The 72,089-nt window shown below is 46.5% G+C and overlaps 1 protein-coding gene across 2 annotated transcripts; it reads right to left on the reverse strand.

The window, feature by feature from the left end:
• Window positions 1–23,004: 23,004 nt before the first annotated feature.
• Window positions 23,005–56,143, reverse strand: LOC119430983 (E3 ubiquitin-protein ligase MIB1-like). Of its 2 annotated transcripts, XM_037698450.2 has the most exons (11): window positions 56,012–56,143; window positions 54,606–54,692; window positions 51,329–51,517; window positions 47,895–48,076; window positions 45,766–45,958; window positions 39,348–39,426; window positions 36,320–36,406; window positions 34,041–34,112; window positions 30,943–31,056; window positions 28,893–29,011; window positions 23,005–26,628 (listed from the first exon to the last, which is right to left on the reverse strand). In XM_037698450.2, the coding sequence occupies exons 1-11, from the start codon at window positions 56,138–56,140 to the stop codon at window positions 26,488–26,490; spliced, it is 1,392 nt and encodes a 463-aa protein (XP_037554378.1). In that variant the 5' UTR covers window positions 56,141–56,143; the 3' UTR covers window positions 23,005–26,487. The 2 variants fall into 2 exon arrangements, with proteins under 2 accessions (XP_037554378.1, XP_037554379.1); XM_037698451.2 differs by lacking the exon at window positions 34,041–34,112.
• Between the last annotated feature and the right edge of the window lie 15,946 nt (window positions 56,144–72,089).

Consider the following 72,089-nt stretch of genomic DNA (forward strand, 5'->3'; position numbering starts at 1 on the left):
CTACGCCTGTGCTTCACTAATAATTAGACCACAATCGCAGGTATAATGCGTATACTTCAATCATACCGGCGCCGACTACCTCATTGAGATTAACGCCGCGCGTCGACGATTATGATGTCGATTTAAATACCGCGGCACATATCCACAACGGGGGATCTATCAAGAAGCGGGCGGCACATTTAAAATAAATAAGAAGTAATGAATAAATACAATTAAATATAATGAGTTGCCACATTGCGTAACACGGCTGCGCAAGTACCTTTGCGCGCGCCAGTTTAGATTACGCCAAATATTCAGCAATTAAATGATCCAATTTGTAGCATTTCATTAACAGCTTCAGGAAAGCTTCCCTTCAATCAAGATTCCAAAATGTGCGTTCTATCTGCGCAATTATTAAAGTAACTAAACAGGCGCTCAAGAGCAGGAAATGAAAGTTGGCAACGGCTGCGAATAAGGCTGCACAAAGAGGCAAACTTTCCTGATGTAAGAGAGGTTCAGTTTTTCTAAGGACATAAGTAAAAGGCCAATCTATTTGAAGGCCTTTATCCCGATTTGAATGTCGTAGGACTGACGGCAACGATCAGACATATTCTTCAGACTTGACGCGTAAAATTGACCAAACGGCGCCGCTACAGCCTGGTCCAATAGCTGGCGCCCTTTCCCTGAAGGCTCTGTGCAGAAGCGAATTCACGTTGAAACATAAGGTTACCCTGAGTTCGAGTACGTTTCAAGAAGCTAACTTCCATAATTGCATCCTAACTGGAAAATGACACGCTTGTCTAGATCCTATAGGAGGCATTACCGAATAGGGGGTAAATGGAAAGGAGAGAAACTGCAAGGCGAAAATTGTGCAACAAATATTCTAGGTTGCTGATAGAGTCTCCCTACAAACATGTTCATTATAATACTCTACTATTTCACAGAAACACGAGAAGAAAAAAACGTCAACAATACAATATCATGAGAAGCGAACAAACTTCTTATGATATGATAATAAAAATCGGGCCCCTCGGTTCCCTTTCTTCTCGTCAACAATACAAGTTAAACATAGAATATGAATTACGTGCTTGATTCTGACGTCGAGCATCGGTCCCATACTACAGTAGCCAAGTGCTCTGGCCATTAAATCACAATAGCTTTTTTTTTACGCGATTGCGTAAATGACCCCGTGTCGCAGAAATTACGGCGTCAGTGTCGGCGTGGGCTCGCCGGTGTCGCTGGCGGAAATAACCATCCCCAACCACATAATCCCGAATCACCCCGACCGGGCAGGCCCTTCGCATGGCGCAATGTGTTAGGGAACAAAATTCAATTTCTCAAAGTAGAACCCGTCAGAGGAATCGTAAAGTACGACTTAACCACAACCTGCAGACGCGATAGCGTCGGGTTGTAATTTGAATATACGAGAAAAAAGCTTGATAAGCAGCCAGGGATCTTTGAATGCTATCGCGTTCCACTCTTAAAGGCGAAGTTTAAGCGTCCTTCAATTCTGATGGTGCGCGGCTCAAACAAGCAACGCTCATGCAACAATTTTTTTTTGCTTTATTGCCGGTCATTCATTCATCCAAGTTCCACGTGATCATCAGGCGTCAAACACAAATAATGATAAATGAAGGACATTATGTACAGTACGTGCGTCCGCCATCATTGGGCGCGACATTTTCATTTAAAATTCCTTTGGCGTATCTTATAGAGGTTAAACCCTGCCACTTATGGACACGCTCTATAGTTGTTTCTGTAACTCAAGAAACCGTGCCATACATTCTCGAAAGTAAATACGCGCTGGTTTTGTACATCCGACTCGCAATGGTATCCCGCCGTTTTGGAGCGCTATAAACAGTGGATGCCCGTAAGCATAATGAAATAATATAGGAAACCCATCATCACAGTTAGTTTCCGAATACATGATGCCATGTGGATCTATTGGAAGTTCCTTTTTTTTAAGTTCTTTGAAGGACGTCCCAGAAATGGGCTCCATTCAAACAGTGAATGAAAACGTGGTCAATATCTCTCAGTTTTTTTTTTTTTTGCAAATAAGACCGTGAGTAGACCAAGGTAAGAAAAATCCGCGCTGTTGCATGAAAGCTTTGACTGATAACCTAAGTTTGTGCATAAAAAAAAAAAAAAAAGCCGGCAGATCCTACGCTCTGTGGCAATCATATTATGCGAAGCAGTGCGCGGGGAGCCTACAAGTTAACGAAACGACCATGAGAGCAGCAAGACGTAGGCGGCTTTTTCATGACCTACATGACACGCATGTCGCGACATTCATGTCATGAGTCCTCAGGAGTCCCTTTAGCTACGCCTACTATGACTCTGTTCATGACTATTACTTCAACCATTAACCTTTAGCCTTTTCCTTCACTTAGTACCACATCCGAACCCATTCCATTGGTTTTTGAGTGTTAATATTTTTTTGCTGAGTCATGTTCAATTTTGCTCGGTCATGCTCATGACTATGACTTCGGCCATCATCCTTTAGTGTTTCCTTCACTTGGTACCCATGTCTCGAACCCATTTCAGTGGTGGTTTTTGAGTGTTAATCTTTTTTCGCTTGTTCAGTGTCATTTTAGGCGGCTGTTTCATGACCTACATAACACGTATGTCATCATTCATGTCATCACCTATATCAGTTATGTTCGTCATACTATGGCAATTTTGGTACCTACCAAGTAAACGAAACGACCACTGAGAGCACCAAGACGTAGGCGGCTGTTCCATGACCTACATGACACGCATGCCATGACCTATCATTTATCTGGTTCTTCATTTATTATTATCTGAGCCTTCATTTATCACAGACAAGCACGGTGTCACGCGCGCACATGTTATCATGAACGCATATCTCGCTCGATGACCGCGGAAACTCGCTGTGAAAACACCGGAGTGAGAAAGCGCGCCAACAGCAGCGGGCAAATTGACCTTCGCGCTGTCTCTCATCTCGCTTTCAACGTGAACTAAACGTCGAAAGCACAGCGCATACGAAGCTACCGGCACTCGGCGCATGCACGTTGGCCCCATCGCAGATCGCTTTGAAGAAGAGGCCCGCGCGGACGCGCACTTCGCCCACATCGCAGATCGCTTTCAACATACGGCGCCCGCGCGGACGTGCTGTGAGCAGCAGCCAACGGAGCGAAATGCACCCCCCCCCCTCCCTCCCTCCCTCCCTCTCCGTCGCCCCCGTGCTACAGTGTACCCGTGCTACAGTGTACCCGTGCCTCGCGCGCGGTCTTTCGCGCGCGAAAGACCTCGCGCTTCCGGCCTGCCTTCCTCCCTCTCTTGTGCCTCGTGTGCAGTAGTTGGCTGCAAAAATAGTGACTGGCATGTTAAGGAATGGAATGAATCTTTGTGGCCAAGTTCGCGGACCGCTGCTGCAACTGTCCGAACGTGTTACCGGCACCTCGTGATGTACGGCTTTCCTCGCGGATACAGAAATTTGCTCATCCGCCAGCCTTCTATCGCTAACCTTCAAAGAAAGGGCTTCATCCCCAGAATTTCGGCAAGAGTGAATACCACTCGTTAAACAAAGACAAAGGGAGTAGCGCCACTTCCTGTCATAGTAAGTTCCGTGCACGTTATCTATACACATCTGTACCAAATGGCAGGAAAACTTACGCCCACTCTATCGCCGACGTATCAAGAATAAGTGAATGGGCGCACACTTGAATATATGCGCAATGTATACGCACAATAAATGACGAACTACACCTATGGCGCACGAATGGTCGAAGCTGAATGTTTCGTGACGGTCCACAAGAGTAAGCGAGTTACTAGCTGTAATATATATTTGCTACAAGGTATTAGAATGTACAAAACAGCTACGTTTCAAGCATTGTGCGCAGCAAGAACAAATCTATCGGAACTGAGCACACCCGCGAGCGATTAGGCAGAACATAGTCAGATAGTGGCCGCACCGAGGAACTTCACTGAGTCAGAAACTGACAAGCCACTGCTTCAAAATATTTGCCGAATAAAGAACAAAGAGCAAAACACACTAATCCTGACTGAATTCATAATCGGAAAGCTGGGATAGCTTGGAATACATTTTTAGCCCCGCTTTTAGAACAAGCACCATATACGCTGCTTGCGCCGTTTGGACATAGCTTAATCAGCTCCGAAAGCGCATTTGCGTGCTCTCTGAAGCTGTGATCAAAGCTTCGTGTTGTCCACCTAGTCGTCTACGATATCTCCGAAAACAGAGGTTTTCTAAGCCGCGCCGGCGTCATACACTTCCATTGTAAACAAGGAGGCAACGGAGGCAGTTGAGGCAAGCAATGGACGCGTCACCACGTGATCAAACATGGCTGCGCCCACGGGATCGCCGCGAAAAGGGTCAATACATTGAGCCGCGATTGCCGGCTCACCCTCGTACGCTTTCACTCGCACATACAGCGTACGGCGCGCGGCGACGATTTCATCGGCGTTGGACTTTATACGGAACCTCACGGTGACGGCAGAAACAGCGCTTGGAGTGTCCATATAATTGATCTCGCAATGAAAGAACCAGAAAACTCGCCTTCGTGCATAGCGTTCGCCGCCAGCGTTTCCCGGTAAACATTACGGTTGCATAAGCTTGTGCCACATCGCGTGCCTTCATCGAGGTGACGGGCGCTCCCCACGTCACCCGCAACTCCTGCAGCAGCGGGCCTTCTCTGCGACGAATCAAGAATTAGACGCGGGTGACGTCAGCACCCGTCCCGCCTCGTTGCTGCCGGCGATGATCCGAAACAGGGATTTAAGGCAGAACTGGCCCTTTGTGAAGAGAGTCGCCACCAGCCGCGCCGTCGGTCTGGTGCGCTCTTACTTGTATGCTATTACCTACCATATCTGTACATAGTGTAAAAGCTTTTCGTCTCCTCTTCGTCTGCTCCACGAGTCCGTCCCTCGTCCTCGAACCCGAGTCACAATAAGCTGCATGGTGCCGGGAAGCATGAGAAGCAGTCAGTGATCTTTGAATGCTATCGCGTTCCATTCTTAAAGGCGAAGCTTAAGCGTCCTCCAAGATTTTTTCGACCACTTCGAAAAACATTTTAAGAGCGGAAGCAGAAACAGGACTTGGCGCACTTTACTTCCTTGGCCACGTCTTGACGCGAGATGCTTCTTCCAACTACCAACATGCTACAGAATTTGTTTCAGTGTTTCGCGAGACATGCAGCTGTAACAAAGAAATTTGGTGTATTCAAACAAAAGAAAAGGCCACATATATCTATTGAAGGCGTATAGAGAATTCCTGCACGCATTGCAACATAACCTTATTAAGCTTGAATAATGGCACGTCATCGTCAGTGCATGTCATGGCTGTCAGCGCGTAACGAAACAGGTAGAATGCGATGCGCGTTGGAGCCGAAGTGAGAATCAAAATTGTGGTTTGTTAAATTTCGTGGCAAATACAGGCAAATCCTTTGGAGATGTCACCATGAACAGTAACAGCGCTTGAGCAAGCGTGTGTACATTTTCCCCATGCCACCAGTCCTGCGATACTTCGGTGCAATCGTGGGCACCGAAATGTTCAACAGCGCGCGCCGGAGGCCATGGTATGCAACGTCACTATGAATACTGCGATGCATACACGCACTTATTTAGCGCTCTCACCGGCTCTGTTGGTCTCTGCAATGTTTAAATCGACCGGCTGTCGCGAATGTTCGAAAGCCGGCAACGAACCGATGCATTAAACACGTGCAGAAACGTTTGCAGAAAGTAGCATAACGGCAAAAGCTTTATTATACATTCGTAAAAACAATGCTCACGTGGTGTTGAAAACATCAGATTCAATTGGTTTGAACTGACGCATGTCATGGATATGACTGATGTGATGTGAATGACCAAAGTGATAGGAATGGAAACAGTGCACCGCGGGCTAAAAATTTATGGTTGATCTAAATGTGTGCCGATGGTGTGAAACTAATGGGAGATGGTTTGCGTAAAATTATGTGTCCAAGTTATAAAATCAGCTTAAAAATGTTTTCGCGTTCTAAAATGCAGCTGTATACAAATACGACGGCAACACTATAAGCCTACAGCCTGCACCAGTTCCGATTCCGCGGCTTTGCCAGTCCCACGAACGTTGACGTACAGCACAGCACGCACTGGTCTTCTTCGAGCACGACCACCTGCCCGTCTTCGACGTCATTCTCGAACCAGCTGCGCGCTCGGCGAACCAACGTGGTTCGTCGACCGGCGACGGCGAAAGGGCTGTCTGCCTCCGCGTAGTGAACGTGCAGAGACACCAGGGACGGCAGGAGTCGCAGCAGGTCACCGGCGAAACGCATAATCACCGCCCTTCGCGATGAGACCTTGGAGAGCAGGCAAAGGTAGCGTAGCTGGCGTGCCGCACCCAATGTGGACCACAGGAAGTCGGCATGCAGGGGCAGCGCGTCGTGCTCGATCACCAGAGACCGGAGGTACGGGTTGTGGGCCAGGATCCCTCCGAGCAGCTCATGACTGCCGCTGCGAGTGGGCAGAGCGTCGAGCCCGCATAGTCGCAGCTCGCCGACGTGGAACTCTCGCGCGAGAAAGTGAAGAGAGCCGATCTGCTGGACGTTGTACAGCGTTAGTCGTCGGAGACTGCTCCTCCAGTTGTTGAAGGCCGGTTCCGACACGTCGTTTAGCTGTAGGAAGCCGCTCGAGCAATGGATGCACGGCGGCCCCAGGGCCGCGTCGACCCGGCTTTGAGCGCACGTCTAGTTCCTCGAGCCTGGTGCAGAGCACTGCCAAGATTCGTAGGGGCTCGCCGGGGGTCATGAGCGCGCACGGGGCCACGGAGAGTGCTCGAAGCCGGCCGAGGCCCGAGGCGGCGGTGATGTCCGTGAATATCATGTGTTCCTGAGAGAAGTGGAATGCGCTCAGGTTCAACTCGGTGAGTGTGCGGCAGGCGGCCAGAAAGATACCGAGAGCGTGAGCCAGGCAAGGTGACACCCGCCGTTTGCCACACGGCCATCCGTGAAGATGCCCACCGGAGAGTTCCGCGGAGATGTCATCAGGCTCCGAAGCCGAGACTAAGGTTAGGGCCCTGAGGCCATTCCACGACTGTTCCGCGGCGGCCTGTAGCAGCATCCCCGGAGCTTCGGCGGTGACAAGTACGACCAGGACGAGGTTACCGAGTACGCTCCAACTCGAGAACGCAGCGTCCCTGCACCAAATCGCCCAAGAAGACCGAGTTGGTAGGCTGCAGGGGAAGCGAGCGGCCGACTGTACGTCACGTTTCCGCGGACGGCATACTGCAAGCAGGGTCTGTTGGCAGTGGACGATTCGTGCTCGCCCGAGAAGTCTTCGCCAGAGAGGACTTCGTCCCTCGAGTAGGTGAAAACTGCGACGCTGGTGGCGAGACGGCGGGTGAGCTGGAAGGCGAGGCGATGTTTTCCGGGGAGCTCGTGCACGTGAAGGCGCCTCAGGTTGGGGCAAAGGCTTGCGAAGACAGCCAAGAACCTGTGGCTCGCCGGCGCTGCGCGCACGACTTCGACGTAGACGCGTTCGAGCGCGTTCGCGGACGGTAGACGCGCAATCTCGCAGCCGTCTGTAGTCTGCCCTATACGAAGCGCGTGCCACAAAGTTGCGGATGCGTAGCGACCACTCGAGCCGCTGGAGCGAAGGCAGCCACTTGGTGACGACCTTCAGGAGCAGGTCCGCGTCGAGCGGACAGCCTACACAGCGAAGGTCGGTCAACCGCGTGCACAGGGCAACGCAGGCGAGGAGCGAGTCGGGAGTGGCCACGATGCAGTTGGTCAGATGCAGTGACCGTACGTGCTTCGAGCGGCCACCCTCGAGAAGCGACCGGACAGATGCAGACTCGTGGTTAGCGCCGCAGATGACCGTCCTCATGCAGCGTTCCCCGCGGACGAGCCTCTCGAAGTTCGGACCCAGGTCGGCGACGGCGAGTCTCGACTCCGCGTCGAGGTAGTCGAGAATGATGAGCCATGCTCTACGCGGAAGGAGGCCGTAGTCCGGTCCGTCTGAAGACGTTCGACGTGCTTCGTTACTTAAGGAAAGGGGCGGTACTGGTCGACGGATGTTCATGGCAGATGAGGGGGCGCGGGCCGTACTACACTAAACGCGGAGAGCGCATTGAGCGTCCTATTATGCGTTTCATGTTGCTTATCGATTAAAGAGAAAGAGACAGAAACGCGTATACGTCAGTCATGCGCACGTGCTGTTAACGATCCCTTCAAGTGGAAGCGCAACATTTTGGCAAGGCCGTGTATTGCATCTGCGCACAGTGTGCCGATAACTCGCTCTCTTTATCGAGCTCTTTAGTATTATTGCGGTTATATACGGACGCTCGTGGCGCGTTCGCGTCGTCTTTCTCTCACGGCATCGACAGCACATGCGCGTTCCACACGTGGAAGATTCCTATACCTACGCCTAATCCTTTCATATTAAGGCGCTGACAAACGGCGACGATTTTCCATCGGTATCATTTCGTGCACAATCGAAGCGAAACGCCGGTAACGCCGCTGCCGGCGTGAACTTGTTCATGGCCTCCAAGATTTGCGCGCGCAGGAGCAGAACCAGCCGGCGCGCGAGAATCTCGGAGGCCATGACTTGTTTTACCTAGGCCAGCGTTCTGAGACGCCCGGTATCGGCCAGTCAGCTGTTCTTGCTGCGTAGCAGCAGTTGTCTCGCGTGCTGCGTTGCGCCATACGTCGCCTCCGCCTATTGTTAGAACACCGTTTCAATTTCGCGTTTTCATTAAGCCTTCAGCCGAAACTGCCAATGTTTTCATGTAATATCTTGCTTTTATTGCGATAGCAATTATGTATGGACACTACAAGCGTATTTCTGCCGTCGCCGTGATGTTCCGTATTTATTTACTCGTGCACCAACTGCGTAGTTTGCACGGCCGCGCCCGGTCGCGCGCGCCTTATCTTGAAAGGGATCTGCAGGCGGCTCATGCTCATAGCCTTGTGCGTGCCGTGTTCTCGTCGGTCAGTTTGCGTTGAAGCGATGCGATACGCAGCACGAAGGTCACTTCGCTCGCTGCTGCTGTCGCGCTTCCTGTCGCCAGCGTTTTGACAGCGAGTGTCCGCGGTCATCGAGTGTGATGTGTTCAATGTTTGCCTGTGCGCGCTGACATCATGCTTGTTAATTTAGTTAGTAAGCGAATAGTTTATACTGCCGACAAAACTACTAGCATTATTTCGTATAGATGCCTACCAATTTGCTACCGCAGTCGATGTTTCGCCTTGCGGACGATACGTTGCGACGGCAATTGCGAAGTAGATCACTTCCATACAGTCTTGTTATCTGCTTGCTACGTTCTTGCTAAATAAATTCTTGTTATAGGGGAGAGACGAGAGAAAAGCAGGAAGTCGAACCGCTGCTCACGTTGACAGGGGGGCCCTAGACGCGCCAATAAAAATTTGGACTACGCTTAGTGGAACCGTCGAGCAGTGGTAGGCTCAGCTGACAAGCCCGAGCCCTGAAGACCAGCATCGCCTGGTGAGCAGGGCCAAACTATCGGCTCAGGCCCACGGCATCCTGGACTATGGACGCCGCCCACCTCGGACGATTTCAGCGTCTGCTCATTTCTCTAAATAAAGTTTATTCCTCCTCCTCCTCCACGCTTAGTGGAACGCGATAGCATTCAGAGATCCCGCCGACTGCTTCTCTTATACTTCTTACTTAACAAAACGTAGTTTTATGCATTGAAGCACAAAAGTAACTGGAACGCCAACGCATTTTTGCGCAAATTTCAGGAATTAATATCTAGAAACTGGTGTCATCCTGAGAATTCGTTCCAAGTGGATCTGCCTTGCGAACTCCACTGCTAGAATTTGTAAATTGCAACATAGGTCATAAGGCAATTAATTAAAAACTTTGTTAATTTCTGTTAACTAGTCGATTATTCATTTCAATTTCTTGCGCAAGTAATGTCCGCCTCTTCGAGTAGACCGGCCGGCTCTTGAACTAGAATTGTGCTATCTGCCACAGGCAACCTTCAACAATTTTTGAAAGTCTTCGCAGAAACACCCGGTATAACCGCGGCCGTGGTAAACTGTTGTGCACGCGCACTTGAGTTACGGAGTTGGCGGCTCTGTGATAACATCACCATAATCTCCCGGACAGTCGCTGACCTCATCAGAGTCGATATCACGCCGACGGAGCGCACGTGCCGTTTTGCGGGAGAGGAAAAAAAAAAGCCCCTGCATGCCCATTTGCGTCCACGGACGAGCATCGGGGAAAAATGAGGCTTGCAGCACAAATGTAATGAAAGAAGGATCAGCGTCGCACTTGAGATAGCAAGAAATGCAAAAAAAAGAAAGAAAAAATCACGTGTACGTCAATGTGCATCGCTGGCACGGCAGCTGAGGCGGCAGAATTTTTTTTATTAAGGCGAAAGCCTTAGATCTTGATGTTTCAAGGTCGCGTTGTGAGGTACAGAAAAACGGAGCGCGCCGGGTCAGCAGTGGAGCGGGAAGGCGTTGGCCAGAAGCGAACCAAAGCATGTCCAGCCGTGTATAATAAATGATTAATGATTACCAAAGTTAATTAATGATTGATTATTGATTAGGTTAAGGTGGATTAAGAAAGATTACAGCACGCTTAACAATGCTTTCGCCTTCGCGTCTCTTAGGAGATAGCTAAGGACACCTGGGACTTTTTTTGAGAAGAAGAAAACGTTTATTGTTCAAAAGGATTTTGGTGGAATGGTCGGAGCCCCTTAAGTCCAGAGCATCATCCTAAGACATGGTGATCCAGCTGTCGTCATAAAAGGCAGGGGAACCGCTTTCATAGCGGGGCTTTTGAAAAGTGCGCTCACGCTCGGCGGCACCGGCCCACAGGAGAACAGCATACCATCCTCAAACGAATGGGCTTACATACAGAACGAATCAACAAGACCCTCGCTGACATGCACTGCAGGTACGTCGACGTGGAGCTCAAGAATGGGGACAAAATTCTACCATATATATGTCACATTTGTGTATAATACGGCACGCCAGAAAACTACAAGAATGACGCCGCTCGGTCTTCTCCACGGTCGAGAAGTAACGACGATGATTGACGCTATGCTTCCCCGTGACTGCAGTGATACAGAGGCTGACGCCGCCGATTTTACAGAGCGCGCCGAGGAAGCCAGACAGCTTGCGCCTGCCCGAATAACCAGCCAACAAAACCGTGACGGCCGACGGTATAACCTCAGCCATAGATATGTCGTTTATGAACCCGGCGACAGAGTTTGGGTATGAATACCTATCAGACGCCGAGGCCTCTCCGAGAAACTTCTACGGCGACACTTCGGACCGTATAAAGTTCTGCGCCGCCTTAGTGACGTCACCTACGAAGTCGCTCCTGACACCCCATCTATTTTTCAGGGGCTTCAACCCCATCTTGCTTGAAGCGCCACCAGCATGTGCATGAAGCTGTCCACGGGGTGCGCATGAAGTCTTATCTCTCCGGGTGACATGGACAACCTGCAATGACTAGTATTCGCCGCGCATCGGGACGATGCTCGCTCTGGAGGGAGGTCATGGCCGCGCCCCTATCTGCATCGACCCACGATGGTGATGACAAAGACGATCTGCTCGAGAGTGCGTGCAGGCTCAATAGAAGATGACTGCGTTCCCTATTTTCGGGTGTGCCAATAGAGTGCGGCAGGACGACTTCTCCCAATTAAAGCTCCCGTTATCAGTGAACCGCGACAATACGGTATATATCGTGTACGAATATAATGCATACACTGGCATATGTACTGTACATATAATATAATGGAATGCATGTAAGCTTTTCTGAGCAGTGTATCGCCGGAGACTTTAATTTCGAGGGGTGTCGGGACCCCCTAACACTCCCCCTGGGTACGGACGTGCAGGCCTGGCGTCTACGCCCAAGTCGCCCACGTGACTGCGGGTGGCACATTACCATCTATGGATCTATGATCCCCACCATAGATCCCTGCTAGACTTCGTCGGACAAAATGAACTATACATGTACACATAACTTGCATGCATCTGACGTGTTATATCACAAAGCAACCGTTCTAAAAAAAATTCAGGACCCTCCCGTTATGTGAATATGGAAGACCTGCGAACCTGTACTTGTTGATATCTATATTGAGTTATATATGGTTAATTGCTATATCGGTTAAATAAAGAGACATACACATAATTTCGCTGTTGTTATCGTGTTTTATTTTCTATTTGCTTTGTCACTATGGTAACCATTGCTTTGTGGTCACTGTGATACTGCAATTGGTTCCCGATGCTTTCGCGCCCACTCCCGCTTCTGTTCGCGAAGGCGTTTCTCGCGGGCACGCTGTTGTTCTTCATCGGTCACAGAGCGGCTATCCGACGTTACGGATCCTTCGGACGACACGCGTTCACATTGTTGCTCACGCCGGCGCTCTTTCCATGCACGTTCTTCTTCTTCAGTACGGACTACGCGCGTCCTGGCCATAGCAAGACCAAAGTACAACGGCTGACAACGTCGCTAGAGCGATGACGACGTCAGAAAAAAAAAGAAAAAAAAAAAACCGAGGCACAGACATCTGTGGGACACAATGACGTTTTATTACTCCGCCACCCACTCCGCAGCCACGGAGCACCGCCGGCGCGCTTTTGTCGACGCGACTTTTCGGTGGTCTCAGCACTACGACGCCTCGATGCCAGCATTCGAAGGGACGCTGGCATCAAGAAGCACTACCAACGCGTTCTCGCAGAAGCACTACTAGGTGGCGTTCACCGTACTCAGCACAGCGGAGCGTGGCGTCCGCAATTAGCTCTGAAAATGTTTCTGAAGTTGATCGCGGAGGCTGCAATTACGACGCGCTGTACGCGCTGATTTGACTCAGTGACGATTCAGTTACGTGCTTTGTCTTGCGCGTTGTATTAGTGTGTCAGTTACGTGCTTCGTCTTTCGCGTTGTGCTAGCGTGTGCAGCGTAGTGCAGCTTCCATATGCACGACGGTTGCTCATGGTCATCGACGTTGGTAGTCGTGATGGAGGAGACGTGCCACCAGGCGTCAGCGTGGGTGCATCAACGCCTAAGGGCGCTTTAGCCACAAACACCAATAGACATTATATATCAATGTGCAATAAACATTACACTACTTCTGTGAAGACACGTTTCACTTTTTCTACACACCCTTTTGACGCACGCGCTTTTTGGTCAGAACATAGCCATATTCAGCTTCGCTCTAAAACACTGCGCGTCGCTGGAGACTTTTTAATCCTGCACGTGTGAGTCGTGTATCCGCTGTCGATGTTGTGACAAAAAGAGGGCGCGGACACGCCTCGAGTGTCCGCGTATAACTGCTATCGCAAGAATACTAATCAGGTAGATAAAACGAGTTATCGGCACACTGTGCGCAGACGCACTACACGGTCATGCTAGAATGTTGGGCTTCCACTTGATGGAATAGCTAACTGCGCGTGTGTATATGATTGACGTATCCACGTTCTTTCTCCCTCTTTATAATCGATAAGCAACACGAAACACGTTATAAAAAGGGGCTACTGCGCTCTTCGCACCGAATGAAGAACGGTCCCCGGCCCATCATCCTATCATTACGCCGCCATGACCGAAGTGCTCCGTCGACCAGTACCGCCCCTTTCCTTAAGTAACGAAGCTCGCCGAACGTCTTCAAACAGACCCGACTACGGTCTCATTCCGAGCAGACCATGGCTCATCATCCTCGACTACCTCGACGCGGAGTCGAGACTCGCCGTCGCGGACCTGGGCCCGAACTTCGAGAGGCTCGTCCACGGAGAACGCTGCATGAGGAACGTCATCTGCGGCGCTAACCACGAGTCTGCACCTCTCCGGTCGCTTCTGGAGGGCGGCCGCTGGGAGCACGTACGGGCACTGCACCTGACCAACTGCATCGTGGCCACTCCCGACTCCCTCCTGGCCTGCGTCGCCCTGTGCAAGCGGTTGACCGATCTTCGCTGCATAGGCTGTCCGCTCGACGCGGACCTGCTCCTGAAGGTCGTCACCAAGTGGCTGCCTTCGCTCCAGCGGCTCGAGTGGTCGCTATGCGTCCGTAATGTGCGGCAAGCGCTTCACGCAGGGCAGACCGCAGACGGCAGCGAACTAGCGCTTCTGCCGTCTGCAAAAGCGCTCGAACGCGTCTACGTCGAAGTCGAGTGCCAGGCACCGACGAGCCACAGCTTCTTGGCTCTCTTCGTGACACTGTGCCCCAACCTGAGGCGGCTTCACGTGCACGAGCTCCGCGCAAAACATAGCTCAGCTTTCGAGCTCGCCCACCTTTTCGTCCCCCACGTATCCGTTTTCACGTACTCTACGAACGACAACGTCATCCTCGGCGACCAAGACTTCTCGGGCGAGCACGACTCCTCTCGTGCCCAGAGACCCCGCTCGCACTACGCCGTTTGCGGAAACCTGACGTATGTCGGCGGCTCGTTGCCCTTGCAGCCAGCCAACTGTGTCTCCTTGGACGACTTGGTGCTGGGCCGCTGCGTTCCCGGGTTTCACCGACTAGGTCGTCTTATTCTGAACGTTCCAGGCACCGCCGAAGCTCCGCTGATGCTCGAACAGGCCGCGGGTAATGTGTCGTGGACGGGTCTCAGGGCTCTAACGGTAGTCTTAGCTCCCAAGCCTGACGACATCTTAGCGGCGGGATTCTCCAGCGGGAATCTTCAAAGCCGGTCGTGTGGGCACCGGTGCGTGCGGCCTGTCCTGGCTCGCGCTCTCGGCGTCCTTCTGAACGCCTGCCGCACCCTCGCCGAGTTGAACCTAAGCGCATTCCACTTCTCTGAGGAGCGGATGGTCTTCAAAGACATCACCTCGGGGCTCGGGCAGCTTCGAGCACTCTCCGTGGCTCCGTGCGCCCTCATGTCCACCCGGGTGGCGCCCCTGCGAAACATTGCAGAGCTTTGTACCAGACTCGAGGAACTAGACGTGCGCTGGAGCCGGCTCGACGCGGCCTTCACACCGCCGTGCTCGAGTTGCTCTGAGGGCTTCGTACGGCTGAAAGACTTGTCGGGTCCGGCTTTCCACAACTGGAGGAACAACCTCCAACGGTTAACACTGTACAACGTCCGGCGGATCCGCCCGCTTCGCTTGTTCGCGAGCGCATTCCACGTCACCGAGCTGCGCCTGTGCGGGATCGACGCCCTTCCCGGTCGGGACGGCGCCTACGAGGTGCTCGGGCGGATCCTGAACGACAGCCCGTGCCTCCGCTCTCTGGTGATCGAGCACGACGCGCTTCCCGTGTTCACCGACTTCCTGCGGCGTGAACTGGGCCGGGCCACAGCACGCCAGCTGCGTTACCTCTGCCTGCTCTCCAAGGTTGCATCGCGAAGAACGGTGATTAGGCGTTTCGCCGGCAGCCTGCTGCGAGATCTGCCGTCCCTCATTTCTCTGCACGTTCACTGCGCGGTGAAAGACGACGCTTTCGTCGGTGCCGAGCGACGGATCACGTGGGTTCGCCGAGCGCGCGGCTGGTTCGCGAATAACTTCGAGGACGGGAAGCTGATCGTGCTCGAAGAAGACCAGTGCGTGCTGTGCTGCACGTCAACGTTCGTGGGACTGGCAAAGCCGCGGAATCGGGACTGGTGCATGCTGTAGGCCTAGCGTTGCGGCGTCATGGTTGAATGGCGGCGGACAGGTGCATTTTAGCACGCGGGAATATTCTTTTAAAGCGGATTTTATCAAGGACAAACAACTTCGCACAAATCATCTCTCATTTCTTTCATACCGTCGGTAAACATCTAGGCTACCAGTTAACTTCTAGCACGCGGTACACTGTTTTCATTAGCCCCTTTACTACCCGCATATTTGACGTTATCATCACAATACCAGCACCATTGTTTTTACGAGCGTTTAATAAAGCTTTTACTGTTCGGTTCTACTGACTGCAAGCGGTCCTTTCACGGTTCTGACACGTCGTGTGGCCTCTCATTTCGGTATACCACGTGTTGTATCCATCAGTTAGTTCACGCTTGCGCGCGGCTTTCGAACGCTTGCCACAGCCGGACGATGCGACATTTGTATCAAGGCGAAACATAGCAGGAAACACCCAGACGTGATGAGAGAGCCTATATATGTGTGTGACATCATGACACAGTGGGCTGTGAGGACGCCTATTTCAGATATATATAAAAACGAACAAAAAATTGAATAATTTAACAGCTATCGCTTAATATATACTGATTTTAAGCGCACTGTATGCTCCGCAAACTGCTGTGCTTTCTCTTGAAACCTCTTTTCTTTTATTGCGATAGCAATTATATGGACACTCAAAAGCAGATTTCTGCCGTCGGCGTCGCCGTCGCCGTGAGGTTCCCTATGACGTCATTTGGAGAAGAAATCGTCGCCGCGCGCCGAACGCTGTATGTGCGAGTGAAAGGGCGCGAGGGGCGCGTCTTTCACGGGGAGTGAACGCACGGCGGAGAACAAACGCGCGTTCTGCGCCGTGCTCGCTTAAAGGCTGCAGAAGTAGGCGTCTCTTTTCTCCTTTACAATCACCATATATGTAGAGCAAACGCACCTTCTTCCGACGCGCGAGAAGCCGTGGGGGAGGGAGAGGGAAGGGAGGCGACGTTTAGCTGCGGCACCAAGTGCCTATTTATATCACAGGCTCCGGCAACAGTCACCAACGCCGCACGCATTTTGAACGAACGCGGGCAAAACGCCGATGGCGTCGACAACAGTTCTGCGTGTTGCCGATGCTGCTGCATGTCCAAGTTTATACAGCTGATAAAGCGGCTATCATTACTCCGTATAGCTCTCTAAAAGTTTGCTATCGCAATTGATGCTTCGCCTTTCAGGTGAAACTGCGACCACTTTTTTGGCACTAGCACGCCAGCCGTACGCTGCTACAGTGGCTAGAATAGGGAAGTGTGACGAAGGCCCCGCCGCTCGGGTGCGCGTTTCAGATGCAGCCGCAAGGCGGCGCTGACGCTTGTATTCACGTCGCCCGACCAGGCCCGACGGTCGACTAGCCGGATAAGCGCCCCGATTCGCGATGCGAATTTCCTTTTCTTTACCTCAAATGGCACATCTTGCTCAGCCACTCGTGTTCGCGAAGATCGCAGCAACATTATAGCGACATATGCGCCCTATAAATTCGCGTACAACACGTCATTTGCTTGCGAGATCTAGGCCGTCTTGGCATGTTTACCTCGGAGGCCGCGCGGACACGCCTCGAGTTTTGCTTCACTGCGGTCTTATTTTACGCGCCAAATAACTGTCTATAAACGCACGCTTGAACGAAAATAACTGTTCTTGCTTGCAAAGATGAATTGAGTCCCAGTTGTTCGTTAAAGAAAGATGCTATCGGATTTCACTTAAATATATGTAACTGCCCTTAATTGGCATGCACCGATGATTATATTACATAAAAGTTGCCTTGGCTCGGTCAATATTTTCACGTTTGCAAGATTTCTTGAAAACTGGTATGTTATAAGCAAAATATGGTGCAATTATTGATCATTTTTGCAGCTTCAAAGCACTGCATGATTGCTGCCTTCTGTTTGGGTGGGAGCTTCTCGATCTTCTTCAGTGCACTTTCTTCAATGGCGTGATTTGCCTGTTTTTGCTGCGTGAGAGCCTCGTCCAAGCTTTTCGCTTTGGCTCTTAGGCGGCGCACCGTAGCTTGGGTCCTTGCCTATAGCTTCCTGGCGTAATTTTCCTTACGCTTTAGCTGCCTAGGTCGACACCTCTGGTTGAGCAATAGCCTTCTGAGGTACTTGGAGGCGATGCAGCACTTCTCAGGGCCACTTACAAGCCCCTTGCACTTCGTGGGGTAGAGGCTTTCATACCAGCTTGTCATGTTGGAGCTGCGCGCAAGAGGGAACTCCACCGACCGCGCAGCGTCAGAACAGAGCTGCATGCTGTCAACAGCCTCTAGGAGGGATGGAGGATCGCAGTGCTCATCAAGTGAGAGCTCGACACCACGTACAAACACTTAGTGTTCGATCATGCTGTCCCCGCAACAAAACAGCACAAGCTTTTGGGCGTGAAGAAAGCTCATGATTGGCCCCAGTATGCAGACGCTATATGCGACAAAAAGGGAAGTTTCAGAAAAAAACGTGCTTACCCCACTGATTGGAAGGCACGATCACATTTTGGTAATCCAGAGTTGGCGGCAAGCGTGGGTGCTTCATCCGATGTGTCGGGTGAGGCCACGTCGATTCGCTATTTCTTTTTTGTGGAGGTGCAAACTGTGGGTCCAACATTTCTTTCGGATTACTTTTCTTAGGCACTGGCTTGGAGATGTACTTGGGGACGTTTGGAAAGATCGCCAGTAACGCATCCGGCAGTAGCAATGGCCTGCTCCTTTCCAGGCGCACCAGCTCACCACTGATGATGTGTTCAAAGTGACGCGACACAAACTGCGGATCGAAATGCAGTTCGCACAAAGCGGCATTTCGTTCGAGTGGCTTGTCCACCCGAGGTATGTTGCGCTGCCACTTTCGGTACATCTCCTCGTCTTACGGTACCCCGAAGAGCGACTTCTTTTTGCACGATTTGTAACCAGTCGTGCAGACAGGCACAAAACAGCGACTTTGACGGTGGCTCATCCCTGAGCACTTGTCGGCACCGCACGAAACATTACTTCGCACGAGAATTTCCAAAAGAAAGCGGGAGAAACTCGCGGACCAATTCGTATCGGGCGCGCAGCTTGACGTATAAACGAGTGCGAGCGCCCCCTGGCGGATGCATCACAAGCGGCGACGGTGGTTGCCATAGGAGCCGCCGGGCGGTAATCACACTTCCCTATTCTAGCCACTGTAACGCTGCGAAGGAGTGAGCACTGTCATGGCGGACGCCATAGCAGACGACGTGGTTGTAGCCACCCTGCAGTCGGGTGACTAGGACATCGAGGTGATTCGCCCGAACGTCATGCGCATGCTGCTTTGCGGTCGCACAATCTCTCGCACAGCGTGTGCTGCGACTGTAGTTGACCTTATGGCAAACACTGTGCAAAAGGCCCCGGAATATCTCCGTAAAATGTACGCAGAACATACACAATGACGTCATGTGAGGGACATCCGCAGGCAGTATTCGAGACTAGGGATTCATCCAGAATTTCGAATTTGGGGGGACAATTTGAGACAACGAAGGTGGAGACAGATGGGCACGAACGAACACTGTCAAAATGTGTGCCTCGTTTTGCATGATTATAAATTCAATACTATATTTAAACACCCATGGCATTCTGTCACCAAGTTTGAAAATTGCAAGAAAATAAGGGTCAGCGTTTAGAGTGTTCATGATTGCACAAAGTTAATTTTTTTTCTATGCAGAACAAAGTGAAGCAAGTTCTTAATCTACAAGTCTTGATAGAACAAAGTGCAGACGTTTTCAAAACGAAGTACAATATCATTCTGCACAATTAAAAAAAAGATTAAACACAATAGACACGGAGCAGCCATATACCTTAAACAACCCAATTAAAATATAACACGGTACCAGTTCCTACCGGAAGAAGCAGTATCTTCATTGCAGCTGCTGACAAAGCCGGGAGCATTGTTTTTCGCTCAATCTCTCGCGCAAGCTTTAGCAGCGCTTGCTGAGAAGCCAGCTCTCCAGAATACCGTCTGTAAATTAAATACTCGGTCACCATGTTGTCCTCTGGCTGATGTCCCAAACAATTGAGATACCTTTAAAATCAGGATTCTCCTTCTTTGGATGAAAGATGATGTGGAATAATTACAGCTCTTAAATGCCAGTTTTCTTAAAGCGATTACCGCAGTGCATGGGGTCAAAGTAACTTTTTTTTCCAGGATGAGTGCATGTCTGTAAAGAGGGGAGGGTGTTTGAAGGGTTTGTATAAATCCCTGTTCGACACATCCCTAGGGTATCCATGTCCTGACAGTGGATGTCCATATGTTAGCCATAGGACGTCATTGTTTTCACTGGGAACTGCCGCTTCGCTATTACGGATTCTGTATCGGTCGTTATATATGTGATCCAGTTTGGACAGAAGTCCGAGTCGCTCTTACAAAGGTGCAAAACGTGCTGCACGTCCTCCGTAGTACCTAGGCAACGCATATTCATAGAGTTAGTATAGACGAAAAGCTGGGCGAAAAAGTGGGAACCCCATAGGCGCCGTCATGTTGCTACGACTCATTTTAATAGCACTAAAAATATTCAAAATATTATGCAAATCAAGCACTTATACGTAGCACGTAGGCACGAACAACGTTTAAAGTTCATTCCGTATATTTTTCAGAAAAATCGGAAGGCTATTTAGAAAATTTTTATGTGAAATTTACGGTGTCTAAAAGGCTGCGTTTGTAGGCGCCTTAACTAGATGGCGCTACCATACTGACGGAGGCTCAGGATCGCATTGATTGCGCGCCTCCTCTGAATCGCATCTCATCGTCTGCGCATGCGTGCCTGCATAGGGTAGCAACATGGCGGCGCCCTTGCGGTTGCCGATTTCAATGCATGGGCGCTATAGGGTGTTTTTCCCTCTAGAGTTGATTATATTAACTCTATGCGCACATTAGAGGCAAAAGTTCCCTGCAGAAAGTCCGCAAATCTCGCAAGTCTCAACAAGTCCCCAAATGGCTCTCTCGAGCACGACGCTTGGGCAGATACGAAAAATTGTGGCAGAACCTACTCGCGATGGCTGTCGATGTTAATGCGTTTAGCATTGAATCCATATATAGTGACACAACGTACTGCCACCGATGAAACGATCGAGTTACGTGTGAGGTGTGTACTGCAGCGGGATTCCTCTTTCACGCTTGCCTTAGGACACTCGGCGCCATCTAGTGCGAAACCTGCGAGTGACTTCAGAAATGCATGGCGCGCCACTGCCTGCGTACGCTGAGAAACGTGTCACGTGGCAACTGTGCTCCTCGCTCGCGCTTTTTTCTGGACAAGCTGCATCATCTAGTGGCACGGCCGAAAAGTCCACGCGCGGCCTCCGAGACGAGAAGCGTGGCGCGCCGGTGCCTACGAACGCCGAGATTTGTTGCCTCGCTTGCCGCACACTCAGCGGCACGTAATTAGTGATCCAAGTTGGCGAGAGGAGGTGTACTGAAGAGAGGCACATACCCCGTGCATTCATGGCGCAGCCTGCTAATGCTGCAGGCTGCGCATTAGCAGCCTGCAGCTAATGCCCAGGCTGCTAATCTCGCGCTCATCACACATCAACCCCAGGTCTCAAGCATTCCTCAAGGACATGCTGTCCTTGAGGAATGCTTGAGACCTGGGGTTGATTCCACTCAGCGTCGCAGAAACTTGAAAACTCTTTTTCGTCATTGTAGAGCGGCACATACCCAGTACCAGAAGTCGGCGTCAAGGAATTTCTTCGAACTGCAGTACCCACCCAGTCCCGCATCTACTGTGACCCATGTCGGCGAACAGGAGGTTCGTTAACGAGCAGTACTTATGTGCACCTTGCCACATACTGAGTGACCCAAATGGGTCCGATGGTTGGTGTCGAACCCTGTTACCTCAGCACAGCAGCCCGACTTGCTAGCTATCTGACCACCCCCTACCCAGTGACCCAGGCAGGTGGCAAAATGGTTAGATACAAACATATATAGATACATAGCCCCCGGAAAGAGTGTGAAGCATCCTAAGAATGCTAATGCATTAAAAAGCCCTAGTGCCATCGTGGCACACACAGCTGCGCACGTTTACATCTTCGGTAACACGGCCTTCTGCAAATGGCATTGCGTTCATTGCACAATCTAAAACTCCGTATCACAGTTTACGGAATAGTGGAGACATTGACAGCAGCTGTGCTGGAGGTGCCATCTTGTGGAACTGACGTCAACTAGAGTGCACAGACCATGACCAGAGGTTTATGCACACATGCTTAATTGTAATGAGCAAGATCTACCCATCTGCTGACGCAAAGGTATTCACAGCACCAACTGTGAACAGTGAAGCACCACAACGGTACTTCCAAAGCATTGTAGCTCAAGACCACGTCACAAGATGGTGCCATCATCGCTGCTGCAGCCGTCATCTATCCTGTAAAATGTAATACAGCTGGACCTCGCTATAGCAAAGTCGCATTTAACACAGCAATACCTTCATTATACCTGATATAGTTAGAAGTATACACAATGATCCCAGTGGCAAAATGTCTGTAGGACACTCGAATCATGTCTCAATGTCTGTGCACCATTTCAGAAACAAGTACGACATCCGCCGAACGTCCAGTTTCAGATATACTACCACGGACATTCCAAGGATGTCCCAGATGGGTCTGTTTCAGATAGTCTACTATGGACATCCCAAGGATATCACACATGAACCTTTTTCAGCATGCATGTGAATATTTTATCCTCCAAGGGGCTTTGTCATCGAGTTTCCTTGTAACAGAATTATGTTTTCTTGTATGTTTCAATTACAATCCGAAGCTATCATGTCTGTGGCATCTGCGTACATGGTACTTTGTGAGTTTTCTGATGCAATTTGCTTTGAAAACTTGGAGTTAGTTTCTGTCAAGTGCAAGTAAGCCACTTGCGCTTGACCGAAGGCCGAGAAAAATGAGTATACTGTACTTCCGCACACATAACGTGTGCATCTGTTCTTGATGCATGGGCGCTAGGCCAGCTGCATTGTGTCACACAGCGTGTGCTATGAATGGAATACACATTACAACAAACACTGCAAAAGGCCCTGGCATATGTCTGTAAAATGTATGCAGCATGTCCCTCGCTGACATGCAAGGAATGTCCGCAAGACATGAAATGTGTGGCCAAACGATCGTATGAGGGATGTCTGTAGGACGTGTTCGACACATCGCTAGGATACCCATGTGCTGACAGTGGTTGTCCATAAGATATCCAATGGAGGTCAATGTTGTCATTGGGATATTGACAAGAAATGTGCAAATTTTATATTTGCTTTGTTATTTACGCATTTTGATTTCAAAGCTTGATTAAAGGTTTATGGACAGGCTAAGCCTGCCTATACAGTTTCGGACATAGCTCGTGTGGTGGAGCAGTCCAGCTCCAAGGTGTATAGGGAAACTAGGAAAGGCCGGATGTTTGTACGGGTTGGAGAGTGTGAAGAAGAGAGAGCTGCTCAAGGCTATTCCGAATAAGCATGCCAAGGTACCCAATGAAGTACGAGACATCGGTTTGCACCATTTTTTATTATGCACTACAAACAACACAATATAAATAAGACGAGAAAGTGGCGCTACAAGGCAGTGCAGTAACTTGGATCTCGATAAACGTAATACCAAGGCTGAACTGAGCTACTTTGGGCAAAACTAAATAAAGTAGACATGCAAAAGTCCTGAATAAAGATGACGACATTTGCGCTCCCAGTAAACAGGAGAAGCAAAATGCGAAAGCACAGGATGAAGGGCATTATCAAAACGTTGGCATTTACTTCTTGCAAACTTTCCGGTGATAAACACACGATGTCGCACTTGAATCAGCCATGGCAGCCAGACGTGAAGAGTGCAGCCATAGAAGCCCCAAACTACTGTTAGTTGATCAAGCCTTCATTCATGTTACCAAGCACACTTTGTCAACCAGTTCTTCCCACACGCTAGAAAGCACATCGTTGCTCTTCCACTCAACAGACTTAAGGCACAAAACAATGGTGGTATATACGGTACACTCAACGGTCCACTGATGGTACGGTTAGTGCAAACATAATGAGCGAAGGAGCACTTTGCTTTTTCTTTGAAGTTAATTCACAAATGTTTAGTGCCCCAGATATGTTCATCTTCATCAATTAGTTCCGAATAACTCTAAAGCCCTCACCATCAAGAGTGCACCCCTTCACTGCTTCAAAATACTTCAAATGCACTTATGGCGTCTGTTTTATGCTCAAAGGCGGGATTGCAAGATTGATGGCAGCAAGACAGCTAAATAAGTTACAATCACAAAGTGGCCATGTGGCTAGTACTCCAGCTGGGCTAGACTGTGTAAGCGGCTAGAAGCTGAGCTGCTTGATTAGCGAATAACCAGAGTTTCACACAAACACCACCTGAGTGCACCACTGCTCCTGTAATCTTTCACTGTGCTGAATTACATAACAAAATCAACTGTATAATAGCAAGACTGACTATATACTGGTTGCAGACAACTAGAAAAAAAAAAGGAGAAAAACTTATTTTTGGCCGAAAACTGTCTCTGCAGAGGTTACAGTGGGAGCAGACTAAGGAATAACTTTCTATCTTAAGCACAAATTTGACCCTGCAGACCGTCACTAGGTGCAGATTATAGTCGGGAAAATTAGGTAGATATCTGCTTGTAAGTCCATCTGCTAGTGAATTGATCAGCACTGAGTAAGTGATGCCTCAGCCTCTTTTGTTCACTGTTCATCAATTCCAGTCTGTCATCCATCACCCCCTTTCTCTCGGTTGGATCATTTGTCTGCCTTCTAGATAAAAATTCCAAACACCCAGTGGTACTCTTAATCATGGCAATGATGAATTCAGGGCTGACAAATGTCCTGCATAGACGGGCTTGGCTTAGCTTAGCCGTTCACTGAAACAAGACTGCAAAGAGCACCAGCCGTCAACAGCTTTCGTGCCGATGCAACGGCGCACAATATTTCATCCCATTTAGCCCAGCGTCGAGTTAACATGCAATAAAAGGCTAAGCCCTATGTAAGGACAGCAGCTGTTGACAGAACTAAATGCGCACACAATACAAATGCTAAGCCAACAAGTCACACAACAGCCTGCGTCGCACCCACCACGTTTCTGCCTGGTGACAACGGTATACGTGTCAATCCAGCAAAATATTAACAGTGCAGTCATTCAGATTTCATGTCACAGCACACGCAACCAACAAACAATCAGTCGTAAGATCAAGGAATATTTTTCAAGAGCTACAGCGCCTTAAAGGATCAGTTATCACAACAGTATACAGTACTACATGTAGCCTATGGTAGAACATTGTGACTTGACTGAAATAATGCCACGCAGCTTCTCGTTACATGGACATTCAATGACACTATCACACTGGAGCAGTGATTACAATATGTTTCAAATGTTCTCAAGCAAAAGTTATTGTAATGTGAACTGGCTCAAGATCTTGCCGCGATGTGTAGTAGTTTAGTGGCAGTTATTGGCAGCCAATCCTCAAGGCCAGATGGTACATGCTCTTTGTCTGTGAGCCGGACCTGCTAGTAAAAACTATCATCAATAATTTACAAAGCACACAAGCAGTAAGGGTACCAGCATGCAAGTTTTCAATCTGACAAGCAATAAACCGTTCTGGATGTACAGTTGCTTGTAACACAATTAGGAGGACCTAGCACCACAGTCTACTAATTCCCATGGTCTCTTACAATAGTTACTGTTAGCTAGAAGGAAAGGACTTTCACAGAGCAGATGAACATTAAATGCAGGTGTGCACATTGGTATTCATCGTAAACTGCTTTGCAGGGGGTATAACAAGTTCAATGCACCTTCAAACAAAACTACTACCTGGACAATGACGAGGGACAATGGCATTACACTGACAGCAACAGAGTCACAGGAATCCTTAGCACAGTCAGTCTGCCTTTGTTCTAACAAAGTTTCTAGCCACTCAATGAGCGCAGTATGTGAGTGAGCTATGCGGGAAGCAATAATTATGACAATCTAGTTAACAAGTGCTGGAGCAAGGGTGAGGGGCAATTCGGAAAACCATTCGTGGAGCCTGCACACGCTCTCGACTTGCCTGGCGTTTTGCTCGAAGAATCAATCTGTGTGGCGGCCTAAGTTATATGGTGGACTAGCCTTTACGTGGCTTTCGAAAGTGCGTGAGTAACGTTTTAAGAAATCTTGCAAAAAAACAAAAAAAAATCAAGAACATAAACACAACATGACGAGAAAGAAAAAAAGAAGCCAGAAAACAAACACTCTCGTGAGCATTTTCCTTTAGTGCTATATAGTACCCAGTAAAGAAGTTGCACAGAAGGTCTCGAAAAGAAAATCTTTGCGAGTACACATAATTGGCTATGTCATTGAACAGCAAGTAGTAGGAAAATTTTGACAGCAACTAAAAAAAGCAATAGAGCTTGATGAGCCCACCAACTGCGGGAGCAATGTGCGTAACTGCTACAAGCAAGTCATTTTGCCCATCTGGCCCTTGTTTCTCGTCTGATTATTTTGATAGCAAAGATGATTTCTTATTTTCAAATGAAGTTTTACGTAAATTTCGGAGATGACATTATAGTTTTTCAGAGACAACACCTTCTGTGGAATTTAATCAATGACGTTTGGCAACAAACTGGCCTTGACAAATAACTGAAAACTGATAATTCAATCAAACGCAATAGGGTGGCTGGCATAATTGAAGACTAAATGCAACAAAAAGAGACACAGCTGACTATAACGAAAGTGATACGCTTAAGCAAAATAGCGTCCCAAAAGGTAAAAGGAATGAAAATTACGGAAATACGGGCATGCATATATGTTAGTATATAAAAAAAAAGGACAAACAGGGAAAAAAGAAGCCACGGCATCAATACAAGCGCTAAGTCTCGATGATGCCAAAGTGTTGTCTCCACCCAAAAAAAAAGGGTGCAACTAGCTACACGGTTGTGACTAAGATGACGCAGATCGTACCAGCAACTCTGAGACGCGTGTTCTACTGTGCCTGGGAAATGTCAATAGAGCAGGATGCGCTTCTCAACTGCCTTGCGGCAGATGGGGCACTCGGACATCCGGTCACCGCACATCTGGCAAGTCCCGTGACCGCACAGGAAGATCATGTTTTTGAGTCGATCCAGGCAGACTGGGCACATGGTCTGAAAGGGGGGAGAAAGGGCAATTTGGGGGTCGTTATCACAGGTCGGAACTGACCTTGCTCAAAAGAAAACCTCCCACTAAGTCAAATTAAATTATGGGATATAAAGGGACACCAAAGAGAAACTAAATCTGCCTAGAATGATAATGTACTCCTTCGTCACTCTCATTTTCGTGAATTCCACTGTAATAGGTTGGCTACTAGAAGAGAAAATGAACATCAGAGTTAAATTTTTCTAATTTTGTGCCGAAACTCCAGCACTCTACAGTGCGGTCCACTGTTAAAGGGAGTACTCCAACGTGCGGCGCTGACTTTGCTGGCGCCCTAGCTACAAGTGTTCGTGGAAGCAATGCCAGTCCACTGCACAGGTATGCCGAAAGGAGTTGGAGCTGCCTAACCACAAGTTATCTGCAAATCTAGGCTATTTTACTCTGGTGAGCGAGGGGAAAATGTGGCTACATTCGGCAATTAGCGTAATAATATTAATTACTCAATTAAGCGGTTTTATTTCTCGTGGAAGTAATAGCCGCCTCATCGAGTAGTTTAGCTCAAGGATTATAATTATGCTATCTGCCACAGGCAATTTTTAAAAATTTGGTGCAGCTAAAATGAAACACCCTGTATACAAGGTTAATACATTTCAATTTGTGTCATCAACGTAATGGTAATGTCGATTACCAGGTCCATTTACTTGAAGTCAACTTTAGCGTCACATTAAAATATATTATAAGTATTTCCGAACCTTCACACTTTCCAAGTGCGACACTTTTTAGAGACACACATGGAAGACTTCTTATAAACTTGAAAATATGCGACAGAACTCCTGTAAAGGGACAATAAAGAGACAAATTATTTGAGCTGTATTAGTAAATTGCCCTTCCACAGTACTAAAAAAAAAAATTCTTGCACTGAGAAGAAGCTCGGCAAGCCAGAAAGTGGTAAAAACAAAAGGTGGGTGGCAACGCCACCTTGAAGTTCCCGCACCAGTTCGCTGTGACATCAGGGATTTTGACGACGTCTGCTAGAGCATAGTTAACATTTTGCCAGTAAAGACAGATTACGCTGTGTTCTTGAAAGAGTCAAGAACTGAACTTAGCAAGTGTCGAGAACTAGTACCGGGCCGCAACAGCTCAAATACAAGAAAATACTTCGAAACTTGTGATGTCACCCTGACATGTTGGTGCTAGGGTTTTTGGCATGGAATCATGAAAACGAAACTTTGACCTTCATTTTCCCTTTTAATAATCAACCTATTACTTCGAAATTAACAACAATGGAGCTTTCAAAGAATACTTTATCAGTCTAAACTGATTTAGTGATTTAGCACGAGCTGTACTCGTCCAGCCCACAGCTTCTGCTTTATTTGCCAGAGACAAGCCGTACTCGTTCACTCAGTTCGCGTCGTGTATTTCAGGTTTTGGCACTTAAATGCAGTCTTCGGTGGTTTTGATTCTTTTCATTATCCTCTGTTCAGACAATTACGTTTGAACCTTACACGTGTAATGAGGGAAACTCTTTGCTTCAGGTCAGATGTCTTTCAATGATATTGACAAATCACAGGCGATTATGCTGGAATGTACGATGAGTCATGCATAAATTGCCGATGCACTCGACCTGTAGACCAGATTTTGACAACTGATGAGTGGGCTGGCCACTTCCTGGGCAAAAGCTCACACAATAAAGAGTTAAACTGTGACTCACAGTGCTGGGTATTCTGTGGTTCTTCACCATCGCTACAATATGACAATATTTTGGGTAATTATCAGAGACAAAACTTAAATTTACAGTCAAACAGAGTACCAAATTTAGCTATACGTTCTATTACGGCAAATTGTAGTGCATTACATCTGTATTTGAAAACTACATTACAGTCAAACCTTGATATAACGAACTATATTTATTTCCCCATCTCAGTTCTATTGAATTAATGAAACCTCAATATAACGAAGTTGTACTTTCAGCGAAAAACTTTGTTACATCAAGAATTTTGTTATATCGAGGTTTCATTAACTCAGTAGAACTGAGATGGGGAAATAAAAATAGTTCGTTATATCAAGGTTTGACTGTAATGTAGTTTTCAAATACAGATGTAATGCACTACAATTTGCCGTAATAGAACGTACAGGTAAATTTTGTACTCTTTTTTTATAAAGGAACTTGGGAGCTAACGGAATAACACGGGAGTGCATTGGCCCACAGGTACGCTAGGCAGCTTTTCTTTTAAAAAATAAAAAGAAAAAAAGAAAACGACGTTCGGCACTGCACCTGTTCTTTAATGTCCTGCAGCTGCTGCTGCAACTTCTGATAGTCATGGACCGTGTTGTCGTGTGCGCCGTTGTTCATCAGCGGCCCAGGCCCACCAGGACGAATAGAAGCAGAGTGCGCTGTGTAGAAAAGCAGTTCGTTAACAGCAGCCTAACGAAACAAATTTAAAAAGACACACAAAGCAGAGGCCAGGTTTATGGAAGGTGTTACATTTCTGTAACAATACAGTACATTACAGTAGAGTCTCTTGACACGGAACCTCGAGAGACTGGAGAAATATGTTCCATTGAACAGGAGCTTTGCCTACTGAGAAAGAAGTATAGAGTTGCAGTACTGTATGATGCATTAACACTGTTTTCGGAAATGTTAAGCATTAGAAAAGTGAATGCAGCAGCATTTTCTTTTTACAAGAAGACAGAAAATGACGAGGTACTTTGGCATAGCATTCACAGAATTTATTTTAGCACCACTATCTGTTATGCATTAAAAACATATTGACTAATGCTTGCTCCAGTCCTTGCCACTGCTTTTTATTTTTTTTAGGATGGCATTCTACATGAGAGGCAGGTCTTGCACAAAGAAATTTTAGATTTCGGTCAGAAATCCCTTAGTGCTTCCACTTCCAGTTTCGCTGGTTAATGTGTTCCGGCATCTTCTGTGGCTCAGTTTATGCAGTGATGTGAAAATTTTGTTTCTGGTTAATTACAGTTGTTTTTTTTTTCATTGCCCAGATGCAAAACTAAACAGTCCAGAAGCAGCTGCTTGGTTTAAGAGGAAATTCTGTTCAAGCAATTTTCATTTACCACAATTTTGCTGCAGTCTCTCATTTTTCATAATGTTATACCCGTGCTTCAACTTGTCGATTATTTCCCCTGTGCAAACTGCTTCTTGGTTAGCTCTGTTGGTGAAGTGAGTGACATTAAAGGCAGAGGAACTAGACTGGATCCCTGAATCAGGATGCATTATCTACTGGCTTCATCCAATTAGTGACATTACTCTGCAAATCTGTCACTGATGACAGTCTGTAATAAAGAAACCCTCGCATCATTTGGGACCAGCCCAATGCAACTTGAGAAGCCTTGAGAGATGAAGAGCATTCAAAGATGAAAAAAAAAAAAAAAAGAACTGCTTTTCGTTGCCACAGTGAACTATTGTCCGTAATGCCATTAAGCCTTAAATTAATCATGCTTGTCAACCTGTGAACTTTAAAATGAGTAAAAATACTAACAGACACAACAAAGGGTGAGGGGAAGGAAACAGCACACATTTTTTTTATGTTTGCCCCTGACCAATCACCTTTTCTGCAATACGTACACTGTTTATATATGATTATTTACGTTTAGGTGCATTTCACATGAGGCAGCAAGCTATGCACAGCAGAGACTTAGAAGCAATACAGTTGTTTTTAGATCACAGTGACTCTTTCAGCGATTTTGCTTCTGACAATTTAGCCTGCTTCAGGAGGCTGTCTGAAAAAACTTGCTCGTAGAAAGTAGTATTCTGTTTAGTGTCTCGCAGTGCCACAAAAGGGTGGTGCAGGTACCATTGCAATTTCTTTCTTCTATGCATATTTTTTCATCAACCTTGTTCACTCCAAGCATTAACAGATTGAAAAAATTTTTTGCAAACAGCATCTAGTTTTCATGAAACCTGACACAACATTCAGAAAATCGTAGAACGAGCCAGAATTTGTAAACTTTACGACAAATTCAGGAGAGTTGGCAGGTATGAATAATGGAAATATTGGTTACATGCTATGCACACATTTATTCAAGATACAGCACCACTCATCAAGTTCCGATTCATTTGTCAACACTCCCGCACGGAATGTGGCTCTTATCGTCACCAAAGCTTACTACCTCATCAGTAGACTCCCAAAAACCGTCGTCGTGCAAATGCATGCATTATGGCAGGTCACTTGAGGTAAACATTTTTTTTTTCATTTTTTTTTTACCTTGAAAGCAGAGGGTGTGGGTCCTACACAAGTAAATACGGTACACACTCTCCTGTAGTGCTGTAGTGTAGTGGAAAAGATTTAATGAATTCTTACAGTTGTCATTCTTGTCAACGGGAAACTTCGAGATGTTGAGTGGGATGTCAGACTTGGTCATGGGGCCACGCAGGTTCACCACTTTCTTCTTTGTCTCGGTGTCCTCAGCACCAACTGGACACCAACGAGAACACATTTTATTTTACTCACACATCATCTTTCACTTACATTTTGCCTCGCACTAATTATCACTGCAGGTACAGTACGGCCAACTGTTCAGGAAAACACCAAATTAGTATTTCGGGACTAACTACAGCCCAGTTTTGACACAAAGACCTTAGACACACTTTTTCCTCAATGAAGTTCATGGTATGTCCGAATGACATTGAGTTGAATAGTCTAAATTAAATGTTGCCTTTAAAGAGTGGATCATATTACACAGATGCTATGTCGCAGAGACAAAATGTTGCTGAGAAGTGTTCAAAATGGAATAAACTTGAGAAAAAGGAAAAATACCTCGGTAATTACTTTATCATGTCAGGGAAGTGGTTGCTCTAGATTTCTCTGCACGTCCCTTGATGGGGCAAGATTGTTAAATTTGTACAAAAGGCAGAAAAAAACTCTAGTATTACACTGTGTGGCAGCCACAACTGCGCTCAGAGGCATTGAGAGCAGCTTCTCATAATGTAGTTAAAGGGACACATGGTAACAATATTCAACTATTAAGTTAGTCTGCATTAGTAACATGCACCACTGAAATAGCGAAACAGCCATTCTAGTCGTGAGCAGGTGCTTGGCAAGTCATAAAAGATGCAAGTACTACTCAAGGCAGCTGGCGATGCCTGTCTAAAATTAGCACACCGGCTTGCTATGACATCACAAATTTTGACACAGTCTACTCGAGTCTGGTTAACTGTTTATCGCCAAATATGGATCCCGCTGCATTCTAAAGGAACAAACAACTCAACTTGGCAAAATTTGAGAACCATTACTGTGTCAAGACGACCAAATTTGAGAACATTGTTTGAAATCAGTGACACTACTCTCACATACCAGCGCTGATACTTTGGCCAAAAATTCTAACAAGGAAAGTCTGACCTTCATATGGCTTTGAATGAATGATTATTAGCCAGCCTAAACTGTTCAAGTGATGCTCTTTGATGCTCCTCTAAAACAACTATGCAGCCAGAAAAGAAGCATTATAGCTAGTGGCAACAGGCAATGTGTTATGATAATTATGAATTATCAATAAATTAAAATAAATTATGAATGTTCTCGCGTTGTATGACTTGCCTTTGCAGAAAGGAAAGCATGAAATGATCACTTTATGAAGAGAGAGACAGAAGAAAGGCACGGAGATTAACCAGAGGCAGAGCCCTAAACCACCTCTGACAACTCAAAAAGAAATGTCACGGCCTCCTCAATGAGCTTTTCCGGTCCCTTATTCACACGCGGTGACACCAACAGGGTCATGCTGACAATGTGGCATCACCATGGTAAAAAGCTGTCGATTGGTCCATCTACGAGGGATATTAGTTCTGATCCGTCTGCTAGCACGCTTTTCCCATGCAAGTGACATGCCCACCCTAACTCGTTGGGTCGCTTGCCTGTCTTGTGCACCGATTTCCCCTTATGTAGCTTCTTTTGCCGTGCGCATGTGGCAACTACAGAATATAGCTGAAAAGGGCAGAGTCCTGATAAGCAGAAGTTGATGTTGTTGTTTGGTAATGAAGCAATGTCCCTATTTCTCCTAAAGAAGTACGTGCTGAGGAGGGGAGAGCCCATGTCGGGAGGGTAGCGAAGGTGAGAGAGAAAAAAATTGCTTGCCTTTGAGCTCAGAGTGGTTTAGGAACTCTTTAAGCCTCTATACCCCCGAAGTTGAGCACAGATGCTCATGGCAATAACAACAGTGCCGCACATTTTGTTTAAAGGAGTACTTGCACGACATTTCCGACTTGTCATTTTTTTGCGTTGAGTGAAAGCCCCAAGCCTCTAAATGCCAAAATAAATATTGGCAAGCATCAGAGAGCACTAAATAGTTCCCTGTTACTAGTTTCTGTGAATTAGTTGCAGTTTTGGTACCGAGGGGACGGCTGTGTCGTGACACACATACTCACTTGGTTCCTGCCAATTTTAATGACAGCCACATGCGAGCACACATCGCACTCTTGTTAATTTTTATGAGCAACATCATTGTACATAGCCTCGTGCAACATGATGTCACCAAATTCTCCTGTGTCATGAGGTCACGACAATGCAGATGCCGGCAGGTCCGGATTCGGGACAAACTTAACTTTAGTGTAAAATTGAAATACCTTAAGTGATTCCCAACGTTCATGCTTACTAAGCATCATCTCTTAACGATGCAAGAAGCTTTTCTGGTAGAGTTTCTAGAAATTCGAAAGTATGTGTCAGTACTCCTTCAAATACAGAGTCACAGATGCAGGTGCCAATGCTGCAACCGCCCGGGCTCACATCACGACCAGCTCACGTCACGACCAGGGTGATGAGAGTCGTGGTTGTTTCAGGGCATGAACCAGGAGTACATTTGCAGTTGTAACAAGCGCTCATGCTTTCCACGTGCTTCGTGACACAACTATATTGACAGCTCTGAAAGCAGTTAACCCTCTAACTACCAAGCCTGAGCTGCACTCGTCCAAGCTGTTTGAACCAATATCGCCAAAGGTGAGCCGTACTCATCCGGGTCACAGCTTTTCCTGCTTTGCTTGCTGGAGATGAGCCGGGCTCATCAACTCAATTCATGTCATAAATTTGAGTTTAGGCACGTTGGTGCTTTCAATTCCTTTAATTGGCATCTGTTCTGACAATTACGTTGGAACCTTACATGTGTGCTAAGGGAAAGTATAATTTTCAGCCCAGATGTGCTTAATTGACATTTTGGATCATTGTAAGGGATAAACCTCACATATATTTTTTAAAACATAGATGTAGAACATGACATTTTGACGGAACAAAAAAAAAATATATTGGTAATATTTGCACACTTTCTCAAGAAAGAACTTGGGAATTAAAGGGTCAAGGCCACTGAGTACATGCCATGCTGTACAAATGTCTTCCAGAGCAGTTATTGCTTTGTACCACTCGGGAGGAGACCACCGAGAAAAGCTGTGCGCAGAAAAAACGAAAATAAAACTGACAGCTTTTTGATGCCACCGCGAAGTCTTGACCGCCGAAAGCCTCCTGTGCACCGAAGTCGAGCAGCTTGGTAGCTTGAATGAGAAGCCCGAAAATGGGCAAGGCCTCAATAAACGCATGGCATAATCATCAGAGGAACTTGTTCTTGGATAAAAACACGTCGACGGGCTAGTCGGTTTGGATTCATGATACAATGCGCAGCATGACCAGAACGAGGACAGAGATAGAAACACACACACGTAGTGCTGCGTGTGTCAGTGGTGCACCGATGGGGGGGGGGGGGGGGTTCAAACACCCCCCCCCCCCCTGAGGCTGAGTTAACCCCCCCCCTTTTGTGTGACCCCCTTTTTCTCCTTGCGCCTTTGAGTACTGCAACTAAGACGTGAGGCGCACAATCTTCTGCACACTCGCAAACTTGCGAAAAATGCGCATTTTTTTACAATTTCCCGTGAAGAAATTTAAATTAGTGCTGTTTAGATGGTATTGGCAAACTAAGGCAAACTGTCAACCCCCCCTGGCAGAGATCCTGGGTGCGCTACTGGCATGTGTGTCTGTTTATATGTCTGTCCTCATCCGGTCACGTTACACATTGTATGATGAAGTTGTTCTTGACCTAGCTGGTACACAATTACTGCTGGAGAGATGAATACAGGAGCAAAGCATCGCCTTTGTTCTTTGCTGTCCATGTTTCTTGCTTCTGTACTTAAGAAAAAATAAAACATTAACAGAAACACAGAAGAAAAAAATGAACAGAAAACACGGTTGGTTTCCTCTCACAATGCAGAAGCAACAAATCTGACCAACAAGAACATGGGTGGTTTCTTGATCGTCCGAGGATCTCTCCAGCAGTAAATATGTCCTAAAGGCATCAGCTTAACACTGAGCAATAAAAAAAACAACAAAAAAAAAACGAAAAAGTTTACAACCAACTGTAACGTTGTCTAGTCACTAAAAACAGTCATTGCTACTGGCATGCCCCTTAACAATTTGCATAGGCTTCTCAGCCAACCAAAGCTTATCTGACTGTTACTATCAAAGAAGTTTAAGAAATTTCTCAGTCAAATTTTTTGGATAACTGTTAATACATTAATACTAAGCTTGCAGCGCAGCAAACAGCCACAGGTAGGACATGCAGTCATGTTGTGGTAAATACGTGATAGGGTGGGTATAGCGCAGGGTAAGAGTGTTTAGCTAGCACTGGCCTATAGGCATACAGGAATCCCTAGGCCACAGCCAACTGTGTTTGTGCCATTTCTTCACTGTGTTAAGTCATCAACTACTTAATTAAGGCTCGTGTTGGGGCTAGGCGGAATATCACACTTGTACTTATAAGGCAGCGCTGCAAAGTTAAACATACAGAGGGACGAAACTGCACAGACAAAGCGCACTTCGCCTGTGCAGTTTTGTCCCTGTGCATGTTTAACTTTCCATCAACTACACTTTGTTTCATACTTAGCAGGCAATATTGTGGAAGTTATACGCAAGTAGTGCGGTCATACAAGTCTCACTCCACGTATATTGCAGTGCAGTTGTTTTCGATCGGCGAGGCTATCTGCAGAACAAATAATTCATAGGTTACAGCTGCAACTTGTGGAAGTAAGGTTACGTCAAGTAATGTGTTATATGTGCACATTTGTGCTTATAGTATGTTGCATACTAAGTACTAGTCACGAGCCCGAGCGGTTCACTGTAGCCACTTGTCTCAGAAGCGTGTCACTCTGCTCACGCAGTCCTTAAATAGGTTCATGTCTGCGATACCTCTTAGGTAATAATTATGCCTTAATTGGCATCATAAAAGTATGAGACCTAATGTTACATTGCATTACATGACACAAATTTATGTCTTTCATGTGTGATACACTATTTTTTGTATGAAACAGAATACTATGTATGAAACAGAATACAGTTCACACGTCCACCCTGCTACATAAGACAGAATGGACGCTCGGCCTGTCATATGCACTCTTTGTCCACATCTGTATTGTGCTGTTGAACTTCTGAGTTGCGAGCCACCACCTAACTTAAAGCAAGATTTCTGCTTGTCCAAGAGAGGGTTGGTTACTACGCAGAACACTACACAAACATGCAAGCCTGGCTAACTGCTGTGCTTGGATGCTTTGCCTTTACACATGTTGCTGTTTAGCAACACTGCCGCCAGGTGAATTCTTGAAAAGATTTTTATGTTTCGCCCTTTCGATGTCTCGTGAAATGTGCAAATTAGGCAGTGAAAGTAGAGATAAAGAAAACGGGCTGCAGGGTTGCGTTTGGCAGTTTTGCTCACCCGTGCCTCCGCAGCAGACGATGAAAGGAACCACCTTGTCAATCTGCGCCCGACACTGGACACATTTCTTCATCAGGGCAGCACAACCTGAAATTGAGACAAGAGGTCATCATTTTCGTTGCAGCGCATGACAGCTGAGATGTGACCAACCTGAAGACTACGAACGATGGATCATGGACAATGCACTCTATAAGTCGCTTTTGTAGTATCTGCATGAAACGGGCCTACATACTTACTTAATTTCATTTTGGAGTTATGCCACGTGGCAACCAAAATGAAAAAAATTACACCATCTTCCCGTAGGGGAACCTTGAGTAGTAGGTGAAGCAGCTATGGGGTTGACTCAAGTTCCCATTACATGAGCCCTCGTTGCATCAGTAGCAGCTTCTCGGCGGCGTTGACGTTCCCTTTCGGCTTCGCGAGCCCGAAGTTCGGGATCGGCCTGTCGCCGCTGCCGTTTCGTGGCAGCGGCTCGAGCCCTCTTCTCAACACTGCATATCCACGAAGTGAATGATGACGAGTGGGCAAAGCACCGGGGGATCATTTTGGCAAAACGCCGGAAGCGTTCTCCGGAAGCCGGAAGCTGGCTTCCGGAACCGGAAGTGGAACCGGAAGCCGGCTTCCGGATGTCGGAGCTTGGCGTACATGCGCAGTAGGGGTGTGGATGCCGCACGGTGGAGGGAGGGAGGGAGGAAGTGACATAGCCCCGACCATAAGCTGCTTCGCATCTAAAAACAAACAAACAAACAAACACAAGCACAAGGAATGATTGCAGTTATGAGAAACATTTATGTATCGATTCAGGGCGTTCTCTTTCAACTACAGGCTATGTTTGGGAACACGCAAACGCAACTGCTCGCCAACATAATTTGGCACACTGGCATGGTGCTTGCACCTTCTTTGATCTTGGTCTGGGTTCCGAATCCTGAAGACACAGTGAATTACCCAAATTGTGCCACTCCAGCTTCCACAGTGGACATTCACAACCTGTTGTGGCTCAGCCCAGAAAAGGTCAAGCTACTCGAGAAAGGATCCTAGGAGCTGCCAGGATAAAATTTGTATCGCTCGACAGTTACAAGCGTTGGCTGATAAACGACAAGATCACTGAGCCGTTACTGCAATCTCAGCCCCCTCCATGCTTTTATTTAAATACGCATCCGTGATGCAGGTACAGGAACGAAATTTTCTGAAATTATGAATGGCCTAAAAAAATTCGAAATCAGTTAAGTTTCACACTGCCAACAACAAATATTTGTAGCAAGGCAATCCTGTACACTATACAGGTAAAGAACATTACCAGATTGTCAATATATTTTTATGCTTAGTTAGAAATAAAAGATTAATACTTGACAACCTGTGAACCATAAAATTTGTAAAATCTTGCAGACACGACACCAAGAGGGGAGGGGGGATAGCAGATATTATTCTAAAGCTTGCCTTTACCACACGCCTTTTCTTGGGATACACACGCACTTTATTAACAATGATTTGCATTTAGATGCAGCAGTCAAGCAGCAGAAAACTAAGAACCGCAAAGGCTGAGAAGCAACAAACTATTTTTAGACGACAGTGACCTTTTCAGTGACTGCTGTAGCCAATTTCCTCTACTTCAGAATCTGCGTCTGAACCAGCTTGCTCACCGACCGCACCAAAACTATGGCGCAAGCCAGGTCAAGCCGCCAAGTTGTGAAGGCTACAGTTGCTGTTTGTCCTGTGTATGCTGTGCGTTCCACGCGCACAGCGTTTGTCTTTTACGTGTGAAATGGCAACACAATCCCGGGTGATTTCTTTGACTGCTGAGACTAATGTTTGTCGCTCAGAATCGTCAAGCAGCTTCAAATGGCACCAACTCCACCTTCGATGTCTGTGCCAATGAGGGCACTGATCAAGTCAATAAAGTGCCGTACAATGGCTAGCTGCTATGAAGAATCCCGCAGTCATTTGGCTATCAAAGTGTGGCTGACTTCTGCTAATGCCATCGCTTCTTTCCTTTTGCTCTGCTTGTCCATGCAGGAACCATACCAGTGGAACCTATCCATTCTGGGGGATTGGCCAAGAACATTCCCATACTCAGTGGCACAGTACCTGTGCCCGGTACTTGTACCCGGGGCCCAAGCTGCACGGACCCGGGGCCCAAGTTGTCTATTCGGACACATACCCAGCGGCACAAACCGAGTGACCCAATTAAGTTGCACAATACGCAGGACGGTAGCCACCAGCACACACAAAGCGAGGAGAAGGGGGCAAAGGAAGCTGTGCTTTAAAATCCTAAACACATGTATGCTAACCTGAGCAACTGATACATCAAAGACAGCGAAGCTGCGTAAGTGAGTTCACACAACCTTCAAAAGTACTAGGAGTCTATTTGCTGGCTGTTCTTATTGACGATTCATTACTGCCGCCGCCTGTGCACTCTGATTGACGCCCAGGTCATATGGCCGCTTCAAGGCCGGTTCCTCTTTACCACCGCAGCCCTACGAACTTTTAGCTGACCTCCGATGCGGAGCAGGTAAAACAGGACGTGCGAAACAAAATTTACTAATTACTGGCTAAAAAAATGTTCAGTGAAGGTGGTGTCTATTTGTGTGAGGGGTACGGAGGGTGAACTTTATTTTATGATCATTAATAATTACATTTCAAAGCAAAAATTTGGGAAGCATTTGTGATTGATACCGAGCATGTCGCCGCCTGTCGCCACACGGATACGGCTGCGAAGCTCCCCTTAACAGCTTCGCTGTAATACTGCACCTAGTAACGTACTAGAGAATCACGACATCGCAACAACTTCCAATTGAGTGAAATCAAGGATGTAGTCTTTATGCATTAAAAGCAAGCATGAGAACAAAGGTGTTTGGAATGGTTTATGCTGCTGAAAGCCAAAATGCATATGAAAGTGCGTCCCTGTCACTACAATTTTCAGCCCCACAACATATTCTTGGCAGCCAGAAGCTTGAAATTCCAGGACTCTGACAAAGGTAGTTACGGGATGTGTATAATGTGTGCTAAACATTTTCAAAGTTGTACTTACCTTCACAGGCACACATGTGACCACAAGGCTTGAAGAGTACTGATGCCTTCTTGTCTGAGCAGACGACGCATTCCTCTACCTGCGACCAACATTTATCCTCTTCAGACGCTGTGTGCACAATTGTACACGCAAACATAGCACATCAAAAGCAATAGAACACATAATAATAACGATATCTAAAACATGGAGCATACACCTTGAAACACTTCTGATTAAACCTGTGAAGCAAGATTGAGTAATATGTGTTAAGTGTTTTAATAAAAGTAGTTAGAAGGTAGGTGGCTGGAAGTTTGTTCTCAGGACGAGTATGTCGTTAAATTAAATTATGGGGATTTACATGCCAAAACTACGATCTGATTATGAGGCACGTCGTAGTGGGGGACTCCGGAACAATTTTGACCTCCTGGGGTTCTTTAATGTGCACATAAATCTAAGTACACGGGTGTTTTCGCATTTCGCCCCCATCGAAATGCGGCCGCCATGGGCGAGTATGTCATCATGTGACGGGTTCACATCTTTCATTGTTCTTGACAATGTTTTAGAGCAGGCATATCTTTTGATTGGCTAAATAAGTGCTTTCCTAGTATGCTAGACATAAAACAGGTTACGTTTTCATATCTCACATTCTTGTAGAGAGTTTTCTCATGGAGTCCACATTCGGTAAACTTGAAAAACTCACTGAAGATTGAAAATGCTTTATCAATTGTGCACATTTTCACTTTTCACAATTCTCAAGATGCAAGAAATGTGGCGAGACTAAATCAGCAGTGTTATGTGGTACTTGAAGGGTTTACATAATTTATGTTAGGTTGGTGACATTGAAAAGTAAGCCCATTGGCTCACACAAAATAGGCTCATGTGTTTTGTGCCCGCCGGTGGGCTCTGACGCGTTGAAATGAAAGGCAGGTGTCCTGGCTCAAATGCAGTCGGAGAAAGAGTAGTAGGGGTGTGAAGTTGAGAAGGGACCAAGCTGAAGACTATGGCCGATGGCTTGGACAACACATTTTATGTCACCTTTGCAGCAACCTGCATAAGACAGCCTCCATGCTTATATATTTATTTATACTTATATTCATTATTAAAAAAAAAAAGACATCAGATTTATGCGACATCAAGTTACTGATACAGAAAAATGTGCCCTACGACATTCTATTGAATGACAACATTCAGCTTGGCTTAGAAGAGTCGTAGAAGCTCCACAAAATGTGTGATTACAGAGCTTGAAAGGTTATGGAAAGATCCATCAAGGAAAATTCAGGGATCTACGAAAATTCCATAACTCCTATTTTAACAAGACTGAAGCTGTATAGGTAAGGGTTGTACTTATTTGTTGTACCTGGTGTCTTGCACAAAAAAATCTTATCGAGCACTTCGCTACATTGCAACTTTGTGCCAGTAGCGCACCCAGGATCTCTGCCAGGGGGGGGGGGGGGGGTTGACAGTTTGCCAATACCATTTAAACAGCACTAATTTCCATTTCTTCACGGGAAATTGTCAAAAAATGCGCTTCTTGCGAGTGTGCAGACGATTTTCCAGCTTGTTCGTGCGCTCTGTAGTTACAAATGGTCGTTAACCAAGAACAGCGTATTTCGCGAACACCATAGAGAACTTCTCTTAAACGGATTTCCACAGCGAGTGGAATATCTGTAACGTTTTGTAAATATATGACCCACCCATAACCTACAAGTAAGCACCGGTTTCATGGTCCTGGATAGAAAACATGCGGCACCATGAATAACGGGAGGAGGTGGGTTCAAACCTAGCGGAGATTGCGACGCCGTCGCCCCAACCTGGGGTGCCGTGTGCAGCATGTTCGCATGAGCATGCTGGACAGCTCTCCCTAGGTTCTAACGTCACCGGCCGGTGGGACTGCGGGCCCCTGTTGGGGCTGCGACCAGACACTGGATTAGCTGTCCGGGAGGAAGGTGCAACAACGTCCCACTCGATACATAGCTGTTCAATGTCTTTTTTTTTTGGTTTTTTATTCTTTTTAGCTGCAGATGCCTTCTGGCCAGTCCCGTAATGAAAGAACAAGGACGAATACTTTGCTGAGACTTGGTTGAAACATAACTAAAGGTGCATGAGGTTATCTCGTGCTTAGCTTAACAACAGTAAAAGAAAAAAAAAAAGCAAAGAAAGACAACAACTGTCTTCGTCTGCTGCTTTATTTTCTCCTTGTCCCAAGTCGCGCTGCTGCATTTTCGTTTTATAGAGACCAACATTTTGTTGCATTGGGAGGGAGGCCGCAGCGGACGAACTGTTACAAGGCATGCAAGTCAGTGGCGCTAATTAAGGCACCTTGTCAGTGAGTGACAGTCATCCTGTCACGGCAATGGAGAATAACTATATAGACAACGCGACTTGAAAACACTACAGCTGATGGCTCGGTGTGCTGTCTCGAGCGCACATTGAAAGTGATCGGTCCAAGGCTCTTCTGCGTGTTCTTGAGCGTTTCTCCATTCAATATTGCACCTCGAAATAAGAAAATGGATGGCAGAGCCGCTCCTCGGCCGAAGTGGTCACTGCTATTCAGTGACGCTTTTCAGCCAGTCCTGGGAAGGAAAGCGACATTCTCCGCCGAGAGACGGCGCTGTGCTCAACTCAGTGGAGAGAAGTCTGAGGTAGTTTGAGAATACGGAGTGTGGCTCGCTGTCATTCGTCGCATATCGTTCGCTCACTGCCAAGATTGAGGAAACTGGGTAAGAGCCGAAAAAATACAATCACAAGGCCGTTAGTTCAGCGATCACCGTTAATCGCAGTGACCGGAGCTTTTCAAATAATGTTTTCCAGGAAATATACGACAGACAGACGAAGGTGCTGACTTGCACGATTACCCGGTACCGGGCATGGTGCTGCAAGCCGGCACCCGATCTAGTGCAAACCGATGCGGCCCGGGCTGGCAGGTGATGTACAGTGCTCAGCGATTGAAACACGATACCCCGAGCGCGTGGCTGCCGGTGCTGGGGGCACCGAGCTGATGCATAGTGGTTTACGATGAAAGCGAGAGCCTTTGCGACGCATTATGACGCAATCTGGTCCCCCAGCGATCACCGAACACTGTCCGCTGTCGCAAAAACCGGCCGCCGCGTTGTGCTCTCATTGTCACGTTTCAATATCTGAGCACTGTACGTAATAGTGGACGTGAGGCCCGAAACAAACATGCGGTCGTCGTCATACCGTCGTTGTGCTTCTATCGTCATTTCACCGCCTTCATTCAGCAGTGGTCATGCCTTCACTGTCGTGCAGTGGTCATCGTTCCACCGTCTTCCTTCTCTCATCTTACGTTGTCATTTTGTCACAATTAATTCGCCATCATTCCGTCATCGTCCTTTCATGGTCATTCAATCATCGTCATCATGCCGCCGTAATCATGGTGATCCATTCCATCGTGAACATGCTGTCGTCGTCGTACATTCATTGTCATGCGTTCGAGGCCTTACCATCGTCGTGATGCCGACGTGGTTGTTGCATTGTCGTAATTCCAGCTTGGCCATGCGATTATCGTCGTGCCATCATCGTCATACAGTAGTCGCTATCCCATTATGGTCGGGGGTGTTCACGCAGTCGTCATCATACCGCGTCATCATTGCAAGACTGCCATCCAGTAGTGCACCCAGGATCTCTGCCAGGGGGGGTTGACAGTTTGCCAATACCATCTAAACAGCACTAATTTCAATTTCTTCACGGGAAATTGTCAAAAAATGCGCTTTTTGCGAGTGTGCAGACGATTACGCGCCTTTCATCTTAGTTGCAGTACTCAAATACGCAAGGAAAGAAAAAGGGTTAAACAAAAGGGGGGGTTAGGTCGGCCTCAGGGGGGCGGGGGGGGTTACAACCCCCGAACCCCCCCCCGTTGGTGCGCCACTGCTTTGTACACATATACACTGTTCACTGTAGTATTTGAAGCATGTTCCCGGGAGTGTCGCATGTTTTGGCTTCGATATCTGAACTTTGTTGCCATAGCAACTAGAACAGCCATACCTTGTCGATACGAACAACACAGCTGCTCCCAAAACATTTTTCTGGAGCCCTCTCAACATGTTGTTGGATAAGACGATGCAAGTTGTATGATACGACAGCTTCGGTGCAATGTAGAAAAATATGTAAGGATGATGATAATACTATATGTGCTTTTTACGACTATTCTTTTCAGAATCAAGACAGATGCTTAGGTTCCACATGAAACTGCAGTCCGAAGAAAGAGAGAAAACCTATCTGAACGGAAGGTTCAGAATGAATATAAGTTGAACCCTGTTTTAACGAAATCGCATCCTACATGGAAATGTCGCTGTTATGTCAAACATTCTTAATGAGTGTATTTGCACATATCGACAAAAATTAACAAAAAAATTGAGATCGAGTCTATGCGAAATAAATGCAAACATATGCTTCCAACAGGCCTGGAAAGTGTCCTGTCAGTTTGATGGACCTTTGGTGGCCTGCTGTGCTGATATGTGGCTTGTCAATACTAAATTGCAATCGATCACACATTGCCTTAACGTCAACATGCAACCGTGTGATTGGTGTGCTTGCATGGGATTGGCACGTTAGTTCGGTAGCTGCGAGTCAGCCTAGCCATTGCACTGACCAAAGTTTGCATGCATACACAGAATTTACACCCTTTCGACTTTCTCTTGCCAAGTATCTGACATCTTTGCTACCAGCTTAAATACAGCTGTCGATCGATAATTTGGACACCAATAATTTGGACACACTCGATCATTCAGACGGCTTCAGAGTACTGTTGCTGGCCCCACAGACTTAATGCATAAGGACAATCAAAATTTCGAACACCTTACAGCATGCCATCGACAATTCGGACTCAGCCTGTACGACCGTGTGCTAATTCAGCCACTAAGTCGAGCAGAAAAAGCGAGACATTTTAAAGCAAAACATTAAAAATTTGAAGGTTGATTTTTGTCACCGTAGAGCACCACATACTTAGTTACCAAAGCTGGCGTCAAAGTGGTCCTTTAGCCCGTTACCCTTCCTCAGTGCAGGGTAGCAAACCACAAGCTCTTCTGGTTAACCTCCCTGCCTTTCCCATCTCATTTCTCTCTCTCTATCCGTTACATGCCGAGATCGGTGAGGAGGAGGAGTGGTGTTGCTTGCTGCAGGTGGACCTAGCCTTGAAAAAGTAGCTGGAGATTGCTCCTCCTCAACGCCACCTATCGACCGCTATATGGTGCAACTAACAACATTAGATTCCAAAAAACAAGTTGACTCAAATAACAACATTAGATTCCAAAAAACAAGTTGACTCAAAGCCCAATGCATTGCGCGTTTTCCTAACCATGACAACCCACACAACTCGCCATTCCCTGAGAAACCTTGTAGGTTTACTTTGTTATATCTGATAAGTAATTTGTTAAATGCCTGTTTTCGTTATACTGAGATATGATTGCACAAAAGCAAATGAGGAACTGTTACAGTGCATGATACGATACCTCTCCATGACCGATACTACACTGATACATCTTTCTCCCTTTGCATCTCGCATGCTTCTCTCAGCTCACAAGCGAGCGCATCACGACTTCCTTTAAGCATACCGGCCAACTCTTCCGCAATTTTCGTAATGTTTCTGAATTTCGGCCTGTTTTACGACTTTACGAATGTTGCATCAAATTTTATGAAAAAGTAATTTTGTGTGTCAAAATGTTTGCATATCGGTCTCCATGCCTTCAGTTTCAAGTCTTCTAAATACTAATTGTGAAAGGATTAGAGGGGGATATACTTGCTTCAAGCAAGCAACACACAACTGTCATGTTTCGACTGGCAGTTGTAAAGTTGAAATGTTTTTTCTGTCTTTTTGAGATGGCAGACAATATCTTTTTTGTTTATTTAACTCAAATGAGCAATAATTGTATTACTGAGAATGCTCTCACGATCACAAAAGCAGCAAATAGCTGTTGTAGGTCTAACTGCTTGCGATGACGCTGTGTGACGGCATTGCGGAAGCGAGAGCAACCGATTTTTCACTGCTTCTGACACACGATTGTAAATTCCCTGCTGCATGCAGTGCAATAATAATTGGCTCACATGTTGACAGGAGCGTCGTTCACAGGTCAACAATGTTTGCTTACTATGCTCCAAAAGTACTTCAGGGCCCCTTTAAATTCTCATTACTAAACTACGTATGCCTCCCTGAAAGGACGTGTGCTCAGAAAAGCATAAAAAAAAAAAAAGCCTGCTGTCCCTCCCCGCTACCTTCCCCCAGGATTTTGCGAATCGTAGAGTTCGCAAGTTGGCAGATATGCTTTAAGAATGTTGGCGCCTCTAACCATTGGAATGTAGGTGCACTACTTACAGTGATAAGGCTATGTGTAATCCCCATTACATTTGCCCGTCGTAATGTTGTTGTCCTGCGTCTGTTATGATGAGGCTATCATACAGTGCAAATGCTCTCCCTGAATCTAACCTTTGTGCGTGCAAGCACAGGCTCCTTGCAAAGCAGGCACTTCTTGACGCGCGGCGCACACAGGGCGCAAGTGGCAATATGGCCGCACGGGTCGAACAGGGTGTCGCGCTTCATGTCCGAGCAGACGATGCAGTCCTCAAGGGCCTCCTGCTCGCTCGGTTGAGGGCTCGTCGATGGCGTCAGCATCTGCGACCTGCCAGTGTGGAGAAAGTGCATTGTCAGGCACACGGTCACTGTTTATAGACCACATGTGTTGGTGTGTAGACAGACAGTGCAGCAAGTGGTACCGAAATCCTAAAAATTTAAAGTTCGTTCCACTTCTTTATAAAATACATTGTACGGCTTATGAGCCAGGAGTAAAGGAGGCTGGCCCCTAGAATCAGTACCAGAAGTACTGGCCTTTCAAAACTTAGGCTTGATGACAAGAAAGGCATTTAGGCTAGCCGAAGCTACACAGCTTCTGCTCATACTGCAGGTCGATTTCGTCATCGTAGCATTAGGTTGACAAATTAAGCAGTTGATTCACACTCGTTGGCCAATATATATATTTTTTCCATTCATGCAGTTACTCACACTCAAATCAACTCACTTTCACCAATGCTCCCTCACATTCGCACTCATGTCCACTCATATTCATTGGAATTCACTCACAACCACTCGGACCGGCGCCTTCCATCATGTCAACAAATATCCCCTCACACTCATGCCTGAGGAATGACAGTGATTCAGTACTCATTTAGAGTGTTCATTCAGTGTTCCAGCCTTTCTCGCACGGTTGGTATGCTACCGTTCACATGTTTTCCTTTTGCCTGAAAATGTAAAACTGTTGTTGTGTAATTCGCTTTTCCTCTCAAAACTATGCTATTGCTACCTAGTCTGGGGAACCGCAACGAGTTCCACCATTATAAAGCTTTCAAGATTTCAAAAAAAAAAAAAAAGACTGTTCGTTTGATTGCCAATGCTCCATACAATGCACATAAACAAGGCCTATCCATAAGAACCCGAACGTAACAACTGTTGTCGACCTGTACGATTCCTTTCTAATGACAAGTTATAAACAAGGTATTAAAACAAACAACCTGTACTTGAAGAAACTTGCTAATTTGACAGAAAGAGTGAATATCTACTATGTGTGCGGAATCAGTGTCTGGTTTTCGCCAGGTACTCGCACCAACTATGGCCGACAAATGATCGCATATAGATTGCCTACTCTTTTAAACCACCAGCATTGCTTTCTGCTGTTCGGCTAATGCTTTTTCTTTACTCAATTTTTGATGAATTTTGATTTCGTGCAGAAGAGAAAAGTATTTTCATGTTAGTTTTGCTTTCTAGACATTAGTATTATATTTTACATGTATAGCTGTGTCACAGTATCTTTGTCTCATGTGAACATTTCGCTCTGCCTCTGTCAAAGTGCAATTATTGGGTACAGATCCCATGAAGCCTATTGTGGCTTTTAGGCTGTGCCCCCAGCACTCTGTGCATGCTATAAATGTACCAGAATGCAGGAAAACAAAAATAATGAATGACTGTGCTCATGAATGAGCATGCTAAACTATGCTGAAAGCATGTGTATATTCTTATGGCTGTAATGCAGGTACTTCTGTTGTCCTCATAAAACTGGCAACCGATTTTGTGACACGTAAATATCAAAATTAGTGATCCACATTTAGTGACCACATGTGGAGAGCTGTAGAGGCTCATACAATAAAAGCAGGTTGCCAAAACATGGATGGCATCACAAGAAGGTCTACTAGGCTGGATATAAATGAAACATAAAAACACTGATTTTACATATGAGCAATCTATGTTCTATTCTCTATTATAAATTTTAAAGCTTATTAAGGTATTAATTTTTATTGCTGAAACACACAAGAAGAAAAGGAGAAATCAAAAACATTATTAGTGCAAATGATTTCAGTGAATTGGCAAGATCATAAGTGCACTTTATACAAGATAAGTAAAAGAAAAAGAGTCAATGCGTCAAACGAAGTGCATAAGTCAGATTTTCAGATAGCAGAGCTATTCCTTTTCCTGCTTTGTGCATTTATAGTCACAAAGCAACACCAAGCCAAAGAAATGGTCGCCAATACAATGTTACTTGCCGAAGGATAACTGCCCAGACTCACCCGGACTTGTCCTTGCGACACTTGACGAGTGCATTGCAAAGATTTGGGTCGGGGCACAGGTCTAAGGGTGCCTGTCCCTTCTTGTTTTTGATGTAGAGCTCGGCCCCATTGGACACCAGGAAGCACGCAATGGAGGCGCTGGACTTCTTGTCCGCACCCTGGCTGCCCAAGCCCATTAGAAGCTGCAAGCCATTGACAATCATTTGCTGTGATGTTATGATAGGTTCGTTTAGGAACGCAACTGCGAAACGCATCCGAGGTGCTGCCTCGGATTAGAAGAGACAAGGCTGGATACAAAACAAACAAGGAAGAATAAATTTATCAGCAAAAGAGGACAACGTTCACATTTACAAAATCTTATACGTACACACTAAAAGTTATGCATTAATTGTTACAGCACAAGAGGCACCGTAAGAAAGTGCTGAAGCAATTGAGGGTTCACTAAGCTAGCTTGCTACTAACAGAACAAACCAACTGAGGTCGCGGCCAAATGAGTTCACTATTTTGATAATCGATGCTACATTTTTGTTGTCGACATGCTCACGCTGAATTCCACCGCTCGTAATTGCTGTCCGTCGTCTGCCGGCACTGCTCAACCGATGCACCATGCTTGTGCATTTCACACATCACACATGCACTGCTTCGTTCATCCCATTCATACATATCATCAGTACATTTCTCAGTCACCGTGTTCTTGGCACTGAAAAAGACAATATCGTTCAGGTAGAATGTCATGGCAACCTACAGTGCTTACATGTTTTTGGTTGTCATTTTAGCACATGTTATGAAACATCCCAGGAAGTCTATTTACATTTTATACCAGAACAAACAGCCAGCTTCAATTGGTCACAGCTGCTAAAGACTACAAATAGCAACAGACTTCGTCACAGTGGCAATAGTGACGTGATGAAGCTCATGCTAAAATTATTTACGCCCTCAGGTTTAGGTCATATCTATTTAAACAATGACAATGCACAAAATAAATGCCTAGGCTACAAGGGTCATGAAAAATTTGGCAGTTTCAGCTAAAGGGCAAAGCACCGATGGCTATAGCATATAGTTTAATGTTGCAGTTGAACTCCGTGAACAGTGTTCTAACCATAAATCGCTGAAACTCGCTCAGATTCACACCGACCAGCTGAATCTGGTTTTGGTGAGCTTCAGCCCAAGTGAGCGCAGTTGAGTCTCATTTAAGTGAATCCGAGTCCAACTGAATCTGATGAATTGTGTTTCCGGTTGAGTCTGAGTGATCCCTTAGTTAATAATATATTTTGTGAGTGAGTTCTGTTTATTTTGCTGATCTATTGTTTTAACTATACACAAGGACGACATGTTGATATGACACAGGATGCGAGGCAACTGCTGCTGCACAGCAGAAGCAACCGCCCATCAACTAGCAGGCGTCTCGCAATGCTGTCATGATGAGCAACGCCGCCAGCGACATTGAAGACACCGAGCAAGCGGAGTCGATATCGGGGGAGCGACAGGGTGAATGCTCTTCGAGTGCCGGTATAACTGAATAAAGGGCATCACTCCCCGTTGTCAACCTCGTTCCCCTATCACTTAGACAGAAGAAGCACCTTGACAAAAGGCAGTTATCTCGATCGATCACTTTTGGGGATACAATCACTTTCACAAGATTTTGCACGACTCAGCCACTGTGCCAAGCTCGTCATCTTGGCAGAATGCAGAAACGCTGTTAGTCGTGCACGTCTTAACATGTCTGGTGCTGAGTCGTGCGAAATCTCGCGAAGGAGATTGTATCCCCAAAAGTAATCGCTTGAGAATGCTGCGAGTGGATGTGTTTGTCACTGCACTATTGTGCTGCTTTGGAGCTTGGCAACTTGAACGGGCAGCAGCGTCTGCGCATGCATTCTGAAAATGAAGTGCTCATTATGAAGTTCTTAAGATGACGGTGACGTTTGGTGGGACGATCTGCTGCTGTTGCAGTAAATGACTTCAGAGCTGAAGGAATTGGTGAAGTATATCGGCTTCTTTAAAATGCGAGGGCATTTCTCTGCTCTACCCCTACCCACATTGGCCATCCAATATATCTGGCCTCGATAGAATGACTCCGTAGCCATCGCAAAAAAAGAAGAAGAAGAAAAAAAAAAGGGACTCATTTAGAAGGCAGGAGTTTAGTTCTCTACAAGGAATCGAACTCGAGCCCACAGCATGGTGAGTATCTTTCCTTGGCATCACACCAACAGTTAGGGACAGGGTGCGAAATGCGTGCGACTAAGGAGGCGATGCACACAATCAAACCCAAAGTGTTTCTTATTAGAAAGAAATGGAAGACACGGCATCAGAGGAGCGAGCACTGGTCGCAGGCGAGTAACTGAAGCTGCTTCGAATAGGAAGGCCTTTGCCTTTACAGCTACAAATAAAACCAGACAACACCCGTTGCAGCATTTGGAATAGGGCCTAGAAAGAGACTTCTGTCAGCAGAAGAGGTTGAAGATAGGAAGCGACGGCATGCTGAAACAGAACATCTTTGCTGTGCCGCCAAAACTGGGGCAGCCAGGGAACGCGAGCTCTAACAACAGCTAACAACACAACGGCAATGACTTGCACACGAAACACCTCAAGAATGTGAGTGCTGGTGACAGCACATGTGAAAAGCAAATCCCCAACGATAAACGATAGAATGGAAGTTGAATAAATGTGTGTTTGTGTGAGTTGAAGTGTGTTTGTGTGTGTGTGTGTGTGTGTGCGAATGCTCTCACGTTAACTTAGATAATCGCCGCCGGAATTTTTTTAATGACGTGCATGCCAGACAAGCTGCTTGAGAAAAAAAAAAAAAGAAAAAGAATCTTAGGCGTGAAACTAATGATGATGGTGTAAAGGCTGCACCCCTAACTTGGCAACCCAAAATTTGGAAAAAAAAATTAAAAACTCCAACGTAGAAGCAATCGCGTTCAGTGCTCCTACGCTGCACACGAGCAGCAGCGAATTTTTGTGTACTAAGTACGTTCGCATGCCGCTACTAGATGGTTTTCGCCATCTAGTAGTGGCACCCGGAAGCACGGCACCATGGCACCGTGTCGAAAAACTCCTTTTACAAATTATCTGCTCTTCGGGAGGAGTAGGCAGCTTTCAGTTTCACAATTAATAAGGTGTTTCCACGACAAACCTGCTTAATGAAAAGATCTCTCGCTGAAGTGTTCATATATAGAGAGCGCGGCCCTTACATGAGTCTACACGGTAAGTACAAAAGCAGAGGATGACACCATATACCAAAATGTCAGGTAAAAAAAAAAACGAATGCAGTCATTCTTGGATAATGTTTATCCACACAGACTATGCACAATACACAGGCTGCACGGATTACATAGACAGCATAGTTCTACAACTGAGGGCCGGAAGAATGTTGGCTGCTGTTCAAGCTGACCGGTGCTGCCACCTAGGGTCCACACACACATCCCTGTGCTCACCTCCAGGTTTCCAGCAGTGGAGGTGGAGCCTGTTGCTGTGCTCAAGCGTCCTCCCCCAGCCTTGGTGACATCTTGCATGTCTTGCAGGTGCCTCAGCTGCGACAGCGTGTGGTGACGTAGCGCCTCGTGCAGTGGTGTGTCCCCGTCCTTATCCGGGATGTTCAGGTTGCATCCCTCGCGTACCAGGTGCTGCGAATCGTGGAGCATTCGTCAGAAAGTACGGCCAACATGTTCGCAACTTTAACTTTGACTTCTTCGTTTACAATATTGTTAGAAAGATGCAGATGGGAAGCTATGCGCGATTATTGTATTTACGAACAGATACGCTGCGATGGCCAGAAGGCAAACAGCCTGCGTTAGCTCTTAATTCCTCGTCTTTTTGAGATGGCTGGCCTTTACATCCTCGATGGTAGTGGGTCGAAATGTTCAATTTAGTGCATTAGTGCTTGTTCGAACCAATTTTTTAATATTTTATTTGTGTCTTGTTGACCCCACGCTGTACTCTCCCAGTAAGAACTATCGCTGTCGATTAGGACCTAAATGAGGAAGTTTAAGGTACGTTCCTTACACGTAGTAACTTCGAGAGCATGGTTTCACACTGCTATTCATTTGGCCGCTCAGGGCAGTGTGTAATCACCATGCAAAGCCTAATAAACGAAATTGTGCTGATGTGACATGAAGTGGTGAAAATGGAGATGAAAGAATGCATTGTAGTCGGGCCTAACTTGTTGGTGTTTTATTCATTGTGTCTCAAACCAAGTCAAACCTTGTTTAGCGAAGTCACATCTGACATAAAAAATACCTTCGCTATATCTAATATTCATTATAAGCTTACATACTATCATTGACAAAAAAATACTTGAATGTGTCCTTTACCTTGTTTTATCTGATCATTTGTTATATCTGTGTTCATTATTTTTAGATTTGATTGTACTACAAAACAGTCAAAATATTCATCCTACAGAAAAATGGCACTTCACTGAACATGACCTGAATGAGTCGTTAAATCTGACGATTAATTAAGCATCATTGTGCAAACAGAAAGCTCGTACATTTACAACAGATTTGAAAAAACCTTCACGAAACTAAGCAGTTTCTCGAAGTCTGATGATGTGGGTTCAAGTGAAACTTTAATGTGTTTATAAAATGCTGGTGCAGGTGGGTCTCGTACATAGACTTGAACAAAATACTAGAATGAGCTCGTAAACAAAGTGTAAAATGACATTAACATGTTCTTGCTCCATCAATTTTCCAGTTATTGTGTTCTTGGCAAAACGATCAAACATGCCTCCTTTCTTGGACCATACAATTCGAAATGTGTCTTTTCTGAGATAAGTTTGACTGACGGGATTACTCAGTATTGCGCTGTCAATGTGTACCTGCACAAAAAAACCCTGACTGCCAGCGGGAAAGTCGCATCATCAAATACCAAGTGCCATTAAATAAGCATGATTGATGGAAGGCAAGTTTCTACAAAATAGATATGCTGATATCGGTCCTACAAAATTGCGCTGGCACTAAATGAGCGAGAAGGTTAAAGGCATTGAAACGGCTCGATCTTAAATTATAGTTACAACCCACCTACGGCAAGTTTCAATTAGACAAATATTAATTTTTCCTCTGCTTTCTCTGACTTTATTGTCTGTTTTCTTCGCATGATAATCGTTAAATGTTATGAGAGTTCTTTATTGTGCATAATAGTAATGTTACAAATGGAGATTATACAAACATACAGAGGGAGGTTCCATAGTCAACAGACTGTACAGGGGACCTCCCATTAAAAATGAGTAAGATATGTAAATACAAAGCAGCTATATGCAAACATACAAAACACCGTATTAAATAAGTCATTAGCTAACATGGTAAACAATTTTAATAACACAAATCAGTTAATAATAAAACGGTAATCATGAAATGATTACATTGAGTGCAAAAATTCATGGAGGCTTGATTTGAATGTGTAAAAATGAAAGATCATCTTGAAATGACACGGTAATGAGTTCCAAAGTTGTGTGGCTGAAAAATTAGTAGTAAATTTACCATAATTAGTTCTAGGTTTTGGTAATAGATAGCTGTTGGTAGAAGCGAATCGGGTAGATGTGGAGTGAGGGTATTGGCTGTTAGTAATTATCGGGAACGGGAGCTTTCCGTTTACAGATTTAAGGACAAGTATTCCAAGGGAGTATTTATTTAGTTTCTGTACTGATAAAATGCCATTAGAACTGAGCAATGAAGATGCTTCTGACGTGTAACTGCTACGTGTGATGATGTGAATTGCTTGATTTTGGGTATGCTGCAGTGGGGATAAAGTGGTGATACATACGCGCAGAATAATACTACAAGGTTTAATAAACAAACAGTTATACTGAATCATGCATGAAGGTACATTTATCTTGTTTTTAATTTACTTTACAATAAAGGTTTTTCGTCACTCACTCAAGTATAAAAAAGTGCTTTAAAGCATAACTTAAACTGGTCATACATGAACCTGTTGAAGTAGACAAGATTCTGAATCATATACTCATCGTATGTTGCTACACTGTCTGCAAAGTGCCTTGTAGAACCTTTCTTAACATCAGTGCCCTTTGTATGCACCAACAGTGCAAAGAACCAAAAAGGTTTGACAGTGTTTGTTCTCTTTACAGGCTGTCAGTTTTACGAAACTACCAACAGGAATGGTGGGTGTCAGTGATAAACAGTGATAGAGCAGTAACCAAGACAGTGCCGATGGTGTAGATGAGCTTAAAAGACGAGGACGATAGGTCAAGATGAGACACACAAAGTGCAATGTCGTCTTCACCTATCGTCCTCGTCTTTTAAGCGCATTTACACCATCGTCAAGTCAAACCAATTCGCCCAACTATGTGTACTAAAAGACACTGCACTAATGAAAATACTATAAGGTGTAACAGTGGTGCAATGTAGACAAGATAGCTGCCAACATCATTATGGTATAACGCATATGGGTCTCCTTAATTGGGTATTGATATCACCAATTCAGTACTCAGTCTTTCCTCCTCCGTCAGGCACACTGGGTGCCTGAGGAGGAATCAAGTCGCTGCAGTCAGGATTCGAACCCAAGACCTTGTGCTCGACAGCCGAATGTCATAGGAAGAGAGCCAACCACAGTGAATAACATCCGACAGCACTAAAAGCAGTGAGGACTTCTGATGCAACAGCGGATGTTTCTGCAAATGACCCAGGGATGCACAAAGTGTCATCAAAACTTTGTGCAGATACTGCACGCGCTATTATTAAGAGTGGACCACACTCTCACCCTGACTATTTGAGCATGCTGCCTTTCAACTGCGAGGTGCAGCGGCGTCTGCAGGTTCACGTTCTGCAGGTCCATGTTGGCACGACCCTGCATTTGATATGGAAGAAAGGTCATCAAATAGTAAAGCGTGACGATATAGTACCACATGGAAGGTATACAAGACTTAAAAATGTCCAAGGATGTTCACAAGCACTGAGGATGTTTGCAGTAAGAAAAGCTGATTCTTTGTTTGGGCTTTTCCACTGCAACAATATCCCATCATCATCATCATCAGCTTATATTTTATGTCCACTGCAGGACGAAGGCCTCTCCCTGCAATCTCCAATTACCTCTGTCTTGCGCTAGCTGATTCCAACTTATGCCTGCAAATTTCCTAACTTATAATATCCCATATGGCATCCCAAAGTACTTATTAGGTGCGGACACTCTTCACTTAAGGAGACGCACACCTTTCCATGTATTGAGGTACGACAATTAGAAAGCACCTGGCTGAGAACCTGTTTGTGCTTATTTAACCAGTAGGTTCCCAGTGGCAAGTTAGTCTGCCTGATACTGGGACCAGATAGCACTTAAGCGATGGGGACATACATAGACAGATAAGGACTGTGTGCTATAGATGTCCCCGTTACTTAAGTGCTATGGTACCAGTATCAGCATCAGACTAACCATACAGTCAAAAAGTATGCACCAGTCTGCGTCCAACCGCTGAGGTGAATGCTACACTACAACGCTGTCTGTGGTTGGACAAAAGGTGACCTAAGATCTCACCAATAAATCTCTATAGTGTCCCCTTTCAAGATTAGAATCCCCACAAGAAGCCAAGCAGCAGACTGGGAGACCCAGCAAAAAGCTGGTCAGTTCCTGGTGACACCGGGATTTGAACCGGGTATCTCCCGCAAACAAGATAGATGTTCAACTATAGTTTCCTATAAAAAATTTGTAAAGTGAATTATGGAACAGCTATAATTCAGGTACCATGGGTATGATAAGGGGTAGTGCATGGACTTCTTTATTTTTCATGCCTGTGGCTCCAGACATTCTTGTGGCGTTATATATTGCACTTTATTTTTTTATAAATCTCCAAGCGATATTAACAGTTTGCTAAACGAAGCAATGCGACGAGTCTTTGCCTAAATGCATAATCATTTCAAACCGGGCTGCATTTATAATGCAATAATTCCGAAAACGGTAAATTTCAACGTCACGAAGTGCTTTTAAGCCAGAAGGGAGAAGTTTAGGCAAGTCCATGAACTAGCGATCATTCTCAAGCGGGCTGAGCTCCCATGCTTGCCGCTTTCGTAGACACTAATACTTTATCCAGCAATTCATTGACGGAAACTCTGTGCCACTCAACCATATTGTTTGTAGCAGGGAAGCTGGCCACGAAAAATCCGCAGGTAACTCGCCTGATGTATGAGCAGCTCGGCGACTTCCACGTGGTTGTTGAGGGCAGCAAGGTGAAGCGCGGTGTACCCGTCATCTTTCTTTTCGTCGACGATCCAGGGTCTTGGCAGTTTGGCCAGCAGGGTTCGCATGGCACTGCACAGAAAGAAGATTGGGCCGTTAGGTGAACGAAAGCGTTTGGTGTAAATGGAAACAACAAAACAAGACAGCCAGCTTCCCTTACTGAAGCACGCCAGTTTTATTATATTTTGTCGTAAAACTTGACAAAAGGCAGAGAACTAAAGAAGAAAAAGAAAAAGGATGCCAGAAAAAAGCTTGAGGAAAAAGTTTACCACCATATAGGCATAAAGCAAAGACAAATAAAGCAAAACGAGATTATGTGAGCATCTAAAGCCGGAAAATTGAATGATTTAATTTAAGGCATGTGTGATATCCTCACTTTGTTTCAATGAGTTATGTAAGTTATTTCACAAATTATTGGTACGTTTCACAGTAATCCATAACATATCAACGTCCACTCTGGAAACTCTATTTGTTTACAGAACTGTCGTACTAATATTATGTATTGTTGGTACGAAGTAAAGGAATTTTGCAAGCATGGCGCGCTTCCTGTTCTTAAAATTTTCCCATCCCTGTCGAATTTTCGTGAAGAGACTGGCCTAAACCAAACCTTTGCCTTCAGTTTCAACTTGAATATAAATTTTTCTTTAAGGAAGTAGCTTTCAGGAGGTTGAAAACAGAGACATAATATTGTTTGGAATCTGCAGAACCAGTTTTGAGGAGATTTGCTGCAGTAGACAGAAAAGCTAGTCTATCGAGTGTTAACTGGAAGCAGATGTTTAATTCAGGACATAGATTCCTTTGCAAAGATTGCCGAGATATGGAAAAAAAAAAAGAAAGTTGTACTTTATTAACAAAAACACAATATGACAATTCTGTGAAAGCCATTTACTCAAATGTCTAATAGTGTTTTTCACTGGTCGATCTGGAGCGCCCGCCGAAATCCTGGAGCGAGTGCTCGCATTTCACCAATCCTAATCTGCCAGCGGAGAGCGAAAATGCTCCGTGCTGGATCGTACCGGAAGTCTGTGCACACACGTCACAAAAATCGACTTCCGCTCTGTTTCCGTGGCCGCCGCTCCCTCAGCGAGCGGAAGTGACGTATGATTCTCGCCCTATATCCGCCCGAATCAAGCACCTCGGCAGCGGAGCATGTGAGAGCGATCCGGCACGGAGCGAGTTGATCCGAAACGACCTGTGGAAAGCGCGAACCCGCTCCAACTCGACCAGTGAAATTTGGATTTGTCGCCGTGAAGCAAGAAATCCTGCGCCAGACCGACCAGTGAAAAATGGCGTAAAATAAACAAAAGTGACATATTACACATCACTATAAATTATGTAAAAAAATGCAAACAGAACTTTTGCAAAACTTGTGTAAACAGTGTACTGACTTCATGAATGCTGCAAACTATTCCATCATAGTTTGATTTAGGCAATATATAGGTAAAGTATGTAGAACTGCAAAATTTGTTTTCAGTGCAGAGTAATAGAGCTGTAAATGTTGCACTTCAGCTTTGCTTTTAAATAACCAATTTCTGGTGAAAAATTTGAGGCCCCATATCGAAATTCTGCGTAGAACAGGCGATATCATTTAGCTTTCTCTCTTAAATGCAATAAATTTAATTCAAAGTGGTTCAGCAGTTGTTCACTGAGAACATACCTACTTCTCACTTGTGCTTGAATTGAGCAATCAGAGTTGTACCCAAGCTAGAGCAAATTCTTAAATGCAACTAGTTTCACTCAAATTTAAACAGGAAAAACATGAGGGAAAGCACTTCCTCTGCAAGGTACATCACATTAACTCTTTCCGTACCATTAATTCTTTGCGAGGGCTAACCATTGGGCATGGTTAGCCCTCTATCGATGGTTTGAAACGTCGCTTTCGAGACCTTCCACGCCGCTCACGGACATACTGCGCTATCGGACGTGAAGGAAAAGAACTATATTTTAGTTTTCTAAGCAGCTCGCTTTTCTCCCGCGAGGCGGTGATTTTTAAACTGGGCTCCGAAGTCTCGCGAACGTCAAAGGAGAACGAAAAAATGCCCGCCCGCTATCGATGGTTTGATACGTCGCTTTCGAGACCTTCCACGCCGCTCACGGACATACTGCGCTATCGGACGTGAAGGAAAAGAACTATATTTTAGTTTTCTAAGCAGCTCGCTTTTCTCCCGCGAGGCGGTGATTTTTAAACTGGGCTCCGAAGTCTCGCGAACGTCAAAGGAGAACGAAAAAATGCCCGCCCGCTATCGATGGTTTGATACGCCGCTTTCGAGACCTTCCGCGCACGCCACTCACGGACAAACTGCGCCATCGGACGTGAAAGAGGAGAAACTATATTTTTGTTTTCTAAGCAGTTCGCTTTTTTCCCCGCCAAGCGGTGATATTTAAATGCGCTCCGAAGTTTCGCGATCGTCAAAGCAGAACGCAAAAATATCCGGCTCCGGAAACGGTTCGCACGCTTCATTCCGCTGCCTCCGCGGCTGATCTTATCAATACATCGAATAGCAGCGAGTCAGAGGACGCCGACTTTTCGGCGGACTTTGACTCTGAAAGCGACGACGACGCAAACCAGCCCGGAACAACGGCGGCCGCAGCCCGGCACGCCCAACTGTAGTGCTTGCAGTTAAATTTTTGTAGCGAAATACCTGTTAAATGAAAAAAAAATATATATTCTTGGAGATAGTGCCCAATAGACGGCGATACATATTGTATATCTCATAATTTTCGTAACATTTTTTTTTCTTAGTAGATACCAAGCGCGTCTTTACAAACTTTGTTCAATTTTATCGCACAATCTTGATTTTAAAAATTTATATCTTTCTGAAGACACAAATCTCGTTAATAAAACGTTTATGCGTGAAAAGTGCATTCATTCTGCTTTCTGTTTATGTATTACATTAAATATTGAGTGCAGTAGTTGCTTCAGAATAAAAAACATCTGCCGTAACATACAAAAAACACTTATGTTCCCCATGGTAGGGAAAGAGTTAAATATTAGTTCTGGCAGTCCCAGGAGGTCCTCATGAACGGCAACTACAACAAAATTTTATTTAGCCTCAACTGGTTATAAATTTCTGCCTACTGGGTAGCGGACATGACACATGTACCAGCCCATCACCTTCGAGATGTTACAGTGCGCCACTGTAGGCAGCTGCGCGCGCTGCCCAAATCACGGAGGCCATTCTAAGGAGCTACGCTGGTTTTCGAAGTTCTGAACGATGCATCACTTCTGGAGAGCGGTAATGGTGTTTTTTTTTGTTTTTTTAAATTCTTGGTATCAATAACGTCTATTTTGTTAGCACGATAAAATTATCTCAAGTACATCGCGCTCGCTTACTGACCCAGAAGTCATCGAGGCTGCCGTAATGTTGTACAGCCGGCGCGATGAATATAGTTGCACCGCAGTGTTGCCAGGTTTGGCTATATATAGCCAAATTGGGCTACGGGAAAAATTTTTTGTCGTCGACTTGGACTAGTTGGCTATGTGGCTATATTTGGGCTACTGAAAATCTGCGACTTGGCTGCGTTTGGGCTATAAGTGGCACCCGGATCCACGCTCCAGAGGTGGCTCTGATCGGGTAGAAGCAAATCTCGAAGGCTGTGTTATAACTTGCTGAGCCGGCCGCGTGGCTGTGCGTGTGCGCGAAATGACCCCCCCCCCCCCCCCCCCACCCTTTCCTTCCCTTTCTGCGCCGTTGTCTGAGCCGGTGGCCTTGATCGTCTGATGCACTTAAACTATACACCCTGCTTGACCGTTCGGCACCCGATCCCCGGGCATCGGGATGAACCTGGGAGTAGTGGGTTTTTCACAGTATGCTGTACTAACCTGGCTATGTTCAGGAAGGGAGAGCAGTAACATAGGGTCGGGGCTGTCGGGCGATCGTGGCGCCGACATGAAAGAAGGGAAGCACGGGTGGATGACACGCTCCAGTGTGTTCATGGCCATGTCTTCCGGATGAAGTATCGCGCCGGGCACAGCTTTCGACCTACTCCACGTTTCTGGCGCGAAGCTTTACTGCCATTTTCCTTTTCCTGATAGAGGAATTTTTCTCCGTGCTTAGATTCGAGATTCATTTCGATAGGTTGGACGTAAGATCGGACCCTCCTTAGAAAGGAGAATCCAAACACGGGGAAGTGGGCCAAGTATGCGAGAACGTATAAAAAAGAATGGGAGCAAGACCCCGAGCCAAAGGTGGGTTCTGGTGCTTTTACTTCTAGATAGTTTGCCCGTAACGTCATGGATGCAGATACTCATTCTGATAATATCGAAACATGATTGCCACGATGACATCAGTGCACGACGTCACATGAACTTCACCCACCGTGTTAGCTTAACTTGTGAGGTGTCGTGCTGCTGGCTCGAGGACGCGGGTTTGATTCCCGGCCACGGCGGCCGCATTTCGATCAAGGGGAAATGCAGGAACACCCGTGTACTTAGATGCACGTTAAAGAACCTGAGGTGGCCAAATTAATCCGGAGTCCCCCACTGCGTCATGCCTCCCAATCATATCGTGGTTTTGGCACATAAAACCCCAGATATTATTAGAGAGTTTTAGAATAGGGGCCTCAAACGGATTGGGGCCCCAAAGAAATAGCGTCGAAGCCACTGCGCATGCGCAAGGCGGAAATTGTGTTTCGGTTTTGCGTCGGGCACGCTCTTTTATCGATTTAGCGGGAGCCCTAAAAGCTTTCGTCAACAAACATGGCGGCGCCCATCGAAGCGACGGCTCTAATTTAGCACAAAACTGGGCTCGATTCGTGGTAATGTGTGAAGTTCGTAAGCTAGAAGAAGTGATTGCGCTTATCGCTTAATTTCTCTCAACTAACATGTGTAATGAAGTTTGATTCATTATACGCCGCTGATTCCGAATTCAATTGTCGATTTCATGACTCGTAGGCCTATCATGGATTGACTTGGCTGGGTGAAGGTGCGTAAAGTTGGTTACTCAAAACTAAGCGCCACAAGTTGCATGCTGCTAATAGAATAAGTTCTAAATTGTAATTAAAGGCGAAAACACGAAAGTTGAAATTCCTTTTCTTATCATAAAATTGTATATTTTATTTTATTATTTATAACAGCTTTTTTTGACGCCGTAGTGACGCTGCAAACGCAACACGCTATCCGCAAACGCAAAACACCTATTCCAAAACTCTTCATTCCTCCATGCCCCAACGCTAACACCGGCAAAGCTCTTGGGGGCCCCAAACTTTAGCGGCCCCCATTCTAAAACTTTATTAGCCATCAACATGGTTTGTTTTTTGACAGTAACCGGTTTTCACAGCATTACCACTGTTATTAATTTGTTGTTTACCATTGCTCTTTGTACGCCGTCGCAGCTTTTACCATTTCGAGCGTCTAAGAAAACGACTGCGCGCTTCTTACACTAATGTGTCGGTTTGCGCAGTAATCTTTTAAAGCTCCGCTTACACCGATTCAGACAGTGAGTGGCATCGGTGGCCTGTCCCTTTTCTTAACGCATGTTCTTGGCGTGCTAGAGACCTAATATGGTGGCCAGGTTGATGTAAATTGACACTATATAGGTAGTGTGTGTCCCAACTAATCCGGGCCAAGCTAATTGACAAACAAAAACAAGAAAATGATAAAACAAAATAGGACGATGAGACAAATAACGCGAGATATCTAGCGCGAAAGGCTTGTTTTAGCTTATCAAAAAAGAAGCCGTGAGCACGTCGCCGTCGCAGATCGCTGGACAGCTGAACTTCTATGCCGTAGGCAGAGATAACGTGAGAGATCGATGACGCTGAACATTATTTTGTGTTCACGACAGCTAAAAAGCAGAGTTCGTAGTTAATATTACTGAAAATAACTAAAAATAATAACTTACTACTATCTGTCATAAAATAAAAGCACTGATTTCGCCCTCTGCAGCGATTCAATGGAACTTAAGAGCTACCGCGGCCAACCAAAAAGTGTTCTGTGCAAGCATAATGCCACTGTTGTTGATGTAAAGAGCCGACCGTCACGGTGGCAGGGACATTTTGTTACGACTGGTTGTGAAAAAAGGATTGCCGTTGTCGAATGTGAAAATCTATACACAAATAAAATTGCAAATAAGAATGGCTATATTTGGCTCCGAAATATTTTGCACTTTTTTTCTGTTTGGCTACATTTGGGATACAACTTCTCTAGCTTTTGGCTACGCCGCCTCGTCGGACCTGGCAACACTGGAACTTGCACGTTATCTCTAATTTATTATCTCGATTAAGCAGCGCTGTAAAAAATGCGAATGGGACAACAATATGGCGTCCGCAACGCCACGCGACATTATACGGACGCCACTGTAGTGTATACGCGCTGTGAAACGTGCGAATGGGACAACAATATGGCGTCCGCAACGCCACGCGACATTATACGGACGCCACTGTAGTGTATACGCGCTGTGAAACGTGCGAATGGGACAACAATATGGCGTCCGTAACGCCACGCGACATTATACGGACGCCACTGTAGTGTATACGCGCTGTGAAACGTGCGAATGGGACAACAATATGGCGTCCGTAACGCCACGCGACATTATACGGACGCCACTGTAGTGTATACGCGCTGTGAAACGTGCGAATGGGACAACAATATGGCGTCCGTAACGCCACGCGACATTATACGGACGCCACTGTAGTGTATACGCGCTGTGAAACGTGCGAATGGGACAACAATATGGCGTCCGTAACGCCACGCGACATTATACGGACGCCACTGTAGTGTATACGCGCTGTGAAACGTGCGAATGGGACAACAATATGGCGTCCGTAACGCCACGCGACATTATACGGACGCCACTGTAGTGTATACGCGCTGTGAAACGTGCGAATGGGACAACAATATGGCGTCCGTAACGCCACGCGACATTATACGGACGCCACTGTAGTGTATACGCGCTGTGAAACGTGCGAATGGGACAACAATATGGCGTCCGTAACGCCACGCGACATTATACGGACGCCACTGTAGTGTATACGCGCTGTGAAACGTGCGAATGGGACAACAATATGGCGTCCGTAACGCCACGCGACATTATACGGACGCCACTGTAGTGTATACGCGCTGTGAAACGTGCGAATGGGACAACAATATGGCGTCCGCAACGCCACGCGACATTATACGGACGCCACTGTAGTGTATACGCGCTGTGAAACGTGCGAATGGGACAACAATATGGCGTCCGTAACGCCACGCGACATTATACGGACGCCACTGTAGTGTATACGCGCTGTGAAACGTGCGAATGGGACAACAATATGGCGTCCGTAACGCCACGCGACATTATACGGACGCCACTGTAGTGTATACGCGCTGTGAAACGTGCGAATGGGACAACAATATGGCGTCCGTAACGCCACGCGACATTATACGGACGCCACTGTAGTGTATACGCGCTGTGAAACGTGCGAATGGGACAACAATATGGCGTCCGTAACGCCACGCGACATTATACGGACGCCACTGTAGTGTATACGCGCTGTGAAACGTGCGAATGGGACAACAATATGGCGTCCGTAACGCCACGCGACATTATACGGACGCCACTGTAGTGTATACGCGCTGTGAAACGTGCGAATGGGACAACAATATGGCGTCCGTAACGCCACGCGACATTATACGGACGCCACTGTAGTGTATACGCGCTGTGAAACGTGCGAATGGGACAACAATATGGCGTCCGTAACGCCACGCGACATTATACGGACGCCACTGTAGTGTATACGCGCTGTGAAACGTGCGAATGGGACAACAATATGGCGTCCGTAACGCCACGCGACATTATACGGACGCCACTGTAGTGTATACGCGCTGTGAAACGTGCGAATGGGACAACAATATGGCGTCCGCAACGCCACGCGACATTATACGGACGCCACTGTAGTGTATACGCGCTGTGAAACGTGCGAATGGGACAACAATATGGCGTCCGTAACGCCACGCGACATTATACGGACGCCACTGTAGTGTATACGCGCTGTGAAACGTGCGAATGGGACAACAATATGGCGTCCGTAACGCCACGCGACATTATACGGACGCCACTGTAGTGTATACGCGCTGTGAAACGTGCGAATGGGACAACAATATGGCGTCCGTAACGCCACGCGACATTATACGGACGCCACTGTAGTGTATACGCGCTGTGAAACGTGCGAATGGGACAACAATATGGCGTCCGCAACGCCACGCGACATTATACGGACGCCACTGTAGTGTATACGCGCTGTGAAACGTGCGAATGGGACAACAATATGGCGTCCGTAACGCCACGCGACATTATACGGACGCCACTGTAGTGTATACGCGCTGTGAAACGTGCGAATGGGACAACAATATGGCGTCCGCAACGCCACGCGACATTATACGGACGCCACTGTAGTGTATACGCGCTGTGAAACGTGCGAATGGGACAACAATATGGCGTCCGTAACGCCACGCGACATTATACGGACGCCACTGTAGTGTATACGCGCTGTGAAACGTGCGAATGGGACAACAATATGGCGTCCGTAACGCCACGCGACATTATACGGACGCCACTGTAGTGTATACGCGCTGTGAAACGTGCGAATGGGACAACAATATGGCGTCCGTAACGCCACGCGACATTATACGGACGCCACTGTAGTGTATACGCGCTGTGAAACGTGCGAATGGGACAACAATATGGCGTCCGCAACGCCACGCGACATTATACGGACGCCACTGTAGTGTATACGCGCTGTGAAACGTGCGAATGGGACAACAATATGGCGTCCGTAACGCCACGCGACATTATACGGACGCCACTGTAGTGTATACGCGCTGTGAAACGTGCGAATGGGACAACAATATGGCGTCCGTAACGCCACGCGACATTATACGGACGCCACTGTAGTGTATACGCGCTGTGAAACGTGCGAATGGGACAACAATATGGCGTCCGTAACGCCACGCGACATTATACGGACGCCACTGTAGTGTATACGCGCTGTGAAACGTGCGAATGGGACAACAATATGGCGTCCGTAACGCCACGCGACATTATACGGACGCCACTGTAGTGTATACGCGCTGTGAAACGTGCGAATGGGACAACAATATGGCGTCCGTAACGCCACGCGACATTATACGGACGCCACTGTAGTGTATACGCGCTGTGAAACGTGCGAATGGGACAACAATATGGCGTCCGTAACGCCACGCGACATTATACGGACGCCACTGTAGTGTATACGCGCTGTGAAACGTGCGAATGGGACAACAATATGGCGTCCGTAACGCCACGCGACATTATACGGACGCCACTGTAGTGTATACGCGCTGTGAAACGTGCGAATGGGACAACAATATGGCGTCCGTAACGCCACGCGACATTATACGGACGCCACTGTAGTGTATACGCGCTGTGAAACGTGCGAATGGGACAACAATATGGCGTCCGCAACGCCACGCGACATTATACGGACGCCACTGTAGTGTATACGCGCTGTGAAACGTGCGAATGGGACAACAATATGGCGTCCGTAACGCCACGCGACATTATACGGACGCCACTGTAGTGTATACGCGCTGTGAAACGTGCGAATGGGACAACAATATGGCGTCCGTAACGCCACGCGACATTATACGGACGCCACTGTAGTGTATACGCGCTGTGAAACGTGCGAATGGGACAACAATATGGCGTCCGTAACGCCACGCGACATTATACGGACGCCACTGTAGTGTATACGCGCTGTGAAACGTGCGAATGGGACAACAATATGGCGTCCGTAACGCCACGCGACATTATACGGACGCCACTGTAGTGTATACGCGCTGTGAAACGTGCGAATGGGACAACAATATGGCGTCCGTACGCCACGCGACATTATACGGACCACTGTAGTGTATACGCGCTGTGAAACGTGCGAATGGACAACAATATGGCGTCCGTAACGCCACGCGACATTATACGGACGCCACTGTAGTGTATACGCGCTGTGAAACGTGCGATGGGACAACAATATGGCGTCCGTAACGCCACGCGACATTATACGGACGCCACTGTAGTGTATACGCGCTGTGAAACGTGCGAATGGGACAACAATGGCGTCCGAACGCCACGCGACATTATACGGACGCCACTGTATGTATACGGCTGTGAAACGTGCGAATGGGACAACAATATGGCGTCCGTAACGCCACGCGACATTATACGGACGCCACTGTAGTGTATACGCGCTGTGAAACGTGCGAATGGGCACAACAATATGGCGTCCGCAACGCCACGCGACATTATACGGACGCCACTGTAGTGTATACGCGCTGTGAAACGTGCGAATGGGACAACAATATGGCGTCCGCAACGCCACGCGACATTATACGGACGCCACTGTAGTGTATACGCGCTGTGAAACGTGCGAATGGGACAACAATATGGCGTCCGTAACGCCACGCGACATTATACGGACGCCACTGTAGTGTATACGCGCTGTGAAACGTGCGAATGGGACAACAATATGGCGTCCGCAACGCCACGCGACATTATACGGACGCCACTGTAGTGTATACGCGCTGTGAAACGTGCGAATGGGACGTGCGAACAATGAAACGTGCGAATGGGACAACAATATGGCGTCCGTACGCCACGCGACATTATACGGACGCCACTGTAGTGTATACGCGCTGTGAAACGTGCGAATGGGACAACAATATGGCGTCCGCAACGCCACGCGACATTATACGGACGCCACTGTAGTGTACGCGCTGTGTGAAACGTGCGGGACAACAATATGGCGTCCGAACGCCACGCGACATTATACGGACGCCACTGTATGTATACGGCTGTGAAACGTGCGAATGGGACAACAATATGGCGTCCGTAACGCCACGCGACATTATACGGACGCCACTGTAGTGTATGCGCGCTGTGAAACGTGTGAATGGGACAACAATATGGCGTCCGTAACGCCACGTGACATTACCGCGGACGCCATTGTTGTGCATACCTGTTTTAACGGTGCATGACGCAAGTTCCCAACACGTCACTTCCGATATCTTACGGCGCGCGCCGCGTGCGCCTTCCGATAACCTTGCAAAGTGCCATACTGACAATAAGCTGAAAGACATATTACGCGCATCTATGTGCAAGAAAGTATTCCCGTGACGTCACGGGCACCATGTTGTTGGCCTATTCACACCTTCAACCACGCTTACTAGAGATAAACGGATGGACAGTAGGTATTCACCACTGTACAGCACTATGGCGACCTCGATGACCTGCATGATGCACTTCGCGTGCACTATGAATTAGCGCGCCGCGAGGGACCCAAAGAATAATGTCGGCCGAGTAACGTCGCGTTTTTGTACTTTTTGTCTTTTTGATGGATAGTGCGTACGGGGTTTCGCAAGCACTGACATCTGAACCGCTATACTCTTGTCGTGCATACAATCGCGACGACGAGCATTTAAGGAACGATAAATAATGAAGTGGAAAGTGAGATTAATTGAAGGGCAATGAAGCGAGACGAGCAAGTACTCCTAATTAAGCATCTTAAACTCCCCATCGTGCACAGACGCGGCTGCTAGCGAAAAGAAAGATTGAGTAAAAAAAAAAAAGAAAAGAAAAAGTCAGCAGGCTTTTTAGCGATTCCGCTGGCTCTCAACTAATTTACGGCGACAGCAGCAAATTTTATCAAGAACAAGTCCTTCTTTGCTATCCGCACAGCGTCTACGAGCGCTACGGTTTTAGCATAGCGTAAGTGGCACCACGCTAAACGCTAAACCATAGCGGAGCAACACTGCGCACGCGCAGAATTGCCTGGTTTTTAAGAAAAAAAGTGCAAGTTTGCCTTCCCTGATGGGGATGCGAGCTGCTGCCGCGTCGCCGCATTGTTGTTATAAGCTATACTAAAACTCTAATAGCGTCCAGCACAGGTTTAGCGTGCGGAACACGCTAGAGCGATAACGCAAGCATTTTACGCTATGCTAAATCTGTCTGCTATTGCCTGCGGTGGCATCTGAAACACACGTAGAACTTCAGAGTCTGCTCTACTCGGTTCCATACTGAATAAACAGACTACGCTACGGAAGCACAAAAGTAGTCCGGTCACAGACATGTGTCAATCCGCGTGTTTCTCCGCAGGGCACCGTGTTCTTGATTTGCAACGTTTTTTTTTTTTTTTTTTTTTACTTCATCCGTTACACGCACAACATGTGCACTTAGCTACGTAAACACCCAGACCCATTTCCACATCAACGGAAACTGGAACGACCTGTTCTCCTTTATTTTTTTCGCCATGGAGAGTACGAGTGTACAAAAATAAACAACAAAGTGTTATTTTCGTTATAACGTAATAAGTTTATTCATTACATATTTTTTAGTAAATGGTGTGTTCAACTCTTCACTGTTCAAACTTCGCTCCAGCCGATCAAAAACGTAACCACAGGCCTTGCGTTGCCTGCCCGCGCCTAAATGGACATCTCGAGGCCTCAAACTCAGCGTAGCATATGATAACGTTGGGCCCCACGTACACGGCTAAGGTTACGTCAAATCACTTAATATTTAGGGCGTACACACACACACACACACACACACACACACACACACACACACACACACACACACACACACACACACACACACACACACACACACACACACTTCATTGAGCTTTGAAGTGGCATAAAAATAATTACGAACTTTTTTTTATTGTGGATTGTAATTGGTTAAACATGCTAAAGTCTACGCGCGAAAACAACGGAGCTTTTCCCGTCGCCCATTGCACTGTAGGTGCGAGTGCGAAATCAATTTTTGACAGGACGGGCGAGAGAGAGAGAAAGAGAGAAAGAGATTATAGTTGGAAAGGGTGAAAGATTGGGTTAAAGTGCAGCGCGATAACTGTCTCTTAATAGAGGACACCTCAACGGGCGGTAGTGTGTTAAGTCCAGCAACCAAAGGAGAGGGAAGAGTAACCGCAGCTTACGTCATTATAGGGTTCTTCGTCGCGGCACACGTGTCTATGACGACGCGTCTTCCTTAGTTGGGGAAAAAAAAAAAGAAAAAAGAGGTGAGCTTGATCGGTGACAATCGATGGCTTCGCGGCAGGCTCTGGAGGGCATGTTTTCACATGCGATCTGGCCACACATACACGTTGTCTAGTTTCTGAAAAGTAAACACGTGATAATTTGCGCTCTGTGTCCTGCGTTTGGACACTTGCTCTATAGTCTATATATATGGATATAGAAATCGCCGTAATTCCGAGACGTATTACCACCCCCACCGGTATGGACCGAATACAAGGGCAAAATTAACAAAATCTAAGAAGCAATCAGTTCATCTAGTTAGGTTACGGCGAGTTGCTTCCCAGTAGACGTAGAAAGTAATCACAGCTGGAGTACCAGGAAGCGTGCGCGTGTTTTTTTTTTTTTTTTCATATAATTCACAAAGGGATTATAGTCCTGGCATGGCAGACTAATCTACCATAGCGAGCACAAAACAAAATAGCTTATTGCCTCGGCTCCTTAAACAGAGAGGCAGTGAAAGATGCAAAGACTATAGCGGCGAGGCATATAGCCAATCAAACATCTTCCTCAAACAAATGTAAAGCAATGCCGGGAGACGCTGCAGGGTATTCATCCTCCATCATTAAATCCAAGACGCGTTCGAGAATGGGGGTTATTATTAAAAAGAAACTACACCCTATAAAAGGAAAGTCTGCGTCGAATTATTACTATTACCACCATTGAAGGACTCCGCTATTATTTTTGCCTCGTACTATACAGCTCGCAAATATATATGAATAACAGCATCGGTAATGCAAACGCTTGCATTTCGGACCAAAAGAAGAAGTAGAAGTAAAAAAAAAAAAAAAGCATCAAGCGATTGGAATTTACGAAGATATACACGGACGCATCGATTTAGTTTTTGTCTTGTTCTATACCCCGCACGGAGATATGACGATGAGCGCGAGTAATCCAAAAGCTGACATTCTGTAACGAAGAGAAACAAAAAAATAAATAAAAAAAGTACAGACAAAAGAGCGAATCGAATCTATACGAACCAATAAGAGGACCGTGTGTCAAGAATAATAGCCTCGGCTCTCGGCGGCAGTGAGACAACGAAGCGGGCTTTAAATTTAACGATCTCCGTAATAAGAGCGACGCAGAAGCGAAGAACTGCGGGCCGCGGCGCCGGAGGCGTTTTTTTTTTTTTTACAGCCTCGGCTTCCTTTTGAGATTCCAACCAGAGTCAAAAATTAACCCAGCGGCCCGTTCCACATAGACGTTCGCGTATATCTATCTTTCGGTGCCAAAACAAAAGACTCCCCATAATAAACCGGGCGCGCCCGCCCGAGCCATTGAATTATAAACAGAGAGGGACTCGGCTGAAGAAGAAAGGAATATGACGTTCCGAGCGCGGAATAAAAGGCTGCGCTAAATTCCTCCGAGACTCCTCCGCCATAGCAAAACGACAGAACGCGGTTAACCTCCTAGCACCCCCCCCCCCCCCCTTTCCCCTCCCTCCCCGACTTCATCGCATCCCTCGTACTATATACCGAGGTATTTACTTATGCAATGCCGTTCGTTCGTTTGCACATCCAAAAGTTCATCGCCGAATTTCAGTTTTGCCTTTCTGGCTCGAAGCTTTTATCTATTCATTTTTTTTCTGGCCCCCTTTATAGCACGTTCCCGCGTTATCTCGCTTCCGTTTCGAGACTCGGGCCCATCATTTTCAGCGCGATCGAGAAGCTGTGTATTCTCTCGAGAGAGCTGAAGCTACGGCGAGAAGTTGCGAGCGCAAATAAATTAAATGAGTAAATAAAAAGTACAAGCCGGCCCGAGGAGGGCTAAATCTCGTTGCGATGAACACAGCCCGTGGCGGTTTTGTACGGGCCTGTCGTTTCTCATCGTTTCATCTTTTTTTATATACGCGTATATATATTTGGTCGGGCGAGCGCTCGCGTCGCCAAAAAAACAACCTCCTAGGGGAGCAAGGGACGAGAGGAGCTCGAGCGAAAGATATGTATAGCGCGATGAGCTCGCAACGCTTTGATAAATCGCGCTTTATTATATGCGAGGGGCCGATGCGGCGCTGCTCGACCAAGCCTAGCTGTACACACGGGCGCATCGTCTGCTCGTTGCAGCCGATCGTCTGCTTGGCTGAAGCTCCTCCCACACCCCTTCCATTCTGTGCCTTCTGCAAGGGGAGTTGCGCGTCGTCTGCGAAGATCTATGCGTGCGTCGTCTGCTCTCGGTTTGGCCGGGGGAACAAAGCGTGCATCGAGTCACAACCGTGGCTCGCATGCGATTCTGCTGGTCATTTCGCGTTTCGTCTGGTCATCTTGTGCGGCCCGCAGACAGCCATGTATATGTATTTCCTCGACAATGGTAACAGTGGTGCACGTCATAAGTGGACGAGCCATTGCACGTATATTGCTTGCCTAACATAACTTACGTACGCTTATCACTCGTATAACCAGGGGGATGCGCTGTGTTTAAAGAGGATGGGTATACTCGTGTATTATACATACATACATACATACATACATACATACATACATACATACATACATACATACATACATACATACATACATACATACATACAGGGTTTGACAAACAAACCGCGCCGCCATAATAGGCGTGGTTTCGTATAAGGGCCGACATCTGCAATTATTAGTCGCGTACCATTCGGCTCGGACATTAAACTGAGGCCCAGGAAGTTATCGCATACTAAACGCCACTATCGATCATGGCGTGACATAACCGCTCGGGTGCGAAACTTCGCCCCCGAGAGTTGCGTAAACCACTCAACATCTTATTTACCCGGAGCTAAGACGGGCTCGCCAAGCGCGACCCGTACTTCGCGCCTTTTCGTTCAATTGATCGAGCGGGCACGGACTATATACGATTGTACGATGGCTTAAAATACGTGCATAGACAGGTGTCGCTGCTGACTGCGTTAATAACGCGTCGGCGATTGACGCCACTTGTAGGCAACTCAATAACTCAAACGAGGACAATTAAAAGAGACCAAAATTAACTTCATTCAT

Source organism: Dermacentor silvarum, chromosome 10, assembly GCF_013339745.2.
Source record: "Dermacentor silvarum isolate Dsil-2018 chromosome 10, BIME_Dsil_1.4, whole genome shotgun sequence".
In the NCBI taxonomy this organism is placed as follows: Eukaryota; Metazoa; Arthropoda; class Arachnida; order Ixodida; family Ixodidae; genus Dermacentor; species Dermacentor silvarum.

Bases quoted from the DNA above. Each gene is read 5' to 3' on its own strand.
- LOC119430983 (XM_037698450.2), bottom strand. From the start codon at position 56,140: ATGCGAACCCTGCTGGCCAAACTGCCAAGACCCTGGATCGTCGACGAA. The intron at 48,077-51,328 runs GTGAGCACAGGG...AATGGCTTGCAG, and splicing joins CCACTGCTGGAAACCTGGAG to CTTCTAATGGGCTTGGGCAG. The intron at 34,113-36,319 runs GTGAGCAAAACT...TTCTCATTCAAG, and splicing joins CGTCTGCTGCGGAGGCACGG to CTACCAAGCTGCTCGACTTC.